The 71482-nt window shown below is 43.3% G+C and overlaps 4 protein-coding genes across 4 annotated transcripts; 2 read left to right on the top strand and 2 right to left on the bottom strand.

Moving 5' to 3' along the window:
- Nucleotides 1–22073: 22073 nt before the first annotated feature.
- On the bottom strand, nucleotides 22074–23971 carry LOC121619917. The gene is made up of 5 exons (XM_041955858.1): nucleotides 23837–23971; nucleotides 23675–23704; nucleotides 23482–23590; nucleotides 23222–23395; nucleotides 22074–23020 (listed from the first exon to the last, which is right to left on the bottom strand). Exons 2-5 carry the CDS (start codon nucleotides 23698–23700, stop codon nucleotides 22394–22396), a joined length of 936 nt encoding a protein of 311 aa, XP_041811792.1. The 5' UTR covers nucleotides 23701–23704; nucleotides 23837–23971; the 3' UTR covers nucleotides 22074–22393.
- Nucleotides 23972–27745: 3774 nt separating this feature from the next.
- On the top strand, nucleotides 27746–31814 carry rpl14 (ribosomal protein L14). The gene is made up of 6 exons (XM_041955406.1): nucleotides 27746–27792; nucleotides 28463–28564; nucleotides 28660–28754; nucleotides 29291–29390; nucleotides 30544–30597; nucleotides 31719–31814. Exons 1-6 carry the CDS (start codon nucleotides 27790–27792, stop codon nucleotides 31776–31778), a joined length of 414 nt encoding a protein of 137 aa, XP_041811340.1. The 5' UTR covers nucleotides 27746–27789; the 3' UTR covers nucleotides 31779–31814.
- A 2626-nt stretch (nucleotides 31815–34440) lies between these two features.
- Nucleotides 34441–49065, top strand: LOC121619730 (SNF-related serine/threonine-protein kinase-like). The gene is made up of 8 exons (XM_041955600.1): nucleotides 34441–34646; nucleotides 36939–37270; nucleotides 37755–37973; nucleotides 38747–38993; nucleotides 42966–43107; nucleotides 44446–44658; nucleotides 44991–45125; nucleotides 46358–49065. The coding sequence occupies exons 2-8, from the start codon at nucleotides 37148–37150 to the stop codon at nucleotides 47655–47657; spliced, it is 2379 nt and encodes a 792-aa protein (XP_041811534.1). The 5' UTR covers nucleotides 34441–34646; nucleotides 36939–37147; the 3' UTR covers nucleotides 47658–49065.
- Nucleotides 49066–58187: 9122 nt separating this feature from the next.
- On the bottom strand, nucleotides 58188–61708 carry LOC121619641 (1-acylglycerol-3-phosphate O-acyltransferase ABHD5-like). Its single transcript, XM_041955479.1, has 7 exons — nucleotides 61665–61708; nucleotides 60809–60891; nucleotides 60174–60570; nucleotides 59784–59935; nucleotides 59007–59118; nucleotides 58745–58925; nucleotides 58188–58549 (listed from the first exon to the last, which is right to left on the bottom strand). Exons 1-7 carry the CDS (start codon nucleotides 61706–61708, stop codon nucleotides 58382–58384), a joined length of 1137 nt encoding a protein of 378 aa, XP_041811413.1. The 3' UTR covers nucleotides 58188–58381.
- Between the last annotated feature and the right edge of the window lie 9774 nt (nucleotides 61709–71482).

The raw sequence follows: 71482 nt of genomic DNA, 5'->3' as shown, positions 1-71482 counted from the left end.
TCTTCTGAGGTTGCATTTGGCCTAATGTATTCCGCCTGTTTTGCTCTCCACATGGACCGTTTACCTGCATGCAACCAAAGCCAGCTCAGACGTGATTGGTTAATACTACTTGGACCATAGATGGTGTACAAACGGAAACCAGAACTCTTCCAATACCAAAGTTTTGCCCCTTTGCCTCAAGATTCTGCATTCATATGCAGCTATCTGTTGAGAAAGATAGCGTCCAATGCAATTTGAATCATTACTTAAATCATCTGACTTGAGAACACACCTCTGGCAAGTGGTGAGTCTAAATTGCAAAATGTCTCTTAACAAATTTGTTTGAGGAGGCCACAGAGGCTGCTTTCATATCTTTTTACAGTCTGTGACAAGAGCTGGGTTAAGCCAAGGTTAACTGAGCGAAGGCTGGGTGAGGTGAAACATCCAGCCCCACTTCACCCGCTTTGACACCCACACATCCACACTAAAATCTCCCTGCCGGAAGCAGTGTGCTGCAGCTATTCCCTATCAAACAGAGAAATCATTTGTAATGCTATCGCACAGAGCGGGCCTGTGTTTTGTCTCAGTGAAAAGGCCTCAGCCGTTGCCAGGCAGATGTTTGGGTTGGATCGCCGCGTGGTGGAACGCCACCCTTCCATCTGGCTCAGGCTCCGTAGACTACAGGAATAGAGTACTGAGAAAGCAGGGAACACAACTCCCCTTTCAATAGCGATAGCATGATAGAGGAATGTCGTTCGTGCACCTGCAAGTCTTTTCTTTTATGAGCGTACCAGAAGAAAAAAAAAAGACTTGAGCAATAATCATTTGAGGAATTTAATTTTGCCTCAGCTAAATCACTTGGAATGTTTGCATTGCACTTCAGAAATGGAGTCTGTCCCGGCACCAGGGATTTTCATTATGAGCAGGGCAAATGAATCCTGAGAGCGAGGCTGGCATGAACAATCAGACTCATCGAGTGATAGAGAAATACAACAACAAACACTCTGTGAGCAGTGTAAATGAGATTTTAGGAGCGATAAAAGGCATTTCTCTATATTAATCTTTCATCTTGTCATTAAGTGCTCACATTCTTAGACAATGAACGTCTATCTGGATTACAACATAGATGGCGGTCATATCTCAAACGTCTGGATTACAATCATAACTACCAAATAATCATTGATAATGAATAAAAATCAAACTGCCAGGGTTGACGTAAGGCTACACAGTCATCGAGCACTGTGTGCCTAAAGCCACACAAGCGAAGAAACTGCACTCCAGTCAGTGCTTATCAGCTCCAACTGGGGCTAAAACGTGCCATACCGCTGGAAAAGCTGCTGTGTAATTATATATCCCTGATATGTTAAGCTACTGACTGTGATACAGATTGAAACTAAGTATTCCAAGGTTATGCAAAAACTTTCCCCTGTGCACCAGGCAGGCAGTTTCCTCCCATCATGCCCTGTCTCCCTCTTTAAGTATCAGCTATCTGCTGCCAAAAGACTGCCTGGATATTAATAGCAACACTACCAGAATCTAAACCACATTTGTTTAGGTCAAGGCTGAGCTCGGCGTCCATTAAACAATGCAGAGAAACTCAAACGGCTCTGGCAGCACAAAGGAGAGGAATGAGAGATAAACTAAACAGATCTCCGATGCTCTAACTGCTTCAGATGGAAAAGGCAAATGAAGAGGTTAATCATTTAAACCTGGTGACGGTGAGTGCGCTGTACATGCGTCAGCCAGAAAATTGGAGTCTCGCTGCTGAACGGCAGCCAAGCCGTAGTGAGGGTTGCCTTGCAGCACGGAGAATATCTGTGAGACTAAGAAGCCAGAAGCTTTTTAAGCCATATAATCTCCAACGACCCCTTTAGATCAGAGGCGTTTAGCATTTTTTTTATTAGATTTACTGTAAGTTACAGCTCTTTTTATTTCAGTTTGCAGTTTGCAATCTAGCCTCTATCATCCAGCATGTTGTCTTGCCAACAATACGTGTAGATCTTAGTCTTCATGTAGCGCGTGAGCTGACTGTGTTTATGCTGAGTTTAAGCTTCAGCACTATTAATAGTTAGTTGGTAGGGTGATGCATAGAAAGGGTGTCTATGCAAAACAGTGACATCTAGTGCACAGGCCACAGCAGACTTGAGAAATGATTATGATATTGTGCATGTCTAATTTTAGCCACATCAGCAATGTGAGTCAAGTCAGTTTAGGTGGTTTTCTTGAAGTTTTGAAGGAGACACTCTGAGGTTATCTGGCTCTGGAGCAGACTATTAGCCCGGAGGGTGTTTTGCACAGCATCTCTCCAGGAACGGCACACACTGTGACCATGAGACGGTCATACAGCAAAGTAATACAACCCCAGTTCCAACATTGCAATGCAGCTGAACAGTCACCTCTTTGATTTTGAGTGACCTCAGAGAGGTCCAGATTATTACTTTGTCTGAGCCCAGCGGGACTTTCCGTTTAAGGTGGCAGGGAAAGGTCAAACAGGAGCAAACGTGGAGTACATGATGTAACATGTAAGACTGCGAGATTGTCCCAGCCGACCGTGACTGGACGGCCGGTACCAAACCCTGCTGACAAGGTCTAGAACATTCCCTTTTAAAAGTCAAGCCTCGTTTTTCTCAGAACAGCGGGAACAAAATCCAACAGGAAGAGGGGGGAAGGAGGGGAGGAGGCGTGTGTGCGTGCGCGTGCATTCATGCGTGTGCATGACAGAGAGTCTGTTCTGCAGGGCCGTGTCTGAACTTCAAGTATCTCTGGAACTGGCATTCACCCAAACCCTGACACATCTGTCCAGAATCTGAAGACAAAAAGAGACGGAGAGGGAGGAGTGGAAGTGTGTGCGAAATACAGATACAGTGTGAGGGTTTGTGTGTATGCATATGTGTGTCTGTTGAGGTGTCTACATGATTAAGTACGTACATAATGGCTAGGGACATCCTGTGGTACCTCTGCTCCTGAGATGGTTCGTTTTATAAAAAAGCAATGAAACACTGTACTGTACACAGCTAGCAGGAGCTGCTAGCATGCACACACATCTGCACGTGTTGAGTATCTGTGGTGAACAGGGTTAAGTAAACAGTAGTGCTGATAACCCTGAGTTTTCCCTGGCCACTCTGATTGGTTTATCTCCTCATGATGGCCTCAAAAAACCTGGCTGCCAGCCAATAGAAACAGGGCAGGGAACACTCTGCCCCAAACGATGGCAACAAAACATGAACCCATAAGGAGTGTGACCTCTTGATTTAGTGTATGTTGTATTGTACTGTCTGTCAGTGCTAGCTAGACTGATCCATTCCTCTCTGAGGTACTGTTTATTCACACGTAGTCTTTTATTGTAGCTGTGTTACTCAAATGTTGGAATAATGCATGTTACAATCATTAAATATCTAAAAATGCTTATTCAGCAAGTGAAAACCCCATTAGGCTGCCTGGTGGCCCATGTTACATTAATCACTGTGGCACTGAAAAACTACTTTCACTTTGCTTTCTACCTTCTGATCAATGTCATAAAATATGATCATGTTGAAATGACGCCATTGATCTTGACTGATCTAGGCTCCTGCAGGTAGCTGTTTCTTGACGTATTCCAAGAGTTTAGGTGGTGCAGAAATAATGCAATACTGGAAATTTCCTTTTTTTTTTTTTTTTTTGAGGGAGGACCTCCAGATAGCTGTTAGCGAGTTTACTACAGCTAGTTTGCTGAGAGCAAGATACACAAGCGAGATTCATGCAGCATGAGAGATAAATGAAGACCACTTCCCTGGTGAGGAACTGATGGCACTGCAGCAAATATAAATATAATACAGACAACTAACGTTAAAAACAACAACAAAACAAAGACTTTTTAAAAAGCTAAAACTCGTTAAGGGCCCTACACATCCGTGCAGGTCTTTTCAGTTATCTGATTAGACCCCCCTAAAGCTGGAGCTGGGCAGAGCTACTGCTGAGTGATGTGAGAGATCGCTGCACATTATGTGCAGTACAGCGCCCTCAAAAAATACCACAGTGGAACAAAAAAGTAGTGTCCATGACATGCACGACTTTTTGTCCTACAATCCCCCAATGCAGCCCCTGTATTCTCAGTTTACGACTCACTACAGAGTAAACTATTGAGTGTCCATAATACGGGGAGTAAGTGGTGATATTTGACACAGGAAGATGTCAATCAAGCCCAGTCTGTACAGGCCCACACGGTCCTGAGCAGAGCTCTGATCAGCTAAAACACGTGAGAACACCTGTGGGACCATGTCTACCATGTGCAGTATGGGTGTATTGGGCCTTCAGATATTATTGCTCCTCTTTATCGCTAGTTCCTAGTTCAGTTCAATAGACCTCTTTTTATATTGCACATTTGGTGTAATTAATAATGGACAGTTGAGTTCACCCATCATTAATGTTATCAGTTTTACCTGTGCTCTTCATGGTATAGCATATTCAAATGACTGTCACGTGAAAGGTTTAATTTCCTTTTGGCAATCAATAAACCATGCTGTTATATACAATAGGTCAATACTTTACCTTAAAATGTGAACCTCTTTGGATTGTACACTATACGAGCATTTGTTTCAGCACCCTTTAAAGTGGCTATAATTGATATTTTACAAGTAATGACAAAAAAAATGACAATGTGAATGAACTTACAGAGAACCATCATTTGAATATGCAGCCACCCTCAGCTTTATGCAGCTTCATAGTGAGATTTCAGCTCATTGTTTAGCTGTTTTCAAAAAAAATCTCTAAAAACACGCTGTGCACTGCCTGCTCAGCTCCAAACACCAGACAAACACACTTAGCAACTCGCTAAGTATTGGAGCATTTAACAGATGGTGATCCAGATATTCCATTTAGCATTTGGAAGAGACCAAAAACAGAGCTAAAAGGAGAATATTGGACAGAGACTCGCTGGGTGTGTAAATTAGCAACTAGAGCTTATGAAATTAAAGAAAAAAAAAAACATTGTGGGGTCGAGGTCTATTCTGAGAGTAGTCTGTGTGTAAATTTAGCCAACAGGCACAGGAGGAGAGAGGAAAGCAGGGGAGCCTTATCGCACCTCCTGTAAATGCATCAGCTGGGGTCCGTTTCACAAAGCAGGTTCAACTAACTCTGAGTGTAACCCTGAACTCTGAGTTGATCAACTCTGAGATAGGAAACTCTGAGTTTTCGATTCCACAACAGCAAATTTGAGTTAGTTTGATTAACTCAGAGTAGGTTCACCTGGATTTAAGCGCGTGCACCGCAACTATAAAAAGACAGCATCAATGGAACCCCGATTTGAGGAGTCACCATGGCAACGGGGAAGCGGAAGGCTGCGTACTTCACGCCACTTGAATTGGACATTTTAATGCGCTCATACAGCGAATATGAACACGTTTTTAGACGGAAGTCCAACACCGCTGCAGCTGCGAAGGAGAGGGAGACGGCGTGGGAGAACATTGCTGCCCGGGTCAATGCGTGAGTATAAATGTAGTCCTTTGAAATCACAATAATATTACGGGGCAAAACTGCTTGAATGGTTGCCTATTTATTTATTTCATTCAGGTGCAATCCCGCGGGGGAGAAACGCACTTGGCAGCAGCTTAAAATGAAATATAAAAGCATTGTTCAAACAGGTAAGACCTCGGCATGATCTCATGGAGGTAGCTACCTCATTTTTATCATGTTTTACATTGTAAATTAAATATTAAGTGCAGTTGTTTTATCTCCAACACAAGCCCGTCGACGGGGGGGGCAACCGGGTACGTTGTCCCGGGCCTCAGGACCATAGGGGGCCCTGAATGACCCTTAAATTATTTTATTTTACATTTACATTTACATTTCTTCTTAATTAAATCATTGCCTGATGAATTAAGTATCATTTTCCTAATCAACATATAATTAAAAACTTTAACATATTAAATATTTCAAATATATATGTTTTCCTTTTTTTGCACAACCCCCCTACCCCCCGTCTTACCGGAGAATGGTTTGACCCCGCTCTGGCGCACTTAAGGCTACGCTACATACGTGCCCTGAGGCGGGAAATTTACGTAAATCTGTCATTAAATTTACGTAAATTTAGGCGATCACCGTGACCAAAGCCCGATTCGAATCTGTCACCGGCCGCTTGTAGCCTAATGAGCTGCGGTATGACAAGACATGCTGCCCGCGGTGATGGGAGATCAGGGAGGTAAAGTTAGTCTGTGGGGAGCAGGTGCGCGAGGGTGACCAGGCTGGATTTATCTTGGGTTTACAACCCACTGTGTATTATAGCAAACGCTAATACAAATCCATCACCGAAACAGCACAAACGACCAGCAGTGGAACAGCAGAGGAGCCTGCCAGGGAAAGACAGGGAGCTGTCAGGCAGCCCACTTTCAGAGCTGAGGAGGGGGCGTGTCCCGGGTACCACCCAGCGCAGCAGCCACAGATCAGCAGGGAGCGTGTGTCAGTCAGTCTGCATTCATCATGAATGCGGTTGTTGATGTTGTTGTTGTATTAGTAGTAATGAGGGCCTATCTTTTACCACTGAAAGCATCAAATCAGCATGCACAAAACTGTCGGAAAAATACTTTTTCTCACTTTTCAGAGTCACTTGAAGACCAGGTTTGTCACCTGAAAAAAATATATGCTGCAACATTTGAGGAGGACCTGGGACCACTAGAACTGCTTAATGCCATCTATGGCATGGGTCTACAAAGTATTTATGTTGATCTCTGCACAATGCTATGCATTTTCTTGTCCATAATTTTGACTTTTCTATCTCATAATTCACAAGTGTAAACAGGCTCTATGACCTTGACATTGACATGCGTCTTTTTTGGTAACAGCGAAACGCTTGAAACGGTTTGGGAGAAGCGTTGATGTACGTGGAGTACAAGTTCATCTGCAAGTCGTAAATGACTTTGTCTTGTCTCAACAGTTGGAAAAGCCTGTAAATGCATATTAGTTCTTTAAACATTTTTGTTTTCTTAGCTAGGTGTTAGCCCCTGTTCAACAAACATGTCAACATGTAATAACTGTGCCCAGAATCCTTTGACCATGTAGCGGAAGTGACGTAGGCAACAAAATCTGAACACAAAAAAGAAAATGAAGTCACTCTGTGGTCAGCTGGACACCTGAAGATGGCCATGTGTCAGCTGCCCACTTGTGATCAGATCACACAAGACATAAGTTATTGTAGGACCAGGTGCAGACCTGTAGACCAGGCATGTCCAAACTATTCCATAAAGGGCCGTGTGGCTGCAGGTTTTCGTTCCAACCAAGGAGGAGCACACCAGCTTAATTAGCTGAGCTCAGTCTTCAGCTGATAACTCAGTGATCCCTTGATGTTGATTGGCTGGCCTGGTGTGCTCCTCCTTGGTTGGAACGAAAACCTGCAGCCACACGGCCCTTTATGGAATAGTTTGGACATGCCTGCTGTAGACAGTCCAACCACATCCTATAGTTGTTAAAATAGCCTATATTACAAGTACATCCCACCCTAGAACAGTGTTTTTTTTTTTTACTTTCTCTATGTTATTTACATAACTTTGTTATATGCTAGAAATCAGTTGGTATATAAAACCTCAAATGTCCACATCCACCTCTGTCATGGTGTCACTAACTTTATTGAAAAAAACATCAGCAGTAATCACAGTAGAAGAAAATTATAGGGTCATTCTACATATACCAAAACAATATGAAGAAACTACAATAAAAAAATATTAAATTGAATGACTATTTTCTTATTTTCTCTGGTGTCCATGTCATATACAGATGCAATGATGATTGCTGGGTAATACTGTTAACCCGATTCTTTAGTTGGAAGCCCAAGAACAAGCCGAAGACATCTTCACATCACAGATGTAGAATTTATTTAGGTCACAGGTTAAGTAAGGCAGTGCTGGGCTCACAGTGACAGAGCTCTCGCAGGATCTCTGTCATTAGGGGCACCGATTTCCAGATGGGGTTCACAGTTATCTTCTTGGGCTGGTACTGACCCGTACAGAGGCTGGACCCGCACAGACCGAGTCTCATTGGCCAGTTATCTCTGACATGAACAGGAAAGCCAATGTTCATGTGAACTTACTGAAAAGTGATATAAAAGATGAGTGAATGTTGTCATTGAGGCGTGTATCTATTGCAACAAACCTAACATGGCCGATAGAGGCCTGCTGATCAAACTAGACTGTGACATTGTTGATTAAATGACAACATCCAGTAAATATCATGAGTTCAGTGAAAAAGTGCAAATCTAAAGTGAACAAAATAAAGGCCAATTAAATGCCACACTGTTGATTAAATGAGAACATCCAGAGAGTTTCATTAGTTCAGTGAAAAAGTACAAATCTAAAGTGAACAGAGATCAATTCTAATTATTATATACATACATGCTGCTGCAGTTCAATGCCCCTGCTGATGCTGCTTAGAGCGCAACAGCTGAAATCCTAAAACAGTGAACTCCATTCTTTTTCTACACAGTGCAGCCAAACAGCAGGCTAAAAACAGAGCAGCAGCACACTCTTGACAGCATCTGCTCCAGTAGCAGGGTCAGCCTGTTGGAGAGCAGGAAGCAGATCGCAGCGCAATCCTGACAGTTGTGCTGATACTTGTGCTGTTGTAATGCATTAAGTTGGTGATTTGCAAGTCAGATTGGGTGCAGGAACATATATTTTTGTTGGTCGGGCAGGTGGGTTCTCATGATGGGTCTGGTGAATGTGGTCACAAAAAAAATGTAAATGTATGCGTGTTTGCTTCTTGACTGAGGAGCTCAAGGGCCCGTCATAATAGCATGCACTGGCACCCATCACCACTAACTTCCTTAGGCTGTAATACCTTTTCCATCGACAAAGATGTGGTTTTAAAACATAGATGAAGCTCAGATGAAGACCCTCTGCCTGGTCCATCCTGGAAATGGTCAGGACTGCATGATAGAGATAAAGGTGGAGATGAAGTAGCAATCAATTAAGATGGTACAACTGCTCCCCTTATAGTGACACTGACAGCATCGACAGAGATGTGCTTTTAAAACGTAACCACAAGACGGTTTCAGAGGCTTTCCTGTTACTGAAAAAAAAAATAATAGTAATTTTTTGACCTGAAAGGTCCCCGTTTCGGGCCGGCCGCATGCAGTCAGATATAACGTCTTGTCAATTTTGTAGTGTATCACTGGCTCCTACAGCTCCTACAGCTGTTTCATAGCTGTAGGAGCCAGTGACTCGGGACGTTGCCCCGTGTCCCTAATTATTGTTTTTTGGATCTCAATAAGTAGCAGACAAAAACACCACAGCTGTTGCGGCTGTCATGCTGGCTGATCAGTTAAAGACAGTCTGACAGCTGTGATCTGTCCTGTGCGCACTTTGCAAAATCTAATCGTTCCGTTTTCATTAATAGTGAGATGAACTTTAAAGACACACGTGCGCACAGATGTACAGCACGGTGTTTGCGATTGTGATGAGTGTGTGCACCTCAGCTATAGGGGAGACACGCGTGCACGCCATTAACTTTAATATTTACACATAATTGCTGATAGAAAATATGTTCAAAGGACACTTCAGTGTCACAGTCCTGTATTCTGCTGCTGCTCCGCCGGCGCGAGCTGTAGCTGTCAGAGCGAGCCTCGCGTAATAACAAAGTGATAAATAATAGGCTATTAAAATCAGTGATCACTCTAAGTCAACAGATCATTTCTTTATTTCACCTTTAGCATCTGTGCATTCGAGTATTCGCAATCCTACAAGGCCAGGAGCATGCATGTGCTTTTTAATTATAAAGCTTTGTGTTTTACCGACGCACATCACGCACACACATCTCGCAGGATGTCCGATAATCTACGACATTTTGGGCTGGTTCGCAAAACACTGTTCAATGGAAACACCTGCAAGTCGCATTTGAACTCTGCCGAAATTTCAGAAATACCGCTTTTATTTTGCGAACAACTGTAATGGAAACGCAGCTAGTGTTAGTATGAAAAAAGTATGATTATTAAATAAAGTAACTAACTGATTTAGATTTATTTATTTATTTTTATCATTATAGGGACGATCAGCTGATCGGTGCCAGTGTAACTATGACATCATAACAGAGTGCTTTGATCTTCATTACTTCTCACATAGATCAAAGAAAAGTTGGCTTTGATCTATGTGAGATCAAAGGACTTCGTTCTAATGTACTTAGACTGGAGCCAATGAATTCTACTAATATTTACTTAGGATACACATCAAAACACTGCAAGCGTTAAAGCACATTACAGGACAGTGAGATTTTCTTTATATGTTCGTGTCAGATCTATTTACTCCAAATGGATGAACAAGGAGATGGAGAGCACAATGGTCCTAATCGTAGACCATTTACACTGCATATTTTACTGGGACATAATGGCCTGCACCTCGGAGAACCTCGCCCTTGGGAAATTACTTGGCTAGAATTTCTCTTCCATCGGGGAAGGCACGACTTAATCGGTCATTTTTTAATGAATATGCACCAAGATGATGGTGAAGATGATGAAAATGAAAACAATGCCAACAATAACAACCATAACGACAACGATGATGAAATCCATGAAAACAATGGCAATAATGAAGACAATGATGAAAACGATGGCAACAATGAAAACAATGGCAACATTAATGACAACAATAACGGCATCCACAACAATGACATTGACAACGTTGTCAACGTTGACAATCACATTGTTGATAACGTTGACAACAACAACAATGAAAATGCAGAAGTTGCTGGGGCTGGTCATGGTGCTGGACTTGAAGTTGCTGTTGGAGTCAACCAGGGAATAGAGGGAATAGAAGAAGATGACCCTCTGCCTGGTCAATCCAGGAAATGGTCAAGACAGCATGACAGACGTGAAGCTGTAGATGAGGGAAGCAGCAAACAATTCAGATGGTCGAAGTTGGACTACTCCTCTGACAGCGACACTGACAGCACTGACTGTGAAGATAATAATACAGGACAATACAGGAAGATTGTATATTGTCCAGTCAGACATGCAGGTGCTAGTGCTGAAGCTGCGGATGAAGACCCTCTGCCTGGTCCATCCAGGAAACGTCCAAGACAGCATGATAGAGATGCAGATGAAGACGAAGATGAGAGAAGCAGCAAACAATCCAGATGGTCGAAGTTGGACTGCTCCTCTGACAGCGACACTGACAGCACTGACTGTGAAGATAATAATACAGGACAATACAGGAAGATTGTATATTGTCCAGTCAGACATGCAGGTGCTAGTGCTGAAGCTGCGGATGAAGACCCTCTGCCTGGTCCACCCAGGAAACGGTCAAGAAAGCATGATAGAGATGCAGATGAAGACAAAGATGAGCAAAGCAGCAAACGATTCAGAGGGTCAGAGTTTGACTGCTCCTCTGACAGCGACACTGACAGCACTGACTGTGAAGATAATAATACAAGAAAATACAGGAATACTGTAAAAAGTCCAGTCAGACAGGAAGGTGCTAGTGCTGAAGATGCGGATGAAGACCCTCTGCCTGGTCCACCCAGGAAACAGCCAAGACAGCATGACAGACGTGAAGCTGAAGATGAGGGGAACAGCAAACAATTCAGATGGTCGAAGTTGGACTGCTCTTCTGACAGTGACACTGACGTCACTGACTGTGAAGATAATAATACAGGACAATACAGGAAGATTGTATATTGTCCAGTCAGACATGCAGGTGCCAGTGCTGAAGCTGCGGATGAAGACCCTCTGCCTGGTCCACCCAGGAAACGGTCAAGAAAGCATGATAGAGATGCAGATGAGGACAAAGATGAGCAAAGCAGCAAGCGATTCAGAGGGTCAGAGTTTGACTGCTCCTCTGACAGCGACACTGACAGCACTGACTGTGAAGATAATAATACAAGAAAATACAGGAATACTGTAAAAAGTCCAGTCAGACAGGAAGGTGCTAGTGCTGAAGATGCGGATGAAGACCCTCTGCCTGGTCCACCCAGGAAACAGCCAAGACAGCATGACAGACGTGAAGCTGAAGATGAGGGGAACAGCAAACAATTCAGATGGTCGAAGTTGGACTGCTCTTCTGACAGTGACACTGACGTCACTGACTGTGAAGATAATAATACAGGACAATACAGGAAGATTGTATATTGTCCAGTCAGACATGCAGGTGCCAGTGCTGAAGCTGCGGATGAAGACCCTCTGCCTGGTCCACCCAGGAAACGGTCAAGAAAGCATGATAGAGATGCAGATGAGGACAAAGATGAGCAAAGCAGCAAGCGATTCAGAGGGTCAGAGTTTGACTGCTCATCTGACAGCGACACTGACAGCACTGACTGTGAAGATAATAATACAAGAAAATACAGGAATACTGTAAAAAGTTCAGTCAGACAGGAAGGTGCTAGTGCTGAAGATGCGGATGAAGACCCTCTGCCTGGTCCACCCAGGAAACAGCCAAGACAGCATGACAGACGTGAAGCTGAAGATGAGGGGAACAGCAAACAATTCAGATGGTCGAAGTTGGACTGCTCTTCTGACAGTGACACTGACGTCACTGACTGTGAAGATAATAATACAAGAAAATACAGGAATACTGTAAAAAGTCCAGTCAGACAGGAAGGTGCTAGTGCTGAAGCTGCAGATGAAGACCCTCTGCCTGGCCCATCCAGGAAACGGCCAAGACAGCATGATAGAGATGAAGATAAAGAGAAGACAAGCAGCAGCAAAAAATCAAGATGGTGTTATGAGTCTCCTGACAGCAACTCCGACACTGTTACAGCCACAACTAGTCACAATCTTGCTCGTAGAAGTTGCAATCTTGATGTGGCTGAGGATACAAGTGCTGTGGAAGAGACTGATGAGGAAGTCAGCCAAGAGGAGGAAGACCCACGGCCAGGGGTGCTCGAGGAAGAGGTCAAGGGAAAACGATGAAGGAGAGGACAGACAGCAAAAGAAGCAAACGATTTAAATGTTAAAATCAAACACCATCAACTTCTACAGTGAGATATTGGATTGGTTTTGATTTTATCCTCTGTCTGTTCAGCAGTCCCAGAATGGATACAGGACACTCTGGGGTCTGCCAGTTCCTCCTATCATTGTACAACAGGGGAGCAGGGAAAATAGATACATTTTGGAACAGTAATAACAATAATATTAATACAATTCATGCATAAAATGCAACACAAAGTGCTTCCCATAAAAAACAAACAACAGTAATGTGCATCATAAAACAATTAAATTAAAATTAACTTAGTTAGTATATGTCAAAAATAAATTATAATTAATAATAATAAAATTGCAATAATAAATTGTTTATAAATTCCGTTATCAAAAACAATAATCTTAATAGTAGTCATAATTAATATTAATGCTTAAACAGAATTGGTTACTGTATTTAATAATCATAAATTGTTAATTGTAATAATCTTAATATGTTGTTGGAATAATGTACTGGAATAATTACTGTAATACTAATAATGAAAATAATAAAAATTAAGCTAAAACTGAACTTGCCTGCTCATTGTCACTGCTTCAGAATCCAAAGTACATCACCATTTGAAACAAGTACATTTTTTTTTATACTTTCAGGTTTGAAACGTATGAGCGAAAAGCGATTCATTTTGTAAACCACATCTCTGTCCATTCAATACTAAAAATAAGATGATGAAGAGGAAAAGTAGAAGACACTTTATCTATATGGCACAATTCATGCATAAAATGCAACAGAAAGTGCTTATGTACAATAGTACAATATATAAAAACAAACAACAACGTGCATTATAAAACAATCAAAACCAATAAATAAATCCAATAAAAAGAAATAAAATAAAGAGAAATGCAATAAAATAGTATAAATTAGAATGCAAAAATTGATGATACAAAGTAAAAAGGTGTAAAAAGAAAAGATGTGACTTAAGATTTCATTTAAAGGCATCAACAGATTCAGAAGTCCTAACCACCTAGCAGGCACATATATGTTAACCATGTTGGGCAGGTAGGAGGGGGCGAAGCCATTCGGTGATTTAAAAACCGATAAAATAGTTTTTAATGAATTGTGTGACAGATGTAACCAATGTAAGGATAATTAAGATTGAAGTGCAGGCTCTCTGTCTGGTTTACATCAGACAGACGTGCCATAAAGAAAACCCCAATGTTTTACCTGAAAATTTACATTAAGTTATTTCTCTGGTAAAATATTGGCAGCACCAGAACTCTACCGTTAAATTACGGTAAAACTTTTTCTTTATTTACAGTGGAAAAAAAAAGAAATAAATTGATGCCGTTGATATTTGATATTTTACCATTAAAAAATGTTTAACATTTCAAAAAACATTGTTCTACCAAAAGTTTCAGATCTTGCATCATAAATCTTAAGAAATACTTTTCCCTATGACTGCAAGTAATCTTTAAAAGATAACATTTCACTTAAGAGAGACAAGTCATATACTTAAGGAATGTATAATTATGCATAATTCTTGATGAATTACTACATGCACTAACAAAAGCAAGCACAAAACAGCAAATGGAGGTGCAAATAAGAACAATAAGGAACAATAAGGGTGCAAATAAGAACATTAGGACAAGATGTGCAAGATGAACAAGGTACAAATAAGCAACAACAGAGCAAAAAAAAAAAAAAAAACAGCAAAAAAATAACAACTGTAAGAGTTTAAGGACCTTTTCCCTGCAGTAGTGGATCTGGGATGTGTTGTGAAATCAGAGAGAAGACTCTGGGATTGACAAAGAACACTTTTTTCTTCTTCTTCCACTCAACTTTGGTGCCTCTCTCTGGATTTATTGAAACACCTTTATAAAAGAGAGAGAAAGAACAACTTCAGGTGGGATATCAAATGCCTTGCATTTTCTAATATTCTAAAAAGAAAGAAATTTTACTGTTGGAGGAACTCCAGTGTTGACCGTAGTTCCATTGGGTAGTGTACGTTGAAGCAGTAGTAACTGCCACAACAATGAATAGAAATTCAATGGTACTTATTTCAGTATAGGATGAGAGTCATACAATCTACTGTTGGCAGAACTTGTAATCAGGTAAAATGTTAGCCAGTGTCTCAAAGTGGGCTACAAGCTAACATGAAAGTAAACAAGCCAAAAGTACAAGTGGGTGCTAGTATAGTGGTGGAGAAAGCTTGCAGGTTTGGTTCAATTTACTTACCACACACAATAAAGCAGGGTGTTGGTGACACACTCTCCACTGAACCTCCTCAGCAAGGCTTGTCTTCTCGACAAAATGGAACAGATGCTCTTCCTTCTCATCAAAATGAGCCAGTAAAAGAAGCACCATCTGTATGAACTCTTCTGAGCAACCAGTGGACTGACCTCTTTCAGAGCATCCAGAACTTGTTTGTGTTTATGTGCATCAACTTGAAGAAGTTCAAGAGACGTGACCCCTTTTTGTCCACAAGTAAGGACTCAGTCAAACTCACACTGGTCAGTTCTTGAAAGTGTGCTGGCATATCGACTTCCTTAAACAAAAATGGCCATTCCTGGCTTAATTTCTGGATGCTTGCACCATTATTTATCTCTTTATGCTGTGTGAAATAGGTGGACTTAATTCATTCTTTCATAGCATCTAAATTAAAGTTAATCTCTTCAAACTTCTTAATTTTTTCTTTTTTTTCCCTAGCTGACTCTCCACAGTCTCGGAGTGGCAAATGTTTCGGCATGCAGTTGACACAACCATATGTGTCTTTAACACTTGCTCTTTGTTTGGCAGATATTTCATTAGTGTCATCATCTGATGCTGCTTTGCGTTTCTTTATCTTTGGTGTGTCAGGTCGTTTGACATTTTCAACTCTTGACTGGAGTCGCTTTGCCAGGAAATGATATCCAAGTCCATTAACATCACGATCAATCACATCTTGAAGAGACTTTGGATACCTGGTCACCTTCCTTTTTGCTATCTCTGTGGTGTTGTGTTTGGTTGGATTCTCGCAAATCTTCATCATCTCGGCGACCACAATCCTTATCATTTCTCGTCGTAGTCGGGCACTTGGCCTTTTCTGTCTTTCCACAAACTCTGTACTAACTCTTCAGGGAGCTTCTGCCATGGTATCTGAAAAGTGTCTACCCAGTTTTGCGCACGGTAACCCCTGTCACACAGCAGAAGGCCGTCAAACTCTCCTGTAATGTATAGTTAGAGTATATTAAAGGACGGAGACAAGTGAATTGTGCAAATCTTTAGGCTGCTTACCACATTGCAGTCTGTTGCTCAGGTTAGTTAATAGCCGTTTCAGGGCGAGGCACACTTTTCTCACCGGCCTGCATACAGTCACCTTGCTCAAGTGCTCTGCATCTCCGACATTGTAAAGAAAACTCCCATTTGCAAAAAAATGACTGCGGCTGGTAAAGTTGCAAATGTAAGGACGGATTAGATTATGTATGTAGACGATGGACTGTGGTACCGCTCAAAAAGATAACTGTCTGGAAAAGCAAGAACATCTATGCGTGGTCTGACTGATATTTTTAATGTTTTTTTTTTTTTTTCAAATAACAGACGGCAGAACTATGCCAAAACCCGTATGCTGACTGAATGAATGAATGAGGAAGTGAAATACTGTGTGTGGTTGAGAGGGCGGAGACACAGAGAAACTCGAGGTTCATTGAGTAAAACCTGGTCCCGACCAGGTTAGGTTCATAGAGTCTGTTACTACGGTAACTGACCCAGAGTCTGTGAAACAGGCTTGAGTTACCCCTCTTTCTCTGGTTTGACTTACCTTCCTATGTGAAACAGAAAACTCAGAGTTAACATACTCGGATTTTCAGTAAACCTGCTTTGTGAAACGGACCTCTGGCCTCAAACCAAAGTAAAAATCTAGTGAAAAGACATTATTCTGCTGCCTGAGCTGCTTTTATTGGAGGTGAGGTCTTGGTAGGGAGCTCTGGTGCCGGTTTAATGAGTGGTGTGCTTCAGCCTGAGACTGTAGTGGAAAGGCCACAATGTCCCTTTACGAAAAGGTCAGTGTGTGTGTGTGTGTGTGTGTGTGTGAGAGAGAGAGAGAGAGAGAAGAGAGAGAGAGAGAGAGAGAGAGAGAGAGAGAGAGAAAGCCTGATAATGAATGCAACCATACCTTGAATGCGTGTCCTCACCCTCTATTTGGCATGAATTGTTATGAGGGGAACTCACGGTAAACATGACATTATATAGTACATGAGGACGCTTTTAAAAGGGACAAACTTATAATAAAATTAAATTATTAAATTACCGACCTATCTTTACATTTGACAGCACACATCTCTGTTGCAGGGGAAGGGGGAACTTTACGCATTAGTGCATCTGAAAGTGAGCTTGCTGGCAAAGCTGTCATGGCACTGCACAGCTCTGAGCTCAGGGCGGCCCAGTGCGCACACACACACACACACACCACACACACACACACACACACACACACACACACACACCAAGCAATTTTGTCAAAGTGAGCCCCTAAATATAGCCATTGCACAGTGTTATTATCACAGCAGGGGTGGTGCTCTGTTATCTCTCACCCTTCACTCCCATTGTTTTACTACTCCAGCAGATGACAGCTTCACTAGGGCTGGGGCCCATTTGCTCTGTATATGGCCTGTTATATAAGACCCGCACTGACGCTGGCGAGCTTGCTGCGTTTTCCAGCAGCAACCCATTACAAATGATTTCATGTCAGGTTTTATGTACCAGAGAGGAGAAAATCCCCCCACTTTGTGCTACAGTAACACTCATGTCTCATATTGTTCTTTTTATTTGTGGTTAACCTGGTGAGAAAAATGGAATTGGCCCCACAAGGAAGGCTGAGCATGACACATGAAAAAAAAAATCAGGATTTTGCTTAGGTAGCAAATCTGTTAGACCCTCTGTGGTGCCAAAGTGAATGAGCGTGAGAATGGCATACACGTGGTGGTACACAATCCAGCAGAACAGTGCAGGAAAACATACACGATCTACACGAGACACACAGTCATCATTAGAGAAAGAAGCAACAGCTGGACTCTGATTGGTGGGGAAGGCCTGGCGTCTTCCACTCACACTGGGGAGCTTTGTGTTTCTTTCCTTTCTTTGTTACAGAGCAGTGACATGAAAATGTCCGTCAAGGGCTTGCTGAGTCACCCATTCAGAACCGGCCATACTGAACGGCATGATGGGAAGTGGTGGTCCGATGGCAGCTGCCTCGTCGAAATCCCTCGAACCCCCTGCTGCGCTGCTGCCTGGCCTTGACTGCCCGGCAGTCTGGATCAGTGGTTGCAGTCTGGATCAGTGGTTGCACACAGACGCAGCAACATCACACACACACGCACACACCCACACACACAAATTTACTCACAAAAGCTATTGTTAACCACGCCGGATGTGTGTACCAAGCACTGGCCTGTTTCAGTATGTCCCAACAAGAAATAACTTACTTTGATACTATTTTTGTCAAACACACACACACACACACACACACATAACACAGCTCTCTGGCTCTCAGTGTTTACTCCCAAACAAACATATTGTTGACTGGGTGGTCAGAGGGATTGGTACATACCAGGAAGAGCTTAGCATTAGCGCTACAAAAGGTCCAGTACACACGGAGTAGCAGATCATTGAGTCTGTACCAACCCACATACAATACATTTGTGAGGGGATGGGATCTGAAGTGATGGCTTCAGCTGCGAGGTCCACACAAAACATTTTCAAAATACAAATCAAAAGCTATTTTTCTATGCTTTTTGCTTCCTTGCGAAAAGTTCAATGAGAAGATTAATACCACTCTGTCTGTGGGTAAATCTGAAGCTACCACCAGTAGCCGGTGAGCGTAGCTTAGCAGGACTGGAAACAGCTCTGTCCTGGCTGTGTCCAACAGAGAGGGTAACAAAATCCGCCTACCAGAATTATTGCATTTCATATCTCATTTCTTTAATCCCTACAAAAACAGAGATGTAAAAATGAGATGATTAGGTTTACAGTAGTTATGTGCTGGCCTACATCTTGGCCTGGAAAAGTGACTTCCTGAAGTCTAATTCGTCGTCATATTTCAAAGACTGCTAGTGATGCTAGAGCATACTGAAACAATAGGTGAAGCATTAATATTAGCTTTGCTAGCTAACATTGGCTAATGTTTGCAGCTTCTTTTGCCATGATCAGTAATCATCATCACAGCAGCAAATGATTGGCCATGCCTATGTACACTCTGCATTAGCTCAGTTAGGTGTTTTCTTTACTTTTGGCATCAAGGTACCAAGTCTCTGATCCCTAACCATACTTCTGATGCTATGGCTAGTGCTAGCAGTGCTGCTCACTCGCACATAAACCAGAGAAACCCAACCAGTCAATAAGAAAAAGAGCAGCTTGCCACCAAATGTTCCTGTTACCCTATGCTTTGTTTGCAATGTAAGAAAGACCCACCATTCTTTGTGCTAAAAGTTGCAAATGTGGCCGCTGACAAAGTTACTTTAGCTTTGCTTATATTGATATTGTTACACGCAATCTGTGTGCACATGCAGGCAAGCAGCAATGCCTTTTCCAGCACAAGTCCAACATGAGCAGGGCAAAACAGCAACAACAGATGTTGTGCTGGGGGGCATCATATTGTGTGGGGTCAGTTTGGAGAGCCCACACTAGGCATTTGTTAATCAGTTTCACCATAAACTGAGTATTATAACCTTAATGAAGCCAGGATCTATTGCAGGGCTTTCGTATTAGACTGCCTTAGTTTATACTAGGTGTACCTAATAAATTGGCAGCTGTTTTCATGCAGTTATTATCTACTTTGGTCTAAATTCTCTCAGCACATTTGCAACTAAATGAATGACCAGCCTCGAGAAGGAATAGTTTTGTTACAGAGTGATTGGATACTGGACAATTAATCACACTGTCGCTGCAGTCCTCACATATGAGTGGAGAGATGCTGATGTGAGTCAATTATCTGAGCATCTGTTTCACTTATAAACATGCTTTAATGCATTATAGGGTGATTTAACAAAGCCTACATTAGATCAGAGATGATTTGTCAAACAAGCATGACTCAGATTTTCCAGACATGAAGCACCGTGGGCAACGTCAGTGAAAATATTACAGTCTAACTGCAACCATCTGCGTGCGTCTGTGTGTGCACGCAAGTGTGATGCAGCATCCATCATCTGTGTGCATACGGTGTTTGTGCTCTCATAGTAAAGAATGTTTGTTTAGAGCCCTAACAAGGCAGCAGCTTCCACGCTAAGGCCTTATATTTCCGTAAGGCACCGAGGATTGCCTGTTCAAACAAAGATTAGAGCTAAGAGTTGCATAAGGCTTCAAGAAAAATTAACATTCTGTCTCCTGGACGTCACCAAGTGCCCGTGTTTTCGTCAGAACGGGCTGAGAGGTCAGACAGGATTTCCCCCATCGGTGGCAGTTGGCTGCACAAATATAGACCTGAAAACAAACATGTTATTGGAGAGAGGGCCACAGGAAAAGCCAGACAAAGCGTCTATGACGTAGCAGCTGAAAATAAATCGCATTTCCCATCACCAGAAGAATGACATTTTGTTTGGTTCTCGAGACTTCTGATTCAGCAGCGAACGTCTTGGCAAAAATCAGAGCACAAGTACAAACAGGCCAACATAATGATAAGTTAGTTTGGCAACATTTGGCTTTAATGAAGTGGTGGATGTACAAAAATACAATCCAGATTTGTCCTGATTGAGTTTCTTGCCTGACCACAGTTGGCCAAAACAATCTGTAAAAGCCTGCAATGATTTATTTTTTTATTTTGTTTGCATCAGTTCTCACAGTTTTGGGTAAATTCATTCAATTGAAGCCATAAACTCTATTTCCCAAGCAGTGAATATGCCCACGTTAAGACAGATGAATGTGAATTATTTGTTTGGTTTTGGGAAAATCATTACGTGGATCAAAGCATGCTGCCTGTCTTCGTCAGCCTGGCCAGTCAGAGGTGGGAGAAGAAGTAACTTATGAAGTCAAAGGATCCCAACAAAACAGTTAAGTGTCTACACTGCTTTTCCTGATCCCATTAAAATGCACAGAGTGAGGAGAAGGCGTTGCTGTTATTGGCATGAAGTCCTCAACAGTTTGGCAGATACTGAAATTATGATTTTGAGTTTGAGCTTGTAGCAGATTTGAAGTGAACGTGCATTTGCTGCCATCTAGTGGTGCATGTGTACCACTGAGACAAACCCAGTGGAGTAAAAACACTTGTTGAAATCAGCTGTCACTAAGAGCTTGAGTGCTAATCATTAGGTCATGTTTGATATGTAGAAGAAGTGTCCACAGTTTGATATGAATAGGTTTCAGTTAGTCCGCTGTCTCTGGACATTGTCACTTTACACTGATGAACATGCTTTAGTACAACTCGCACTGTAGTTTAAACTGTTCCAGTTGTACATTGCATTATGAAGACAGCAAACACTGTGTTTTCTGCATTCATACATCTTAAGGACTGTGATCAAAATGAAGCATCTTGAGGATGAGGTTGGGAGCAAGGATCATTATCAAGAGAAAATGACTGACATTGACAATTTATAGGATATTAAGAGAAATGGATTTGTTGCCTGATCAGTCTCTGCAAATAGAATCAGGTTTGTTCCAAACTTTACGTTTCTGGTCTTTTGATAACTGCCAAACACAGGAAGCCTGATGAGTGAGCTTTATTTTAATCACAGGTGTTACCTCACTTAAAGACTACGGCAAATTACATCACACAAGAAAGTTTTTCCACACAATTTTGTCCAGCTACATCCCTTCAAGGCAGCGTGTTTTTGTTTTTTGACCAAAACTGGACAATGTTGCCTTAGTAAACTTTGACCTTTTATTGATCTTCGTGGTCATCACGTTTTCTGTCTTCATGGAGAAATCACCTTCAAGTACTTTACTCTTATTCAGCATCTTGACTGCTGACAGGGCGAGACTTAACAGACTGGTTAAGGCGAGCTCTGACCTCCAGCCCTCGACCTTGTGGAGGTGGTGTGAGAAAGCACCTCATAAACTGTCCACAAGAGACTGTATAAATCAGTGCTTCGTGGTGGAATTGGTGCAAAGAAACCACTACTGAGGGAGACCAACAACAAGAGAACTGTCTCCAGTATTATTCTACAATTTAGAAATAATACAAAGAAGGAAAAAAAACTGACTGAGAGGGTGTGTCCAAACGTTTGACGATTCAGGAGATAAAACAAACACAAATCATGAACCTGAGTTTACATCTCCATCATTTTATTGTGAGTAACATGATTAATGCATCAACTTTTGCATCTTCTTCATTGACACACATTTGACTACCTGCATTCATATCTTTATTGTTATGGTCATAATATGCTGAAGCGTTTTCAGTTTGCAGTGATGAAGCATGATATGTTCACAGCTCTAATCAAAAAAGTAGGAATTTCAGTACAGAGAATTTTTACTGATCCAGAATCACATCAAAAGAGATCTATCTGGTCACTTTATAATAAAGGGCCATAAGAACTGTACTTGTCGACATCTAATATGCAATAATTTCCCCTTTTTTAGCATTAAACTTGTGGGGTGTAGAAATTGTTATCCCACTTAAATTTCAGCATGCGCAGAGAAGCGTTGAGCTCTTTCAAGACACTCTCTTTAGCCTTCTGCCTGTTGGCTTCTGTCCACGTCTCAGACGTTGGTCGAGCTTGCTCTTTCACTTCGCTCTCATTTTTAAGCAAGTTGCTCACACTCTCAACTTCGGCACAGTTGCCATAGGGCCACTCTTGTTTTTCACTCGTCGTCAAACCGAACAGATTCCCACATGATCTGCAAGGAGACATCTTTCTCCCCTGACTGAGGCTGAATGCCTGACACCTGACCTGCTCTGGAAGCTTGATGGTTCCATCAAAATATGGCTTCTTTTCTTTCTTTGGATAGTAGGTCATCACCGCACCGGCTACGTAGCTGTCCCAGGCGCTAAGACAGGACGCAGCGATCATGATTCGGCCTGGATTACGGCCAGCAGTGGACATGGACACTCCATAGTACCTGCCTGAATTTGGGGTCTTGTTGGGCTGAGAGACACAGATGGTGGAGGAGACCAGTTCTGTTGCTTCATCCTGTTTCAGCTGAAGGATCAGCTTTTGCAGCCTTTCGATTATTTTGTTCTCACTCTCTTGTTTAAGCAGGAGAACAATCTGCAAGCAGTCACAAATATTATCAAGTGCTCTGATCGCCACAAATGCGATTTCATTTACTGAGCCATGCTTTTGTTTGTGAAATACTATGATGTGCATTGATCGTAAACTGTAATATTTGAGCATGGTCAGGTGAAGAAGCAATGCTATACACCTTGACAAGGAACAATTGTATTATCTTATGACAAAGTATGATCTTACCATGTCTAGCACACAGGAAATTGGACTCCGCTTGGGTAGTTGAGAGGAATAGTATTTAAAAGGCTGAGGGTAACGCCCCTTCAACACATTCAACATGTCGTCATCAGTCACAATATCTTTCGGGGTATATTGCGGCGTGTTGATCTCTCCCAAAAAGAAGATGCTGTGAAGAACCTGTGATGTGAAAACACATTCAGAGAGGTTTTTGTGTTGTATGAGACCAAGAGGTATGATGGAACTGAAAGGTTCATAAGCCATACCTCATCCACGAACACTGAGGGGTGTGCTGAACTCAGGCCCACCATTTCTTTGATAATCAAGAAAGCATTCCTTCTGAAAAGGTCTTTCTTTTTCAGGAATTCTTCTTCCCTAAAACAATAAACATCAGTGGTGTGCATTATAAAGCAGACTGTAGCAGTAACCACTTGTTGTTCAGGGAATCAGCTGACTCACCTCGTCATCCTCTGTGCAAAAGCCATCCGCCTGGAAAGAAGACAGGACACATTACAACAATGACACATGTCACCGACAACAGAAATTCAACTAGTAAGGTGGAATTCAATTAGCATGGTAGAAAATATTGGCAGTGGAAACCGTAGAAAAGCAGCTACTCACCAATGTACTGTTGGTGATGAGTAAGTGAAACAGAAAGTAAGAGCGAAGCCCTGCCCCCTGTTTCAACCCACCATGATGTAGAAACAGAAGGAAGTCTTGTAATGTCACTGTACAGGGACACAGTTGACTTTGCTCTTGCTCAAGACTCAGGATGTGTACTATGTACTTGGGAGTGGCGCTAAAAGGGAACTGAAAGCCAACTAACTGAAGCATGGCTGATAAGAGAGAGCTTCGAGCTGTGCTCTACTGTGCATGTTTAATGGCTGTGACTCAGCACGGTGGCTGATGTTAAAGCTTTCTTTTGGTAGCATTTTGGAATTGTTTCTAGTGTCTGGGTGTATGTTTTCCATGGGAACTCCTCTCAATCATTCAAGCTTGTCACTAAATTCAGTCTAAAGCGCACTTCCTCATGTCTTGTGGTGTATCAGTGCACATTTCGGCCAGCATGAACGAAACGGAAAATTATTTATTTATTTATTCATTTTTCACAGTTCACACTTTCAACAAGAAAACACTTTTATTGTCAAAAGTAGAGGTGAAAAAAAACCCCTTATATTTGGTTAATAAAAGTTTCAATACCACAGATGAACAATAGGATAACATTACCTGTATTATATAATACTACGTTTAAAATGGTCTTATTATATGTGTGTCTTATTATATTTGTGCCACACAAAAAAATAAACCAAAACAGAGGTGATCCGATTGGCCGGCCATTATTTTCGGCGTTGTTAAATATTAATTAATTAATTCGAATCCATTAAGATATTATCTCTAAGGTAGATCAATGGTGAAGAGTGTCAGTGTGAATGTTGTTGTGGCAGGAAGCTTTTAAAAGGAGTCTGGAAATGGTAAAATGCAGAAGTTCAGGTGGATTTTTCAACAAACAGCAAGAATTTGAGAATTTCACATTTAAAACAATAAAAAAAAAGAGCTATTAAAACTGGGGGGCTGTTTTCCATAATCACCCAGTTATCATTGAAAAAAACTGACGTATCCGACTTTGACCTGTTGCTGAAAAGCAAGACAAAAATACAAATGAGAGAATAAAAGGTATTCCTTCAGTTGGTGTTTTGACGATGGTGGTGGAGAGCACTAACACGCTGATTCAAAATTACCAAAAGGTTCGGCTGAACTGAGATCTGGTGACCGTGAAGGCCATAGCGTAGGAGTCATATCATTTTCATCAAACCACTCACTGAGCCCTTGACACTGTGCATGAAAGCATGTGCATACATCCCGGTCGTCCACTGATTCATTTAGGTTTGTCCTTCCATCTGTCTGCCTGTGTGACTCCATGAATTCCACAAAAAAAGATCGACAACTTTGAGCGTGTCAACGATTAATGCAACAGTGGGGTTTATTTATACATGTTTTACACTTATCAACACAAACAGAACAAAAACCAAACGCATCAGCTGCTGGCTCCTGGAGAGGCGACAGAGAGAAGAAACACGTCAGATCACTCAACACAGAGTAAATATGAGTGTGACACAGAAATGAAGCGCTAGGGCCGTAACTAAGCACACCTTGATCTTCACCCTGTAGCAAAGGTAAAGATACCCACCAGAGGAGGATTTGAGCTGCTCCAGAAATTTGGACTTTTCTGCTGTCACCAGTTTATGATGCGCCTGGTCCAAACTCTTCCCCACGGCACCCTTCCTCACTTTATCCCAGTCTTTCTCAGTCTACATGCAACAGACAACGCCAAAAATAAAAAAAGGGGGCTGTCAGTACCCACAGGTGATTAATCATCTTTCAGGATGTGAGGCTCCATAGAGACACATAACCGAGGTAAATAACAAAGAAAGGAAGAAAAAGAAGAGAACAAGTAATGAAAATAATAAAAGAGAGTAAACTATATATGCCAAAAAAACAAAGCGATATTTGTTGTCAGCAACTTCTTCTTACCATATCTTTGAAGGCCTCTCCGTTGTAGTAGCTCTTGGATGCTGGGTACTCTATTCCACTCTCAAATAGCTGCTCCAGGCTTGACGCCACCAAATGCAGCTCCTCTCCATCGTAGGCGTACATCTTTCCATCCTCACAGGTCATCAGAACGAGCTGGTCACACGGGAACGAGGTCCCCTCCACCACACCCACAACCTGCATGCTTACTATCTCCGGAAGGTAGAACTTTCCCCACCCATCCACCACGCTGTGCTTCCCTCTGTAGACGGTGTCATCCAGGTCTCCTATCAACCACGTGGCACCTGCTGGATTCTTTAAGGCGCAAGTCTTGCGTTTCCACGTGGACATGAGGTCTGACACCCATGTCAGGTAATTTGGACCTGCAGCACAATGTCAGGCAAGAGGAGTTTGGTGGATGAAACTTATGATAGCACACTTCTCTTATGTGTGAGGTAAAGACATTGTGTGGTCTGCCTGTGCCTACCCCTGTTGCTTTGCAGGAAATGAAGTATATCAGACGCCGGCCTGAAAGGTAGAAAAGATCACAGAAAAGAGATATGGCAAGGCTAAGACACAGTAGTGTTTACTGGGCCATTGTAAGAAGAGTAAGCTGTAGTGATGATGACAACAGGACAGAATATACATGTCTAAGTGGCATAATGCTGACTTGGCTCAGTATGGGAATAATGCTGTAGCCGCCTTACATTTAAACTACTTTCCAGTATTCAAACTGGCCACTACTGTAAAAGCACCGGAACGAGTTACAGGGAGGAAAGGTGGATTACTTCTGCAGCATCTTGTTATTTAAAACTCCCTGAACAGAACACAAAGCTGGTACTTACGTGCTGAACTTTACTGGACCATGAGCCATTCTGCCTCTCTGTCACCTAGAAAGCATTTGTATTGTTAGAAGTAGGCAAAAATACTCAAAATTTTCACTAAAATACTGACAGTACGATGCAATTAAAATCATGTATTGACTTGACTTTCAGTGCCCAATATAACAACAAGGAACATTTCCTCTCGCATGTCTCCTGCGGCCAGAATCAAAAGCTACGGACAGCAGCCTCTGTTCTTCCTGATAATCAGAAATGTCACATTTAAGAATCTTACATTTAAAAACAATGTTCACTTAGGTGTATAACAACCCCCCCTCAAAAAAAACATGTGTACGCCTTGTTCACCGTAATCACTGTTATTGTTACTACACTATTTTAACAGAGATAACCTACAGTCTGAAATTAACACATCGGTGTGACACAAATCCTTGATCGTTTACGTTATTTAAATAAGTCCAAGAGCAAGAGTACTTACCTCAGGTGGAGAATAAGCTGAAGCCTTCGCCCCCCTCAAGGAAATTATGGTATCAGAGAAAACATTTTCTTTCAGTTTCGCTACCCCCAGCTCCTGTGCTGCGTTCAAGAGCTGTGCGCATCAAACGTTTCAACTACAAGCGCCTTATTTCAGTGAACCGTTGGTCTCAATTTCCATCCGGCACGTCCGGGGATATGACAAACAGGACCCTGTTGTACTCCCAGGTTTCTTTCTGCATGTTTTCCCTTAAGAAGTCGGGGTTATAGAGGCATAGAGGCAGATTGTGCAAAGTTGGGGAAAGGTTGGTCACGCCTCCCCAAGTTTTACAATTTGCATTTTTCCATTTCGAAAAACAATAAAACTTTATATAAATTGGGGCTTTCTTCGTTGTGTTTATGACTAACTTTACCATGCTGAGCAGTTTTTGTTGATTCTACTCACAATAATCTAGATATTTCACAGTGTCCCTGAAGGCAACAAGAGAGTGTGACGCAGAAGTTTTTAATCTGATGGACTATAACATATTTTACATCTATTTTGCATCAGATTAATCTTACTTTGTAAGTAGCTTTAAATGGTAGCTCATTTTTAACACCGAAAGGCTGTTTTTAAGACGCTTATGTCAAAATATAAACTCAAAACACACTGCGCATGCGTACCGATTAAGCGGAAGCTCTATGTGCGCCAGGCGGAAACTGTAACGTCCTTTCTGCTCCCGGACTGCCATCATGGTGAGTTCGCCATGAGAGTTTTAGCATTTCTAAGTCAAATTTCTTTTTATATATACCATTGTTCTGGAACAACAACAGTACTGTCTGTTGCTAACACACTCAAATGCATATTTGTGGAGTGTTTAATGAGGGAATGTAGGTTTGTTTAAAGTTTTAACGCTATGTCTGTAAGATGTCGGCTATTGCCCGCATTACAACGTGGTCCTTTACGTCGAGAGGGCCGAGAACTGATCGGTTAAGCAAACCCATTACATTTATTTGGCCCCCAGAACATCAGATTTTATCATGTGCTTACGACGTTTTTCAAGTGAAATTAATTTTATACCCACTGTTCAATCCAGTCCCGTTTTGTGAACAGCACGTAAGTCGTTAGCAAGAACATTAACGTTAGCTAGCTAACCTAGCTAACATTAGCTACTGTAACAGTATGTATCAGCTGTCGCTATAAAGTGGAATATTACAGGCTGGGCATGCTATAAGTCGCATACTTCCTCAGCCTGAACACTTACCTGTCGTCGTAGAAGTAGGTCACTCGTGTTGTGCATCTTTATTTGTATTTTGTGGTCCAAGAAAATACTGCACTTAACGAACGTTATCCAAGTTTAAGACAGCCGGCCTGCTTTTCACTTTCAGTCATTTCTTATGTGCTATTCTCTGGTGTCTTTCTCAGGTGTTCAAACGCTTCGTCGAGATCGGCCGTGTTGCCTACATCTCTTTCGGACCCCATGCTGGCAAGCTGGTGGCCATTGTAGATGTCATCGACCAAAACAGGGTGAGCGCCCCGAAGGATAGCTGAGTTATCAGTGTTAGCCCCACATTCAACATATTGATATTGATTGTTTCTTGTCTGTCCGCTATGCTTTTCAGGCTCTTGTTGATGGTCCATGCACAGGCGTGAAGAGGCAAGCCATGCCCTTCAAGTGCATGCAGCTCACAGACTATGTCATCAAAGTACCTCACAGGTGAGTGGGGGCACTGGTCAGATCCGTATCCGTAATTCTGTAAAATTCAATAGAGATTATCACTTAAAGCCAAATTGAAAATACCTAAGGATGTGTTTATTACCGTTTCTCTGCAAATCCGGTTATGTGCACATTGAGTATTAGCCTAGTTCTAAAATGATAATCTGTTCAAATATATCCTTTTTTTGGTCATTAAGGATAGCTGAGTTTCCATATATTGGTGAACCTACTGCAGTTGCACTATTTCAGAAGGTGGCCTATAATGTTAGCCAACCGATGATTTATGTCCATGGTATACTTACATATACTTGCATAAATGCACCAATGTGACTACCTTGATTGTAGTAATTCTGTTAAGAATTGTCCAGTTGACCACTGAACACATCACTTCACATAGGTCCAACTTTGAACAGGGCTTTTGAGTGTCAACATGAATCTGGTGTCAAGGGTTTTAGAAATGTATTTTTAAGTGGTTATATGTGATGAAACATTAACGATGTCTCTAGTGTTAGTACTGACTGTGTGATTGTTCACAGTGCCCGCCAGAAGTTTGTGAGGAAAGCCTGGGAGAAGGCTGGAGTCAACGAGAAGTGGGATCAAAGCAGCTGGGCCAAGAAGATCGAGGCAAGACAAAAGGTAAAGGCTGTGTTTGTGTTTCTGGTCACTATCATATTAGGCTTTAGAAGGTACTGTAATAAAGGCACATATGAGAGAGACATCATTTCAGCAATAGCAGTTTCATGGTTCTGCTGTTGGATTTCTTGGCTTCTGCAGCATAGGGTATTGTGTTATTTAAGACATGGTACAGTACATATTGGAAATGTCTGTTTCGAATTGGACAAGTTGGGGTTTTACTCATTAAGTCTGTAGCTGTTTCGTAAACTGTAGGTAGAAATTGGTCAGTTTGTTATTTGGCAAACATGAATAAACATGCACTGAATTTGAGTTGTGTTATTCTGGAAATGTATATTTTACATGCCATCATTGACTCTTATTGTCAAAGCCAGGGTTATAGATATAGGTTACCATCTCACCTGAGTGTGTTATCAAAGCATCTGGGTGGTATTTAGGGTAGGTGCAGTGGTGGTTTGTATTATTATAGTTAGACTTCATTGCCATGTGTGACAGATGACACATGCTGCTCATGTGTCAAGATAAAAGGCCATGGGTACTAACATGGTAGTTAATACACTGCAAGGTTTCCCTCCAGATGCTGGCCAATTTAAGATGAAAACTAATTTTATCCAGTATCTAATATAAAATGTGCATCCAGCTGGTGTATAACAGCTTAGTGTATGACTATCAACTGTCAGCTACAGAGCTGCGCCTGACAGATCCTGATGGCATCTTGTCTTCTGTGTGATTGATTCAGGTACTAGATGATGGTCTAAACATACTAACCATATGACCCTTCATGTGTGAAATGAGGCCTCTACCTTTTGTTTAGTGGAGACCACCCACTTCCCCTCCAACAGCTATAGGAAACTGTAGATTGGTTAACACATCTTTAACATTGGAGATGTATTGTCCGCCTCACCAACACTCATAAGTTAGTCTGGATAATGTCACATGCGTCATAATACACAATTGCCTTGTTTAAACTCCTTGTTTATTTCTCCCAATACTTATCTGTGGTGTCTACACTCCATTAAAGTGGTTTTCCCCACTTTGAGGTTGTGTACTAATGCTGCACACCAGCATGGCCAAGCATGGTCACAAAACTGAATTATGTTGAGCTAAGGTGATTCAGGTTGTATCCCTGACCCAGTCTTCTTGGTTATTTTTGCAGAGGGCCAAAATGACCGACTTTGACCGCTACAAGGTGATGAAAGCCAAGAGGATGGTAAGTGCAGCAGAGACTGTTACTACTAAATTATCTCACTTAGGCTGCTTTCATTACTGAAAGACCAGCAGGCCAGCAAAACAACATGAGCTTATGCTGCAATGCACTGCAAGCCGGAAGTCAATAGTTACTGAGTCATTATTCCCGACTTCAGTCTAAATGCGTCCCAGTGCATCTGCTCAGGAAAACGCAGACATCCGCAGCAAACTGATGTTAGATTGGCAAGTATCTGAACTGGACAAGCAAATTAGAACAATTTTAAAGAAGCCAGGAGGAGCAGGCTAGCACCACCTGCTCGCAAACACTTCTGTCAAGCACAAATCAACTGAATGGACACGTTTCACTACACAAACACTGAATGCTGGAAAGGTTTTAAAGGCTTTATTAACATACGTGTAAATGTCCGGTATACTTTTCTTCACCTAATTTAACATGTTGAAACAATGAATATATAATATAACAATTTTTATCTTTAATTTTTTATTTTAGATAATTGATTTTTCTAAGCTCAGTTAGCTTTAGCTGCGGCAGCATCCCTGTTCTCTGTTGGACTAATTGTTTTAACTTTGACACAACACATTGCTCTCAATGTGTTCATTTTACATGTGATTCATTAGGTACAGTGTCTTTCATTTTAATAAAAACACTGTATAGTTAATTATGAAATGAGTTAAAAGGGGTCACACTTTTATGAGATGGATGAGCATGGTTGATTTAGTGAGGCCAGCTCTCAAATGTACCCTGACCATTGTCCAGCTCGCTCTGTGAGGCAGGTTTTGTTATACTGCCGTTTGATGAGGCTGTGTTGAATGTGATCAGAGCCTTTTCACAGATGGCTGACTCAACAGCTGCGGCTAATGACATTAATGAAGGGTCAGTTTGGTTTATGCCAAATTTATTCACACGTACTGGTATGTTTTTTAAACAGGGGTTTCCCTCCTTCATTCTTAAAAATAATTATTACTTGTGCCTGTGAGCAAGCATAGTCAAGTTAGTGTTATTTACAGTGCTCACTTTTTTGGTTTTTATGGTTCTCTAGTCTAGGTGTAAAGTGTATTGATCCTACAGCAGTTTTTCATTATGATTTTTAATTAATACGCCTAATGTTTTTGTTTCTGCAGAGGAACAAGATCATCAAGCATGAGGTGAAGAAGCTCCAGAAGGAGGCAGCAAAGAAGTGAACAGTTTTCACTAAATAAATCTCCTGTTCAATTGTTCTTCTGTGTCTTCTCTGCTTTTTTTGTCCACTTGACAAAACATGTAATGGCTCGAGTAGATTTGTCAACTCTGCTGTGATTATGAGTAAACTTTATGGACCGGTTAATGCCAACTTCCAGTGTTTTACATTTCATGGAAACGTTAATATTTCAAATGTGAAGGGTGCTGCAGAATATACTCTTGAACTGAACACATTTTTGGACCCAAGTAGAATCAGTGATGTATCCAGCTGTATGCAGAATGTAGTCTGACGGTGGCCAACCTTCATCCAGTGCTGTAGTGCTTCAGCCAGATCTGTTGTTGCTCACCTTGGTCATTAACCTGAAGGATCTGTTTGGAAGGTATCAGTGACATTCAGTAAGTTAAAACCACAGGATCAGTGGTAAATACACTGAGGTCAGGGTTGTTATATAACCCTACCCCACCCAGATTCCTTGTTTCTTGCCACATACATAGCATGCTATTAAATAATACAAAGGTGTGGAGTGTTTTAAAGCTGTAATGTCTCGGGCATAGTGATTGTTCTCTAGATGAAGAGAATGATCAGTCGTCCAGAGTTGAGGACAGGGTCACCGGCAGTTCAAATAACACTCAGCTAAAAATGAGTTTTCGCTGCACACTTCAAAACTTAGTCCGAGTTATGTTGATCCAAGAATCTTTAAAACCACTTAAAATACTTGGTGCAGAGCTCCCGCAGGAAGATCTACTTGACTGTTGAGTTTCATGTACTGTAATACTCACATGCATTGTGGTCATTACCAACTGTTCGTCATCTAGTCTTGGCCTGTGATTAATTTGATCAGGATTGATGGACAATCCACTAAGTTTGTCTTCACTACGGCCCTGGCAATGTTTGAAGTAATTTGATTTAAAACATGTACCAAATCCATATTTAAAGCGACTCCCTGGACTAAATAACAAGATTGTGTTGTTTGTTTAGCGCTAAGAACACCTCTCTCCACTAGATGGCAGTGCCGGCCAGTGGTGGACTATGACCCCTTTGTCTTTTCGTTTTTTTTTTTTCCAATTGACTTGAAAGAAGCACAAAACCAAGGTAATACCTCTTCAGATGCATGAGCTTGATTTTGCAAAGTGAAGACCTCTGTTGACCGAACACTTGGATGAACTGCTTGCTGTCAGGGTGTGGTGATGGAAGGAAATTCATAATTATTAAACTGAAGTGCTGTCAGTCAAACAGACCACCACACAGTGCTGCCTGCCACCAAGGGCCTTGACTTGAAACAGATGCTCATTAAAAACAAATCTTTTTATAGAGGGGCCTGCAGCCCAGTCCTGGCTGAAGTGAACCAGCGTGGTAGGAGATGCTGCCACCAGCCAAAGAGGTTCCACTTCAAATCTCAGAGAGGAGCTTGTAAATATTACATAACTGCATGCTTGCACATTGCCCAGCTGGTTCAGTGCAGAGAAAAGGGACACAGGGTTGATGCCAACACACCTCCCCTCCCACCACCACACAACAGGCCTTGGAATCCTCCCTGGCAGCCTGAGAAATGTGGCGGAGGATAGTTGAGTGGTGAAGGAGGCCTGGGGCCAACTCACTTTGTGGCCTGAATGACAGCTCGCTCGGATTTGATCTAGAGTATAAAATCTGATAATGACCCATTGTTCTTGTGTGGTCTGATTTTCACTGTAAATACCAGTTTTATCTGTAACTCTTACAGTTTGAATGCCTTCTACCACGATCCGAACATGAACACAGGCCGGGTACAGATAAGGCCAGAGCACATTTGTGTTATTATCGTGGGGCCTGATAAACACGCTTTTCTCTGAGCGTAGTTCTGACGTCAGAGATGAAGTGCCGAGGCGCAGTGATGATAGAGGTGTCAATCACAGGTAAAGACACCGGAAAACTAGTCAATCCCGCGCAAAAAATAAAAGCATGACAAAAAGAGTGGCCAATTTATGCCTGTAAGGCAGCCGAAAAGTGAAGCTGATCTTGATGTCTTCAAGGATCTGGAAAAAAAATATGAATACTGACACATTGAGGTCATTGCCTAGATTTACCATATTTATTTAGTTTTATAGACTGATACTGAAAACACACGCTGGTTTGTTGTTCACAGCTTTAGAGTTATTTATTCCTAAGATGTTCTTACTGAAAGCAAAATACATAAATAAATAAAAAAAAACAAGTTGTACAAGTTCTACCTCTGTGCCTCTGTGTTAGTTGTTATATAATTGTAATTTAGCTAATTTAGCTTCATAAGACAAATTATATATATAATTTAAACCCTCTCTTTTCTCTTCCTCTAAAAGCTTTTGATGAGTTAATTATCTATTGAGGAGGTTAGTTGTCTGAGGTCCAAAAGGTGTGATGAGTAAATGAGGAAAGAAGATGAAATCCAAAGTAAAAGGTCAACATATCAAATCTAAATAAATCACATCTTAATAATGATTGCAAACAGTGTTAAAAAAAACAGTAAGATCATAAAATTAATTGCTGCTTTTTACAGCCCATAAAGTCACTAAAATACATCTATCTCGTACTATTCGACTGGAGCTACCGAAGGACGTTGCTTTTATTTTGAAAGCAACGCTTCCTGTATTGCCCTGCCACCTGCGTGTGTTTGACGCAGCAGAACGCGCAAGAGGGAGAGGGGGAGAGAAAGAGGGAGGCAGAGTTGACAGTGTGACAGACTTACACGGGGACTCATTGGATTAATCGTCGGCCGGTTTGCTGTCAGTCGGTACCGAGCGTTTGATTGTCCGGCGGAGGATTTCAGCCTCGGTAGAAGCCCGCAGCTCACCGCCCGGAGCGCCGCACAGGTTTGAGGGGAGCGGATAGGACGGCTGGCTCAGATTCCTCTGTGGTGAGTGGGGACTGGGGTAGCGCACGCAGGCTGGCGGTGTGGGCCCGTGTAGTAATATGTGTCAAGTTCGCTGGGCATCGCTGGATTTGAGCCGGGGACTCGTCTTTAATGCGCATCCTTCGAGGCGCAGTTGAGCATGCTGCCCGCGTCCTCGCTGCTCTCATGTGGAAGCTGTTGGCGCAGGCTGCGCTGCACTGTCATGTTATTGTGGACGCAGCCAGCAGGCGTGTTGACAGTACATGGGGACGAGGGGGGTCCCATATGGACAGCAGCCCCTATACAGTGGAAAATATAGCTGGAGCAGCGGAGAATGGTCAGCGCAGTGTGGACACAGCAATGTTGTGATATTCCACCGATGGTGTGTTTATTATGGTCCTACAGTGAGGCGTTCAGTGCTGTTCAGGCTCTCTGTGCACAGGACATTCTTGAAGGCTGAACATGTTCAGAGTGTGAAACTAAAAATACTACAGAAAAATCACTGTATCGTCCCTGTAGTCCCACATACAGCACTGCATGTTACAATAAAATCCTGTGGCGTCACTATGATATTCCTCCAGGGATGTGTAGTATTCAGTCATATCTGTAAGCAGTGGTTCCCAGCCTGGGGATCTGGATCCATGCAAGGGGCCACATGTATGTTCTGATTGGTCATGCACTCATTAGGACAGGGCAGCCTCTTTGGTAGAGTTTCATGCATGCAGAATAAAATCTGTAATTCTAATAATAATGTGTCTGAAGCTTGTGAACTAACTTGGGTAACTTTGATACCTGAAATCAGACGTACCAGGAAACTGATTTTCCAGTCCACCAGAGACTCGATAGCTCCCAGGTCATATCTCGTATCTTGGAGGCTATGAGAGTTTAGCAGCTATTATAACAGGTCCTTGACCTGATGTGTGTTTCTGTGCACACATGCACACTACTGCCTTGTAAATCAATACACATGTTTTCTGAAACATCAACACCTACACGTTGTCGACGTCAGACGGCGAGTTCGGCAGTGTTGAGATGACTTCTGCGTGTGAGGGGGGAGACAGCAGAGACAGATTGAGATGTCACCTTCCTATTGAGAGAAAAATGACTCATTCTTTTCTCACAGGTACAATCCTCCAAGTGAGGATCACAGAAAAAGCACAAAGAGCTTTTTGGGCTTTCATAGTTTCATTCGAGCAACCACAGGCTGCTGGTGGGTTGGAGCCGGTTTTATTTTTTTCCGTCTTACTCTATCCGGTTTTGTTGATAGGCGTATTCCCTGGCAACAGTTATTATGGTTTCCTGTTGTTTCTGTGAAGCCAGGTGAATGGGACACACCTAGGCGAGGATCACCTCCCAGGAATGTTCTTTGCCTGTACATAGTGTCTTTTTCACCATCTCTGCGTTCTTGGCATGCAGGTAGTTTCCTGGAAGAGGAATGCCATGCCGCCCCTGGAGGCTTTGTTTCGTAATCAGGGCCGTGAAGCAACACGCCGTGTGACGGCAGTCGTCTCTGGTGAACAGAGCCGAGGGTCAGAGGTGTGAGCGCGGCGGCATTTGAGATGAATTGATTTAGGATGGAAGAGTTTCGTCACCCCTGAGAGACAAAAAATATCAAATGAGACAACAACACTGATTATGAAACAAGAGAGAATGATTGGAATCCTGATGCAATGTATTAACGAGCATGGACAAAAATAGCTGATCAGTTGGTAAGCAGAAGGTTAATCTGCAAGACCTTTAATAATCAATTAAAAATGCTGAATGTTTGCTGGTTCCAGGTTCTTAAGTGTGAGAATTTTCTCCTTTTCTCAGTTTGATATGATTGTTAATGGCACATCTTTGGGTTTGTTCAAAACAAGACAATTCAAAGTGTCATCTTCGGTTTTAAGAACTTGTTTTTTAGTCGTTTTTGAGATTCCATTGATTAAAACAACTAATTTCATAATGGAAAAACAATCCACAGATTAACTGAGAGTAAAGCTAATGTTTAGTTGAAGCCTGTTAACACTGAAACTGGCAGTTTTTGACTTTTTGTATTTGAAACAATGAAAGAAAGTGGAGTTTGATGATGTTGTGAAGGATCATGGGAGATGTTGCCTTGTTAAACAGCCAACGCTGCAGATGAAAATGAATAAATCGTGCACCATCTCGGGTCGGCAATACAAGCAATAATAAACAATAGAGCGGCTCACTGGCTCGCTCGCCCACTTCCTTCCTCAAACTCTGACGTCTCATCTGGTGTTTCTCATGTTTCCCTGGAAGTTGCAGCAACTGGACGTCTCTCTTGTTCATCTTCTACCATTTTTTTCCCCTCAGATCACGAGAAGATGGAGCTGAATTGAGCACAGTGGGACAAAGCTCTGTGAAGCTCAAGCTACCTCGAGAGGCCGACAGCTGGTCTAGAATCAACCGAACCGCCGCCGCAAACCTCGCCTAGCTTCAGCCCGCTCAGGAGGAGATGGAGAACTGACCGCAGAGCAGCAGGCGACTGAAAGCAGCTCCTCCCTCCCCGTCCACCAGCAGCCATGGCGGGCATCAAACGGCATCATGATGGGAAGATCGCCGGGCTGTACGACCTGGACAAGACGCTGGGCCGTGGGCACTTTGCTGTGGTCAAGTTGGCCCGACACGTATTCACTGGGGAAAAGGTATGCGTGTCCATGTCTGTACATGCGAGCGCAATGCTCTGTTGCCAGCGATGGAATTTCCTCATATGAATAGCTTTATAGCTAATAGCTTTGAGTAGCCTCACCCTTAGAGACAGACATACCAAAAACAGGTCAGCGGTAACACTTGTAGAGATCTGAGTAATGTCTGGAAGGTGAGATGAATGGATGGATTGATTTGCCAATATATTATGTTGATCTTGGCTTTTATGAGTGTTTTAGAACCATCACATGATGATCTGATATTGTTTATGGGGGCGTTCCCAACCTGATAAGACTAAACACTAAATATCTGCAATGTTTTTGTTTGATAAGCATCACATTATCTCCCATAGCAGCGCTGCTCATCACAGTTAACCACAAGTGTCAACATACTTGTACAGTGTGACTAAGTTGCTGCTGATAGTTGGATCTTGGGGCAGATGTCTATCATCCGTTTTTTCTCACTGCTATGCCACTCCTCTAGGTTGCAGTGAAGGTGATAGATAAGACTAAGCTGGACCCGGTGGCGCGGGGGCACCTTTTCCAGGAGGTGCGATGCATGAAGATGGTGCAGCACCCCAACGTGGTGCGCCTCTACGAGGTCATCGACACGGCCACCAAGCTCTACCTCATCCTGGAGCTGGGAGACGGAGGAGACATGTACGACTGCATCATGAAGCATGACGGAGGCCTCGCCGAAGAGGTGAGTTGGCAGCATGGTGGCCATTGGGTTGCACAGGATCGGTCCTTCAGCTGGCAGGTGAATGTTCATCCTACCTGCGTAAGCGTCCTTGACTTAGGAAGTCTCTGCCAAGAGATTTGTAAAGTATCATTTTAATTCTCCTGCGATTGGATGCGGATCACTGAAGTTAAAGTCTCTCGGGAACAGAACAGAGCTCTTTTTTTTTTAATTTTTGGCTGAGACTGTCTTGGAGAAATCCAGTGAAGGACAGTTCAAAGGTAGTTAGAAGCTCACCAATGCATTGCGCATACAGATTCTTTAAAGTTAATAAATTCCAGACACCAGGAGGCAACTGGAAAAAAGGAAAAAGGGATGAGACGTTCTCAAACTGTGCAAAGGCACCTGTGGCTTTGTGTTGACTTTTTATATCCACTCGCTGGTACACGGTGAGGTAGCCAGTAAGCATGTTGAAGTCGGTTTCAGAATATGTTGAATTGTTAGTGCATGAGAATTAGTCAAGACGTTTTTTTGTGTCTTTAAAGGAAGATAACATCGAAGGAAATATACTTATTATTATTCCTTGTTCAGAGTTACATGAGAAGATTGATATGACTCTCAGTCTTATAAGTATGGCGCTAAAATTAGCATAGCTTAGCATAAAAACTATGCCGACAGACGTGACTCTGTTTGTGAGGAGTTGTTTATCTTGTGTTTGCTGAGCTCACTTCCCGACATCTCGACTATACTGAGATACGTTGCTATTGCTTGCTACCATCTCCTCTCTCCTCTCCAAGGTGGCCAAGTGCTACTTCGCCCAAATTGTCCACGCCATCTCTTACTGTCACCGGCTGCATGTGGTGCACAGGGACCTGAAGCCCGAGAACGTGGTGTTCTTCGAGAAGCAGGGCGTCGTCAAGCTCACCGACTTCGGCTTCAGCAACCGATTTCAGCCCGGGAAAAAACTCAACACCTCCTGCGGATCACTGGCCTACTCCGCTCCTGAAATCCTTCTCGGGGACGAGTACGACGCTCCGGCTGTGGGTGAGTCGAAAGAACTGACGGAGAATGAGTTCTGGTTTATGTAGCGGGGAAGCATCCATGCTGATTTATCAAAGTCAGGTGCTTATTAGAGCTTTTACCTTTGCTGGAACAGGAAACTGTCTCAGTCTGTAGTCCAGTGTGTGTTCCCAGCAGCAGGCCGTGGTACAGGCTGTCCTCTACTGTATATCAGCCTGGTCGACCGATGCTTTCACGTTCACACACTCTTTATCTGCTGATATAACCTACTGATATCTATGCATGCACTGCACTGTATGACCTACAGTACTTTGGATGGCACACTGGCAGCTTTATCGGCCAGCTGATAGAAGGAGAGGAGCGGCTCAAAGTTCAGAAGGTGTTATCGTACTTGGAAGTTTGGAAATTAGACCATAACCTAATCCAGAGAATCGCAATGCCACACCTGCACTTTTTTTTGTGTCTGCAGTTTGCATTCATTGACAGTCTTGGCCTTTCTGTGTGCAATAAAATCTGATATCTGATCGGGCTGAAATTGGTTTCCCCACACTTCTCGCCACTCTCTTCTTCTGTGGTTGCAGTGCACGCACACCTCAAGCAGCCTGACCATCATCTCTCTCATTGATAGTGGTAGCAATCCTGGCCGAGCCACAGCTTAGGTATTAGATTAAAATGTAATGGAAAAGAAATGAAACAGAGGCGTGCAGATTGAGGGGGGAAAGAAGCGTAGGGGAAAAAAAAGGGCAAGAGAGAAGAGCGAGAAAAAGCATCAGTAGCCCCTCTGTCTACCCAGAGGCCACTGCGTCAGAGCAAGGGAGAAGCACTTTCTATTTTTCTGACTGAGTGGATTTGCAGTGGCTATTTTCTTCCGTCTGCCTTCGCTCCATCTCAGTCGCTTTTGTGCCGAGCAGATGCTCCCAAATATTGAAAGTGGAGTAATAATAGTCTCTGTTATTTGGCTGCATGTGTGGTTTTGGGTGATTGTGTGGGCAGCTGTACATGTGAGGTCAGCTGTCCTGTAAAAGCCTGTCTGAGCACTTGACCCAGATGACGAATCAGATGTTAGTGGACATTTTTAGTGCATGTGTGTGCATGTGCTCTGTCCTCCGGAGGGTTCATGCGGCTGGTGTACTATTGTTCATTCAGCTGAGATGATGATGTTTTGATTGCATGGATTATCCACCCAGCCGGGATGTAATATTGTAGAGCAGAGCAGAGCAGGCTGAATGGAGGCCAGCAGCCCTGACGTTTGGGGCTTTGAGGAAACATGGCCTGGGATCACATCGCTGCCAAGGTACCTGCTGACAGTCTGTAGGGTGCTGAGTTTTGCTGGTGACACGCCAGGTGGCGACGAGCCCAGTCTTTTGCGGAGATAAAGAGGCTGTCCTGGCCTCGAGTCGGCCCTGTGTGGAGTTTGGTGCTCTTTTGAGGAAGCGCTGAAAATAATTTGAGATGAAACGTGATCCAAAATAGAGAGGGGAATGTTGCACCAGTAGTCAGGCCTGCAGAGCGTACAGAAGGAACCAATTAGCAGGAGCCGAACACTCCAAACTACAAAAAAAAAGCAGAGGAAAAAGACAAATTTATTTATTCATCCAAGGTGTCAAATGCTTTTCCCAGCAGAAAACTTCAGCATTCTCACATGCTTGGGCGTCAGGACCAGGGCTGCAAATACGAATGATTTTCAGTATTGATTTATCTGTTGTTTATTAATCATTTGGTCTATAAAATGTCAAAAAACTACCCATCATATTCTCCCAATTCCCAATTTGACTTACCAACAGCCCAAACTTCAGCCTCTGAAGGCTAGAAATAAATGGTCAAAGACTAACAGTGAGTGAATAAAAGGAGAGAATGATGAACAGTGTGGGAAATGTGAAGGAAGTGGCAGGTTTAATGCAGCGCAACAATGTTTGTGCACTTTAGGGAGCAGATGACGGACTAATAAGTGTTATGAAAAGATGCCTGTGCCTTGATGTTATGCAGTGTGTGGGCTCTCTCCTTTTTGTCTCCAGTAAATGGAAATTTAAATATAGATTTCTTCTTCCTCTTCAAGAAGCACAAGCTGCACTTCAAAAAAAAAAAAAAAAATTAACTTACCTAATAGCAATTACAAAGAACATATCCTGGGCACATGCATAATTCAGAGCATATCTGTGCATAATGAACATGCACAAGTGGGAGGTTTTGGTTTTTTTTAGAAAAATATGTTGCATAATGATCAGCAGGACAGGATGCAGAACTTGGCCCACTCAGCCTCGGGGTTAACAGTGTCAAGACACGAGGGAGAGGTTGTTGGTTATCCCAGGGAAGCAATTGGCGTTTAAATGCAGTGCAGGACAGCAGAAAGGCATGTTTACACTCCCAGCTGTTGCCAATAAGTAGCCGGCATCATTAGCCCAAGTGATGCTAATGTGCAGTGACGTGAGATGTGTCCGCCATCTGGTTTATAAATAAAGTTATCGCAGAAGGAAGTTCGGCGGACCGCTGACGCAAGTAATGAGGGAGCAGGGTCACGGTTGCTAGGATACGTTGGCTACGGGCAAGATGGCGGTGGGGACTGCAGCAGCGTTTGCTCCCTCCATCGGCTGCATGAGACGCTCCTTCACAGCCGCAGAGCAATAAATACTCGCCACCCACAGCGAACTGGCACATTTACTTTACCAGATTGAAATCTCCAGCGCGTCCTGGCAAACGGCAGGGATATGAAGAAATGTGAAGACATATCACCAGGGCTGTAGAGGAGGAGAAACCCACTGAAACTCAGTTCGCCACTTTTTGTTTTTGGCAGAGTAAGTCTTTAATTTGTCAAACTGATCTAAGCTACACGAGCACGGGGTCTGTTCGGAGTAAATTTCATCAAGAGGAAGTGAAGTATTTTACATTTCTTAATATTTACAGGAACTGATATTTGGCCCCTTATTTATTTATTTTGTTTGATCGAACAGTGATCTCTGGATAGAAGCCGCAGCTATGGGCACGTAGTACCATAAATGCCAATACAAAGACAGAAAAAGACACTTAATGAAACACTTTAAAGCTGCACTCATCAAAAGTTTATATTAGCAATTAATCACATGACTATATTTAATGTATAAAAAAATATCATCCAACTGTGAAGTTCCCTTCACCTTTACGGATCTTTGCAGCATCTTTGAGCTCATTGTTTTTGGTTCGGCCAGTCAGAAACATATCTCTGAATTCATACTAATGCTGCAGTGTCTGCTGGACATGCAAGTAGGCGACGGTTGGAACATGCCGGCAACAAGCGTGATGCATCAGTGTTGTGTTTACAGCTTGTTCCACTGCCGCCGAGTGTCAGCTGATTTAGTTAAAAAGAAGAATATTAATGATAATATAAAATGATCATCACTGCAACAAATAATAGTTAAAAAAAAAGATGTTAGATAACATAAAACTATGAAAAAATCCAGATATGAAAAATCTGGTGTGGCACGTGCCCCCTCAGCTTGAATGGGAATGACGCATCCGGCAGAATGTGTGTCAGTGGACCATCCTGCTGACCAGAGCGGCAGAGAGTGCCCAGAGCACAAAGTTGCTCTTTTAAAATGGATAATCAGTCCAAGAGAACTGTTCCATGAAATTAGCATTCGTATGAAGCTCTGGGGGATGAACACGTTAACCCACTTTCCTGCGACTGTGTGTTTGCGTGGGAGTGCATGCATGAGCGTGTGTGAGCATGACGCCGGCGGCAGGCAGCGGCACAGAGCTTCATCCCTGGTTAGACAGATGTGTCCTAAGCCAGTACATATTTATGGAAATGGCTCTGATCGAATAGGATTTATGCTTCATTTGAACTGGGGGGAGACGGCTCTTGTTTTTTATATCTAGGTCACTAAGCAGAAAGGACACGTGCGCTTATTTTGTCATTTCTGTGGCCATCCTCCTTAAAAAATTCCCACTTAGTTCTCCTATTACGTGCCACACCAGGATGTTTCTGTATGAACAGGCAGCATTCTCTCTGTGTCTCTGCAGATATCTGGAGTCTGGGGGTGATCCTCTTCATGCTGGTCTGCGGTCAGCCCCCCTTCCAGGAGGCTAACGACAGCGAGACGCTGACCATGATCATGGACTGTAAATACACAGTGCCTCCACACATCTCCCATGCATGCCGAGAGTGAGTAACACGCACGCGCATACCCACACAGATGGACGGAGTACTCTGCAGGTGCTGCATATTTCATGTTTGTAGATGTGTGAAGAAGAAAAGAGGACCGGGCTCTCTTCTGCTGCTTCCTCGTTGTCCTTCTTTTTGCTCCGTGCTGCAGTCAGCTGCTCCACCAGAGATGCAGTGCTGCGTTAAGTGTATCTAATGCACCCTTTAAAATCGCCCTTCTATTTTTAAGCTCGGGAGCATCAAGGCAGAGAGGGCAAAATAGGCGCCGTATACATCCTGAATGGCTGTAGCTCTGAAAACATGTCGTTTTTGGACACGACGTCATTAGTTTATGTTGACTCGGACACATGCTTCAAATACTGGCACACATCCTGGTTCACGTGTTGTTTGTTGCGCGCCCATGTGGCCTTGAGGAAACGGCACTTCTTCCTATTCCGTGTGAACGACTCAGCCACTGAAGTTAGTTACGCAACCAATCTTCGCTCGACTGCAACAAATGCACAAATGCAATTACAGGATTAACCCTCCACTGTTTAATTCCGCTGTATTAAAACTTGGGCATTTTTTTCAAACTTTTGGCCACATTTATTGAGCGTGGAGTTCAGGCAGTGCACTGAAGCTGATTGTCACCAGCTCCTTCATTCATTCTTCACAATCACTGGATCAATCATCAATATGTGACTACCAGCTAACTTATCCACTCACTCATATAATGCAGGTATGCAGCACGGCCATTGGAATGATTTGGGGGTTGCTAGAACCTGAATCCTATTTTCTTTTCATAGGCATTTTGTGGCAGCTATTTGTATCAACAGTTTAGCCGCTTTAGCGGCACCTAAACAACTTTATTTGGAGGTAAAACTGAAAGTTACAACATTAAATGTTTGCATTTCACAGGAAAACTGTGAAATGTTTACAACAGTGGCATGTACAGAAGGTCAAAGTTCAACCAGAAGTCTGTCTCTAAACTGTGAGGGACACTTTGTGTAACAGTTTGACTCTTTGCTCTCATTTTCTCTTCCAATAAGTTTGGCTAACATGAGGGTTTGATCAAAACCTCAGTAAATGTCTGGCTGCTCATGTTCAGTGCCCTGTCTGACTTATTTTAGTGGTGCCGTCTTCCTAGATTTCAGGAATTAACTTGAGTGCAATGTTATTATGATTATTATGGCCAAAAGCAAAAGACATTGTGATGTTTCCAAATGGCAGCTCATGAACTCGATACGATTATCCCACATACTGTGGGAGTATAAGTGTGTATCTCTACACAGCGAGAGTACTGACCAGATGTTTCTGTGGTTCCTCCCTAACCCTGATCTCCTCTGTGACTCCCCCCAGCCTTATAGCCCGCATGCTGCAGAGGGACCCCAAGAAACGAGCCACCCTAGACGAGATCGAGGGCCACGAATGGCTTCAAGGTGTCGACCCCTCCCCGGCCACCAAGCTTTCCACCCCTCTGGTGTCCCATCGCAGCCTGTCAGAGGAGGAGCACGGCTCCATCATCCAGCGCATGGTGCTGGGCGGCATCGCAGACCGAGACACCATAACTGAGTATGTGCCCCTCTGTCTCACACACACACAATTAACATGCAGCTATTCTTTCCTGTGTAATCTCAAAAAATTCGCCATGGTCCGCGAGTCCAACTGAAGCTTAATTGAGTGTCATCAACAGTTTAATTGCCATTAACAACCAGCTGGCAGTCAATCCTCAGCCGTTGCCATGTCAAATTAAATCTCTACTCCCGTCACTTCCTTTTGACTCACGGTCAGGGCCTGGTGCCGATCTGTGTGTTTATATGTGTGTGTGTACACAGTGTGGGCATGCGTGCGTACCTGTGTGCGAGTTTGGGAATTCAAAGCGGTTTGTCTCTCCGTCTTCTCAGGGCTCTGGAGTCGAATCAGTACAACCACATCACAGCTACATACTTCCTGCTGGCTGAGAGGATGCTGAGAGAGAGGCAGGAGAAGGAGCAGCACAGCCAGACACGATCGCCCAGCCCCAGCAAGGCCCAGTTCAGGTACACACACGCACACACACACACACACACACATTTCTTGAGACAGACAGGGTGCTGCCTCTGCACTGCTGCGTACTGTCAGTTTCCAGAAGTCAAGTTTGACAGCAGATGGACAGATGGAGTCTTTTTTTTTCAGCAGAGAATGAAGGACAGACTGAGAATAGAAGAGAGGCTGCACATCAGCAACATTGTGAGGGATTCAAAACCAAAAATATCTCAAGGCAAAGCAGAAAACAGCTTATATTTTCCTTAATGAGAGAGTAACTCATAATACACATTGACCTGTACTAAAATTGGAATGATGCTTGAATGAATTTTAGAAAGCGAAGTTTTTAAGAACTTGAATGCATTTTCAAATACGTGTTTATATTGAGTGAAAGCATTCTGACCCTTTGGTTTTTAGCATTAGCAGCTATATGTCTGGTCGGTGTTCAGCCCCTATTTATAGATACCAAGTGGCTGCAGGCTAAAAGCTAACCAGACAGCTAAGGAGCTAGTGCTGAAATACAGAGCATCAACAACAAAACATCTCTGTATTCTGCAGCACGGACCATGCTACCTCTCTTTTGGTTCATGTCCTACACACCAGGCAAGACTACTACTATGGCCAGCAGCCGTAGTAGTAGCTTAGCATGAAGACTGGAAACAGCTAGCCTGACTCTGCCCAAAGTTTAAAAAAAATCCATCCACCAGCACCAGCTCACCAATTTACACATTTTATTGTTCTTTTACACTTATTTTTTTTTAATATGGATTAAATAAACTGCGTAAGTACAAATGAGTGAGAGGGTGATTATCTTAGCTTAGTTTAGCTTAGCTTCACGCAAAGACTGGAAACAGAGGGAAAAGCTAGCTGGCTCGGTCCAAAGTTTAAAAATATGTCTACTAATGTCATGATATAAATGTAAAAATGACAGTGGCATTAGGAGTTATAATATGTGCTGTGATTATTTCTTGACAATACAATGTACATTGGTGAGCTGTAGCTGTGTTTTTTAACTTTGTACAGAAATAAGCTAGCTGTTTCCCCCTATGTGTAGCATGCTAAGCTAGGCTTCACTTCAGTGTCATGTACAGACATGAGAGTTGTAGGAATATTCCATATCTAAATATATTTCCCAAAATGTGGAACGAATGGAAATAATCTGTAAGTCTTACATATAAGAAATACAGTATTACTAACACTGTTCAACCCAGTAAACCTTCTGTTGTGTGTGTTTAACCCTTCACAGGCAGTCCTGGCCCACCAGGGTGGATGTTCACCAGGATGTCAGCGATGGCTTGGGGGGTCCGGGCATCTCCCACCCAGGGGGGCCACAGTCCCCTGCCCGCAGTGCTGAGAGCCTCCACAAAGGCCCCAGGCCCAAAACAGCTCTGCTGGACCTCAGCCAGCGGCAAGAGAACCACACCCCAGCATCCAGCCAGCCTGCTCGACAGAACCAGGAGAGGGGGCTCAGGCCTCTGGTAAAGCCCCACTCCAACCCCCTCAGGCTCAGCTCTCTGGCCTCAGTGGGCCCTTGCAAACCTCGTAGTCCCAGTCTTTTTAGTGTGGAGGAGGATGAGGAAGAAGAAGGGGAGGAAGACATATGTTTATCCCCTTCTGCACTACCTGCTCAAGTGGTGCTTCGTTGCAAAACCTCTTCCTCATCATCTATGTCTTCTTCCGGTAATCGGCTGACGTCCCGCATGAGTGCTCCAGTTCTTAACCAGATCCACGAGGAAGACAAAGAGGATGAGGAAGAGGAGGAGAGGAGGGAGCTGCGTGGACTCGGCCCGCCCAAACCCAGCCTCAGCCTCAACCTGAACTCTAGAATACCATCGCCGTCAACGCTCATGTCATCACCTAAAACTGTTGGTGTCACAGCACCGGTTGCCGTTTTCACCCCCAGCTCAGAGACTAGTGACGATGAGACAGAAAGTCACCATAAACCAGATACGGCATCTGTAGGTGGACAAGGGGATGAGAGAGAAGGGAGGAAAGAGAATAAAGGGAAAAGGGGGTCGGGGCAGGGCAGTCCCTCCAACTGTGCCAGTCCTGGATCAGTTTCAGGTCAAGGCAAGGGGACAGCCAAAGCTGCCAGCGGCCTGGTAGAAAGCCTAAAGCTGATGAGCCTGTGTCTGAGCTCTCAGTTCCATAACCTGACAGGGGGAGGAGGGGGGGGTGGTGGCGGCAGCGGCGTTGTCGGCGGGGGGGACACCCAGGAACGTCCCGTGTGGAGGATGTGCATGGGCGGCTCCACCGGTAGCCTGGATAAGGTGTCGCTCCTGGGCGGCCCTTCACCCAGGGGGAACCTGTACCACCGCCAGCCCCCGCTGGGAGACACACTGGCGGACCCGCTGCTGGAGGGCCCCTGCACGGGCACGCTGAGGCTGGGTGAGCTGGACCTGGCGAGGGAGAACCACAGGAACATGAAGAACCGCGTGCTGCAGATGCCTCTGAGCGACAAGACTCTGTCCGTCAATATCCACCGGAGCCCCAAGGAGGGTCTGCTCTGTACCCCCACCCCACACAGCTGCTGCCAGGTCATCTAGAGCTCTACAGACATCAGCTGCTGCACCTCCGCACTCCCCCACTCTCGTCAATACATCCCTTACCATCTTGCTTTTGTTGCAGTCATGTTCATGTTCATGAGTTCACGTTATTTGTGCATTTTATGCTGTTTCCTATTATTTAACACTTACGGTGGATAACTGGGAGAAAGTCCAAATGCCAACCTTGCACATTTAGAGACACAAAAAGTCTCCACGGAGGAGACTGGGTGCCAGTGTGTTTTGAAACAAGAGACATTAAGTATGGAAACACACACAGGAGGTGCTCACACCCCTACTCTTGCACACTTATATATATACTGTATGTACACATATTGTGCCCATCCACACACACACATGTCACTCTGATAAGCTGATACAGTGGAAAGCTGATGAGCTGGTGAGTTTTAGTATCATGTTACGTAACGTCTTTTGTTGTACTTGATGCTGTTTTTTTTAATATCCTTATTTTTTAAATTATTTTTTGAGACAATCATTTTATCCGTTTTGTTTTTTTTTTATTCTGACTGAACGAGTGACGTTACGACTGTGTTTTCATTCAAGCGAGGACAAATAACAGGGTGAAAATGGACCGCAGCACTTCTGTATGATGGTGGCACACAGTATTTTGTAGTCTATCACTGTTTTATTTTTCTATCTCGAACGTGCTCTGCAGACTCGGAAAGAAGACGCACACTCACTTGTCAAGTCTCTGCGCAGTGACACAGCAGAGTTTGTACATATGTGAATACCCTCTAGCAGTACTCTGTACCTGTAGTATTGACGGTAAAGTTGTATTGCAGTAGAAACCTGAATACTAGATCCTTATACACTATTATTCTTCACTCCTGCGGGATATTCAAGGTTTTGGTTGAACCCAGAGCAAGAAATGTGCTGAAAAGGAGCAAATAGATCTAGAATCTCCCCCGAAGCTGAACACAGTAAATTGTCGTACATGTCGTGGCAGCTCTTTAAATTCAAAGCGAACGGCCACTGGGTGGAACCTAAACCATGCGCATCCCGTAGCTTTCCAGGATCACGGTAGCCACTGTTGTAGCGTATTCCAAGACAAAAACAACAAAGGGGTTTTAATAGAACAAAACAACACCGCCCCATCAAGTATCGGTCTGTGTAACTGGATGTGTTGACCCACCCCTAGAGGAATATATACTGTAACTTGACAGTGCATGTGTTTTTGCTGTAGCAACCTTATTCTTACCCACTAAGGTCAATCCACCTGCTGTAACTACCTACGTAACAGATTCAAATGGTCACTTTACTGTAGCCTCACAGCAATACCAGCGACTGCAAAATGTACAACAAAAATGGATGTGCCATAAAATCTGTCTTGAGCATATTGTACTGTATGTACTGTATATGATAGAGATCTATTAAAATAAAATGATGTGAATGATGTCTGACGTCTGTTTCTTGGCTTTTATTGAGTGATGCGCATCCCCACTTTCTTTCGCCAATCTATCTTTTATAGATCTGTGCAGGTTTGGAGACAGGAGGATGAGGATGGTATCTGTTGTGCAGCCATTAATGTTCATCATGATCCAAGTGGAACAAAAGAGACAATTAGACTGTTTTGAGAGTGAAGGAATTTTCACTGGGTTTTTAAAGGCTGATTGTGATGTTTTAAGACTAATTTTTTTAGGATAATTCGAACAATTAGATTAATTTAAATGAGGGATTTAGTATTCTCCAGCAGAATAACATACCTAGCAGTGAAGAGAAGGCTTTGAGGAAAATATGGGGGCTAAAATTAACAGGAAATCTAATTTCTTTAAATACTCTGAGTTTGGTTCTTGGCCAGATGACAGATAAAGAATAACTTGGTTTCCACAGTCCATGTGATGTTGATCCAGAACCTTGACTAGATGTCAAAAAAGTTTTTGCCCTGTTGTTTAACTTTCCTGTTTGTGTGTGTATATACATGACTTATGCTATATGAGTTTGATTTATAGAATGAGACAATTTAAAATGGCATCCAACTGATTTGACTTGTAAAGATCAGTTTCCTTGTCATTAGGATTACTAAGGATGTGAAAACAGTTGCAAAATGCAAAGAAATAAAATAAGGTCTGTCATGGAGGGTCTAACAAAGAGACACTATCGACTTGCATTACGGGGAAAGGATGAATCCAGCATTTCTGGAGCTTAACCCATACCACAGAGTAAAGGTCAGGAAATTGTTGCATCTGCTGCTTCAATTTTGGCTATTCTTTTTTCTTTTTTTTTTAAATCTGCCTCTTGTAAATCCCCCGACTTTATGGAAGTGCAATACAAACCTGCTGCAAAAAAAAGTCTTTAAAATAATTGTGCAACTACTTCAAGGAACAACTGTGTGTGAACAACAGCCAATTTGCATGGATTGTTTGTTTTGTTTGCACATAAGGTATTATTTTTTGTTCCATGCCAATGTGACTTTCGTGAAGTTTTCCCCCAAAACTGTCAGACATTGTTGAGCATCATTTAACTGTTTAAGTTAGCATCACACATAATTACATGCTAAAGGGTATAGCATAAAGAGGCACAGAGGAACAGAATTTTAGTGCCTTTGTTCTGTTGGTAGCATGATATGTCATTCTGCTGAAAACATGAGTTTTTATTTGTCATCTGCAAATCTGTAAATGGAGATTATCTCTATGGAGGAGGCTTGATATAGCGGAATGGGCCTGTGTGCAGCACAAATTGTCCAATTGTGTTTATTTTCCTGAATAGCCTCGAAGCTTCCCCCCGCAAACACTGCAGGGAGCTGTAATCTCTGCAACATCTGGGCTACTGTTCCACATCGGCCAGCAGGGAGGAAATCAGATCAGACCAGAACGAGCTCTGGGGTCGACGCATGAACCCACGTGACCCACGGGCTCACACGCACGCCGACAAATGATGTAATACATGCAGAAAAGCTGGGGCACGTAGGCCATGTGGGACAGCACACGCACAAACGAGCAGGTGACGAGGTTGTCGTGAGGGTTTCAAAAAGTGAGGGTGCACGCTGAGGGTAGAGACGGTGTCATGTGTGCGCAGAGGCACGTGCCAACCCACAATCCTCTCACTGCAGCGCCAGAAAGCACCTGATTGCTCTTTGCCCCTCTCTGTTCATCTTTATTTGTTTAATAGTTTTAGTAGTTTCACAATATATGCAAAGCACCAAATATGGAGAACATGTTGGAATCAGTCCCGTGAATCAGATCAGTTTGTTTGGTTTTTACAGTGGATGTGTGGTGTGCAGGGAATCAGTCTGGCAGACTGGCGGGGAAACACCATCCATAGACACTACGCCCGCAGCAGCAGACTGTAGATTATCTGGATCTGGCAGGTCAGTGTGCATTAACAGAAGCGGCCTGGTAACATTAACCCTTTACAGCCATTTGTACTAATGAAAAGCTGTTTTACTTCCCTGAAAGCTTTGTGTGACTTTTGCATATGAATGAATGTCCATTACATTCAAACACTGACAAAATCTCTCTGTGTTTCACAGCAGAGTAGAGTTTTAAATCTGGTGTTTGTGGTGACATTCTCTGGTAGTGATGCTTTTCATGTCAACCAGCAGAGACCGGTTTGGCGGAGCTGAAGGAGGGACCAGCTGTACCGATGGAGCAGTCTTGAGTTTGACAGAGGCTGTGGTCGTATGAGGATGACAGCGTTTGTGTAATTACTCTTGCTGCCAGAAGGGGGGGAAAAAGTTCAAAAGTTTAAATTGCTATAAAAAACGTAGTGTCATAGTGTAAAGACGGATAAGTAGCCTCAGATTGTACTTGAAGCTGTTTTTCTGCCGCTAAGGGGCAAAAAAAACATATAAGCAAGCTGACACAGCCTCCACCATATCCCCATCTTAAAAAGCTGCTATTGCTAAATTGCTAGCTAACTGCCGTCCAGCGGGTGCAGCGCAACATTAGCAATATTTTGGATTTTCGGTCAACCCAACAAATATCTGTCCAGTTTTCACTCTCCTTAGCTCTGGTTTGCTCTTCATCAGCTCTTCCTCAGTGGCAGCCTCACCTGACAAGAGCTGGTTTTGAATGTGTGTAATACTAACTGTTTGACTGACATATAGACGCCACTAATTCTTATTCCAATGAAGACTTAAGACATCAGAATAATTAGAAAATCACAGAAAAAGAAATGTACACACAGCGGTAGTGAAAGATATTGGAACAGGCTGAACCTGAATCGTCACCTTCCAACTAATCGGCACTGATTGGCAGCGGGCGGTTGGGAACTGTGTGTGTAAGTGTGCCTCCATGCTGGAGTCTGCTTCTGCCACATGCAGCAAAGACTGCTGGCTGTCATTATTCGTGAGCCTCTGCGTGCAGGCCAGGCGCTGCAGTCCTGTGGCAGAGTCGGGCTTCCTGAAGACTGAAGGGTGTTGCCATCAAGTGACATCTGAAAGTTGTCTACGGAGTGTGAGGAAGCGGCCACCCTGCAGCGCACCGGCCTGTGGCCTTGGACTGTTTTTCCCCTCCCCTTACTGACTGCCCTCCCTTCCTCTCTTGATAACGGAGGAGTTAGAGCCTAAATGTTCTCCCTTTGATTTTAGTGTATTTTCCACAATAACAAACCAAGCTTTTTAACCCTTCCTGTGCTGTGCCCCTGACAGACTGGTAGCTCTAAAGTCTGTAGGCCCTCTACAAAATACTGTAGTGGGTGTGCTACAGTATCAGATGAGGAATTACCTCTCTGTGCACACTGAAGAGGGCAGCTCACATAAATAAATCCTCTCTTCAGCAATGGTTTCACTCTTTCTCTTTACAGTTGATCTTCTCTTTCTCATCTAACAAGTGTTTTTTGCCGGTTTGTAATGAGAGTACGGTCAATAATATCAGTCAGCCATAAGTCATTATTGCACTCGCTTCCTGAGGGTTATGATGATTGTGTGTCTCTCCCTGGTTTTACATTGCTCTCTATCCGGTTTAAATGTGGGCTGAAGGGTGCGTCCATCAGCAGGGCATTTCATTTCACTGTCAGTGGAGCTGAATGTTAAAGGCTGAACTCCTTCCATCAGGCTGTCAGCAGAGCTGCTGATAAAAACAGTTTGAAGGAACAAGCCCCCCCCCCCCCCCCCCCCCCAACACACACACAAACACACACACACACACACACACACACACACACACACACACACACACAAGGGTTCCATCAATTTTGGGTAAATTATGTAGACTTGGATTCATTTCGTGGAGACTTAACCACAACCACTACTTGCCTTACCTTAACCTGAACCTAACCTTTAACCAACTCTTCATCCTAAAATGTAATGATTATGTTTATTATGTAAGATTTATGTCCCCACAACACGAGTAATACACGTCCACACTCACACACATGCAGTTGGTCTCAGAGTACACAGACACTGTTTGGCCATCTGATGGAGCTTTTTTCATCTGACATTGGGTGTGTGTGTGTGTGTGTGTGTGTGTGTGTGTGTGTGTGTGTGTGTGTGTGTGTGTGTGTGTGTACATTTAATTTCACTGTAGGCTTGTTCAGAGTGTTACTGAAACAGTGTGTTTGCCCATCTCACACAATGTGAAACCAAGGACTGCCAGAGAGAGCAGGCGAGCGAGAGAGGGAGAGAGAGAACGTCAATTAAAGGCAAATGTTCATTAGCCGTGACAGCCTGGGAAAAGGCAAACAGGAGAGAGAGGGTATCAAAAAAGAATAGCTATTACAGGCATTACATAGAAGGCAGCAGACGCCATGGCAATTTAACAACAAATAACCCTGTGAAACTCAAATTATGTGAGCAGGAACAGAAGGAGCAAACAGCAGCAGGGCAAAAGCAAGGAAATGGATGAGGGGGGAGGAAAAAAAAACACTTTTGCACCATGAAGAAGGCAGGACACAGCTGGAGAGCGCTGGGCATCAAAGCTGTAACAGGCAGCCACAACACTGCTGCTGCTAAACAGGAAGTCGTAAAGCAGCAGAGATGACTGCAGGTCAGCTTTAAAGTGGAAGCTTTAAGAATATGAGAATTCCTTGTGTAATGACTGCAAATCAGCCAGTTTCAGGACATTGTATTCGCTTCAAAGCAAAATAAATTGTCATCCAGGGAAGCATATATAAGGTTGGATTGATAATGCTGGTTACTGGTAGCAAGGACATCAGTGCGGATGGCAGACTGCCCCCCCCCAAGCCACATCCTGTTGGTTCTGAAGGACACCTGTGTTTAATGATCTTAAATATGAGAAGGGCCTTTTGGATGTTACCCAGGCTTGTTTTGATAAAAACCCACAGAGGCTCCTCAACCGCGAGGCAGAAACTCTGGCCAGAACGCTCTTTTGTTTCTAAAGTAATTAACAATCCGAGCCTGCTGTCTTTTTCCAAATGATAGTCTGGAGGGTGACAATAAAAGTACACTGCTTTCTTTTAAAGGAGCACTTCATTGATTTTACATTAAATCACCAAAGTCAGTTCAGTGGTCATGGAGAGTTTTACTCAGCCTGTGAAAACAGCTGTATCACGTCTGCTGTTGCTCTGAATTTACGTTCAAGTTTGGTAAAATTACCCAAGCTGCACAAGATGCTAGGCTAGGTTCAGTGTAGGATCCAGTGTTTTAGGATTTTAACCCAAATTAGGCTAAATCTGCAATAACTTTGGCCACTTGGAGGCAGTGGAAACAAGCTGTGCATACATCCATCTGACACAGAGCAGCATTAGCATTCATTATAAGGCCACCTGGTGAAATTGTTATATATATTATAATGATATAATTACATAATAATATTAGCTAGCTCTGCTTTAGTTCTCTACCAACTTCTGGGGGAATATCAGGCTCTTAAACCGCTGAGCTGGTTGGAAACTTTTTGGTGCATGGAAGGTACTGTATGGTGGGTTTTTAGACATTTTCTGATGAAAGCAGCACATGGGACTCCGTGGAAGAGGACCTACTCGCTCTGCAGACATAAAGAGCTCATTCTAAGGTAACAAAATCACAACAATTCTTATTTTCAGGTGATTATACACTCATGATAGCAGACTTGTGAATATTATACTCTATTTCTGCCACAGTCTGCCAATAGATCTGCCAAGAAATCTCACACACTGGTGTTTTAAATCTGTCTCTTGAGTCCCCTAACTTTGTGGTAGCGCAATACTGAATCAAGTCAATTGTGTATGTGTAGCCCTCCCCTTATTACACTGTGGAGATGCAGAATACCAATATGAGGTATCTAGTGGGCATACATATAGAGGGGATCACTAGAGAACTTTTTTTAACTTCTGTTTTCTATGTTTACAGCTTCAGTTTGGCTTCATTAATGTCAGATCTTTAAAGTCCCCCACAAGTCAAAGAAGCCTTTCATACTTTTTGGATTTTTGAGCTTTACTTTGTAGGATGATGTACGTACAGAGTTTGACGCTACAAGGCTTTTTTCACACTCATAGCTGACAGTGTCAATTTTCTGTGCACTAACTGAAAGTCTGATTTTAAGAGGTGGTCCTACATGTGTGGAGGGGATCTTTAGGTTATCCATCTGAATATGGAATAATAATAATAGTGGAACAATATGTGTAAATATGCGAATAAGGAAGGCCCAGCTGTACTTCTAAATTGATCTAAACAAACAGTTGGGACAAGCATGGAAGCTTGCATGGTGACAGGCTGTGGCTCAGAGAGCTGATTTACTTGTGCAGAATCAATAGTTTCTGTGAAGAGAGAGAAATTACCCGCTTTACAGGATCTTATGAATCAGTAGCACTTCAGTATCAGTCCCAGTTATGTCACAGAGGAGATGCCTTCGCGTGAGTCTTAATGTCAAAGTCTCAATGCGCCTTTGGATCCATTTCATTCCTTCTGTGAGGTGAAGAGAAGCTTCACATCGGCAGCCTTTTCCTGTGCCGCGTCTGCAGAGAATAACCAACCAGCTGGCAAGCTCCACCTCTGGCTCTGTTAGTTTTTCCTGATGCACTCAGTCAGAATTGAAATGCTGTGATCGTTAGACTCCGACGCCTTTGGTGTAATGTGAGGGCTGTGAGGTGCTGTGAAGTGCTCTCACTGCATAAAGACTGACAGTTTTTGCGGCTCTGGGAAAAAGACTGCACCTTTCAGATCACTGGCAGGATAGAAAATTTATTTTACAGATATATAGATAGACGGATATTGCTTTCATTTAACAGTATAGTTGTGCTGCACAGACCTCATTGAAATATTGTCCTTTTATTGTGCAAATGTCAGCCTGGCTGCCAACTGTGGTAAAAATAAATCTCTGGACTGTAAATATCATCAGTCACTCATAACCAGACTATAATTGTTTGGTTCAGACGAGAAGGGAGGGGAGCTGCCTCTTCATGATGCATGCATCTCATTACACTAGTGGACTGCCACATGAAAAATGAGCATAATTTTATAGGGCTTCTGCACTGGGGTGATGGATACCTAGAGTATGAGGCCAAAGAGAGTGGTGCTGGTCCTGGACAGCCCTCAGCAGGACTGTCTGCCTGTTCATTTATATCATCATTTGAATTCAAGAATTGAGTGCACTTGCACTTCTACTTTTATTGCTAAGGTCAGGATCTAAAATGAGTCTCAATGATCAGTGAAATATCAGCTCAGTCTTCTAAATCAGTGAGATATTAGTGTGAGCTTTTCAAACTGAGCTTGTGATGCTTTGGCTGCACAAACCTGTATGAGGCGCTGCTGATTATAGATGAACTGATAGGCTGCCAGCAGCAGTGCAACAGTGTGTGCTTCTGTGTGGACACACCTTTTATGTGCAGTTATTTCTGGCCCTCGAGCATCATTTATACCCGAACTCAGTGTGAAAGCGCCTGTCACTTGTCTCCCTTGTTTCACTTTTCCTCATGAAATGATTTTCCGCGCCCATGTGACTGAGTGGGTGACACAGGGAGAGACGCGATGAATAAGCCTGCAAACTTAATAAGTGAGTGTTATGGACGGAGGCCTGGGCACATTGTGTGTGCACGTTTCAAACCCCCCGAGACGGCGTGCACATGCAGCTCCTGCTGAATGTTCCTCGCTGCCTTGACAAGCAGCCAGCCGGCATCTTCAAGAAAACAAACAACCCATAATTACCCCGTCCACACACAGCATCACTTCCTGCAGGTCTACGATCCAAAAGGATCAGTCTCCGTGGCTACCCTGTTGCCGGGAGACAGTTCGGGTGGGCCGGGTTGACGTCTTAGAAATGACAGAGACGGGCAGAGGTAACAGTTACACTGGTAAAAACCAGAAAGCTCGGAGCTCAAAAATAAATCTTTAGGCTGACTACTCTCTCCTCCATTAGTTTACTAAACCGCAGCCTTTAATACCATCTTTCACCTTCTGCATCCTGCTGTTGGAGACATTCATCGGAAATAAAGAGTCACAGTATTAAATGTGCTCTGCTGAGTGTTCTTGTAAACAAACTCAAGCTATGCTTCAGTGCTGGCATTTAATATTTCTCACCAAACGACATGCTTTGCATTCTTGAGGTATAACAAATATGCCAAATGTATTTCCAAAGCTTTGAATATTGCACATCAAGCAATGTTTATGTCCATGTTTGCTAGCAAACAGTCCTCTTCTTGTTTGCCTTTGCTGGCACGTCGCTAAGCTTATTTACATGATATGTGGCGCCAGTGTCAGTCAGTGGAATAGCATGAAACTGACGGCAGGAAGGTGCATCTCACTGCCCATGTGCTCAAGCACATGGGTCTGACAATGTTATACAGTAGGCGTGCAATGCTAAATTGGTGACATTCTCCTTGAAAGTTGAGGCAAGAATGAAAATAAAGGGAGAAACTGTTGTTCGTTGCAATAAAGCCCCTTGACAAACCTTGCAAGTAATTGAATGAGGCCATATCTTTTCCATTGTATTGACCTGTGAACTTCCCAGTGGAGAATTAGTGTGTTACAGCATATAAATGGTCACATGTAAATATGAATTTAGTGTATGAAGTATATTATTGAGAGCAACAATTCCACAAAATGTCAAGTCAAGTTAAAACAATGGCTTCCATGCTCCAGCTATTTTTGCAGACTCACACATTCACAGAATGAATGTCTCCTCGTAAAGGCCCAAGTTGTTCAACTCATGTCAAAGCAGAAGGCCTATTTTTAGTCCAACACACATCTCTGACCCTATTCTGTCACTGCAGTTGTGACTTAGCAGAGCGCTGAGTGTCATACTGCTCTTAAAGCATCACTGTCCAGGTCTCCTGAGTAGGTCACTCAGCTCAATATGCATGTGAGGGCGCTTTGTATGGGATTCACTGCTACCCTTCTGCAAAGGAGAGGAGAGGTAATGTGCACACGCTGTCACTGTGCTGCCACCTGCTGGCCACTCTCTGTCAGAGCATCTCTGGAGAAGTGAGGAAGTTTCCTTAAAAACACGGCAGCCCTTTGCCCCACTCACTCCCCCTTCACATCTGTCGCAGAGTGGGTGAGGGGTCAGAAAAAGAACATCCTGTGTACTTTGCCTCAGCCTCAACCCAAAACAAGATATTCCCTCGAGAGATTTCTCTTTTTTTATGGACAAAAGTTTCTCAAAAACAGAAAAAATACTAAATGAGCAACAAAGACTGCATCTCACATTTATTTATAAAACTTCTTTACATGAGGCCAGTGGCATCATCTGACCTTTGATCCCAAGGCTTAGGGAGTGTTAGATTGTGGAATGACGAGTAAAGTGTCCTCAGCCAGGGATGGGTCTCTCTTCAGAGTAAAGTGCACGATTAAGAGGCTTTCAGTTAAACTGTTGAGGCTGTGTCGCAGGTTTGAGTCAGTTAAACCCTGGGCCCTCCTGTGCATCATCTGAATGAGGAGGTTCTTGCTGCTTCGTTCCCAAATCTTCACTTTTCTTCTCCGTCTTGGCAAGGATCTGGAGGACTGCCTGGTTGAAGTCCTCAGGCTGGTCGGCGAAAACATAATGGCCCGCTCCTCTGATCACCTGACAAACACACAATCGAACAGAGAGAGTCAGACGTTTGGAGATACATATGAATTTAGCTCTTTCTGTAAATAAACACATATGCAAAATGAGTGTAAGTTTTGGATCTACTCAAATGCATATTTCTTTCAAACCACATATTGAAGAGACTTGACATGAAACTGAAGTTGAAAAAAAGCTATTTAAAGGACCTACCCTAATTTCCACATCTGGTCTGGTTTTCTTGAACGCGTACCCAGAGTCGCTGTCAATGCTGGAGCGTGATCCATAGATAAAGGAAATGGGGATGCCTGCCTGGACCTGGCCAATCCTCTCCAGCATGGGCCTCTTAGCCCAGCCATATGGAATGGTCATGTTCTTGAAGGCCGTCTCTCCACTGAAACACAAAGACACACCGTTGGAGATTGCACGACGCGTTGTCAGTGAAGTGAAGCGTTAGCACATATCGGGTCCTTGCCTTGGAGTCTGGGCATTCAGATGGTAGATGTAGTCAGATACTGTGTTGTCATCAAACACTGAAGAGTATTTCTGCTTAAAGTCTGACCTGATGGTCTGGACCAGCATTGGACCTAAAAGAAGCGAGAAGAAATCAGAAAACAAGGTTATTTACTCGCTGATATGAGTATGACAGCTGCAAACAAACCCAACTATTGACGGGAACATTGGCAGCCCCCTCTGACCTCTACATTGCTTTCCATATTTTGTTCCACACAGATTTCATGAGAAATACGTAGGAAAAGGACACAGTTTTTTTTGTTGCATACACAGACTTCTTTTCAGAAAGTCTTTCAACAGCAGATGACATAAAGAGGCGATGGCTGATGGGGCGGAAAAACCCTTCAACGTGATCATCTTTTCAGCAGTTAAGTGAAAGCAATCAGAGCGATGACAGCATAGAGCCACGGGGACAAGGAGCAGCATCCTTTTTGTGTCAGGAAGCAGAAAGGTTTGGAATGGAACGCATGTTTTATGTGGAAACCCATTTAAAAACAATCTAACAGTACCACAGGCACGAGGCGGCAGTTATCACAGTCATGCTCTCATTTTTTACACTAATTAAATCGAGGTGATTTCACTTTAATACTTTTAATTATACAGTGTTTTGATGTTTAAAATCAATGCACATAATCATCTTTAGCTGGCTATGCATCAAAATCTGTATTGAAAATGAAATCGAAGGAAGAATACATCCGAGTTTGTTTATTTGCAGGTGTTTGCATGCGTGTGTGCTGACCTAGAGGCCCAGCCAGTCTGAGTCCGGCCAGAGGGTTGAAGGGGCTCATGACAGCCCCCATGGCTCTGATCCACACTGGGATGGAGTTGTAGTTGGGGTTCTCGGGACGTGCTGGGAACCCCCACGGCTCTACGAGCAGCAGGTGTTTTACCCTGCACAAAGACACACAGTTATTTGATAAATGTACACACTAAATGTTAAATTTAAGTTACAAATCCCCACATTTACTTGATTATGGGGTTGCAGCTTACTCAGCAGATAGTAGAGGGTGATAAAGTTCATAAAAAGACAGCCCCCTGTTGCAGAAAGTTAGATTTTTGTGTGCAAGTAAAACTCGTGTCTTCTCACCCACCTACAGAGACACACACACACAAAAACACACCAAAGCACCTGTGTGGGTATCTGAGTGTGTAGGCAGCAGACAGGTATCCTCCAAGGTTGTGTCCAAGCAGCACCATTTCCTCCAGTCCCACCCTCTCCCTCCACTCCTCCAGGGCTGCCACAAACTGCTCCTCAGCCCCCTCCGGGTCGGTCGTGAACTCGGGGCGGCTGCTCCTGCCAAAGCCCAGCAGATCCAGGGTGTAGACCGGTCCACAGCTGGAGAGAGTGTCCAAGTTTTGGGCCCAAAGGGCAACTCCACCTCCGAATCCATGCAGCAGAACCAGAGGGGACCTGGGCCGGGCAGGGGGATGGGGGAGCGAGTGTGGCTGAGTGGAAAAAGCTAACGTCCACAGATAGTTGTTGTTCGATATGCGGACGTGCTGCCTGGAGAAAGGCCGCTTCACGCCTGCAGAGGAGGAGAGGATTATGGGACAAGGGAGGACAAGTAGGAGAGAAAGGACTCATCCAGACTGCTTCAGAGTGATGTTTGTTCAATAACCAGCTCTGATATTTTTTACCCTTTTTCATAAAAAAATTAAAACACCAAATCCTCTCAGCATAAAGACAATGCAACACTAGCGCTCCTGACTGAACACCGCTCGAGCTGATCTAAGTGGTTAAACAGCTCTTTAAGACACACTTACACTTGAGCATTTTCTCTTCTGCATCTTTCAGCTGAGAGGGAGACGTGGGGCACCATGAGGGAAGCCAACTTAATATCCAGGAGCTGTGGTTCAGACAGCGGACATGCAGCCAAGCAGGCAGACAGAACCCATAAAGCACATGCAAACACAGACAAACTAGAAATTGAACTTTGACCACATGACATATCTGGTATCAGTGCTACTGATATGCAATCTCTACAATGCTTCTCTGAATGTTCCTTTTGGCAAACTTGGACAATGCGAACAGTAAACAGACTGAAGCCCAGATAGTTTGTTCTTTGTATTAAAGATGCGTCAATTTAACGTTGACATGTTTTCCATAATATCGTTACATGTTTACTTGCTAAAAGACAATTTATAAACTTACAGAAAGTCCTACTAAGCGCTGCTGAACTGGGCTTACATCAAATGCACCAGTTCAGACAGTTCAGATGAACGTTAAACCAACACAAATTCAAAATTTGGACTAGAAATGCTTTCATTAACGACTTAAATAACGTTGTTTCTTTATGTAATAATAACGATCTGCAGAGGGAACACTTTGTACCCAGAGTTCACCAGTAGATACTGGTGAATCCGTACTGATGAGATGTTCAAAAACATTTGGAAATTTGACAGAAGCCGAGGATACAGAAAAATAACACAATTTCAGGGGAGGTTTGGTCTGTGTTCGGGCAGTTATGTTGGTAAAGAAAGCTTAAGTTACCCCTGAGGGAGTCACTACTAGTTCAAGTCACCACAAAAGCACCAGGGAAAAACAACATGCAAACTTACACCACCAACCACGGTGTGAATACATTTTGAAACAAAAAGATTTTGAAGGAGGAAAACTGACCTCTGCTCCTTGATCGGCTGTATCTCCTCCGCCATCCTGCGCATGTTGCTCAATGATCGTTGCTGCAACTTTACCAGAAAGTAGTCAGAATTTGTTATGTTGCGTTCTAGTACAGCTCGGACAGGGTACAATTTGAAATTGATGCAACAGTTACAACCAATAACAAAATATAACTGGCAGCCAGTGTGTGTGTGGGGCATGTCATTAACGTAGTGTGTAATAAAAACCTGAATTCTGCAGAGAGTTTAGCGCCTGGTTTGTAGAGTTTGGGGGGTTGAATGTCGGCGGCTCGGGTGCTGTCCAACTGCACTTGAAGGCACCAGCTTTTCCGTGAAGTGCTCAGGTGGGCTGCGGTCATCTGTTCTTGGGTTTTTATGCTGTTGTGGTTCGTGGAGAACTTCCCCTCTCAGCCGGTTTCTGCTGACTTCCAGAAGTTGTGCTTTTCATCATCCTGAAGCATTAAGAAGCGTTCAGGCACTGCGCCAAAGCATAATCAATGCGCTAAAGTTGACTTACATGGCTGACCTCAAGTGGCTTCACACAACAGAGGTAATATAAGGTTACTATTCTAAAAAAAAAAAAAAAAAACTTTGCCCAGCTTTGGCAAAGTGGAAATTAAACTTTGAATTGAACAATCTCACATTTAAAGAGTATAAGTGTAAAATACAAGAACAAGTGCAGTTAGCTAGTTAGCACATTAGCATGTCAATTAGCCCTGTTGGTCTAAATAAGGTTAAGTTACAATGTCACAGAGTGAATATAGCCTAGCCTTGATGTGTTCAAGATTAGCTGTGTATGCTATTAACATCATTTTTCCATAATATATTTGGCACACACTTGAAACATTTTTTAAACACTAGGCTAAACATATTTTTTGAGCTTAAATGCAGCATTTTGGCTAGTTTTTGTACATCTTAAAGCTGTGTTGTGGAGTATTTTGCTTTTTCTAATATTAGTCTTCACTAAACAGCTGGTGAACACTCTTGCTTAAGCAGGGGGTAAAGACGAAAAAAACAAACACAAAAACATTACGGCTAAATAGAGTTAGACACGCCAACAGAAGTTTTCCCAACACTGCCTGAGGTGGCTGAAAAATATTTGTCTTTGTGTCTTGTGGGTCTAGTTCAATGACAAGCCACAAGGAGATGACTTCGGCTTTCATCAAATTCATATCTAGACTGATAGTAATAGACCGAAAAACACAATTGCTGCCGTAGAGACTAAACTTTGCTTATCTGCACACATTTTTATTCCAATTTAAGATAAGGGCAGAGATTAAAGGAAAAGCTGATTTAATTATCAGGGATTTGAGTGTACAGTATGATCCTGCTGCTATAGGAATAGCACCTTTCAGTTAACGTTTACTCTTACCGTGAATCTCATTATACCTTCAAAGGAGGTTTATCTTATAGATTTACTGAGGTGTTATCCTTGGAAAGGTCAGGAACATCCTTCAAGAAATGATGGTGTTGTCACTGTTCGCTGGCTACTGTATGAAGAGTTGTTTGTGTCTTTGAGACCTCATCAGCATTTCACAAGCCGGGCGTTCATTTCTTCAACACGGTGGCAAGTCCCTGCACATGATCACTTTTCACACAACGCGACTCTGATTTGTGATTTTCTCTCTCATAGGTCAAGGACAATTTGAGGGGAGCCCTGCTGGTCCTGGTCCACAAGGTGGCGTACTTGTGTTCTATTAGTACATGCACGCACACTCCGTGCCTGCTTTGTCCTTCATTTCTCAAACATCATTTTCCTCTCATACCACCCACTTCTGGTGGCTCTCGGACTATGGGCCGACTGAGTGGTTCCTGAGTGGTTCATTTCCTTTGCTCTCGCTCTCTCTCTCCGTGTTGCTGTCCGTTCACTCTGCTGAGCACTCAAAATTTCATCAGCAAGTAGACAATAAGGCTGTAGTCAAGCCCATAGAGGAGCAGCGGTGGAAAAGACTGTAGCTGTCTGGAGACCAGTAACTGGGTGAAGCTTTTAGTGTGATGCATAAAGCTGCAGCACAGAGCCGGCATGCTCACAGAGTCTCAGCTAGTCATGCTAGCTAGAGGTTACACAGTAAACCCTGTTCCTCTTGCTTTATATTAACCTGGCAGTAAAAAGACTTAACAAAGAATCTCTTAAGGCTCACTAGTCCTGCAGCATCCGGAAAGGAAATTTGACAAAAGAGGCAAAGTCATTTCCGTTCGGTCTAAATTGTCTGATTGTGTAATCTGATTGTCCTTGAGGTGTGTATAGTGCCAACTCAGGTGGGAGCAGGCATCCTGCAAACGTTCTTCCTCTGTACGCTCTGGTTCATAACGGAATTCTCTTGTCTCCGCTGTGAGATCATTTTGTTGTTGCTGCATGATCACTCATTTTATTTCCTGGTATTTGTCGTCTCTTTCATAAACCGCTGAGACTCTGACCCAAACAGCTGATCTGCTGCGCAGCACAGTGCACGGCCTGCATAGGAATATGGAAGTTATATAGTTCCAAATGAAAGGACTGTCTGATGGCAAGATGCTTCGGAAATATTCGAATACAGCGTCCACTTAAACTGATAATGATTTTTTAGGTGGGCCTTCTTTCAGGTGGCTAAAACACATTTTACTGCTGACCCCGTCCACAACAGCACATTGCTCAGCTTCCTACACCGCTACTCCTGCTGCTCAACCAACCTGGGGGTGTGCCGACCTCCATCTACTGTAGCTAATACACTGACTGTGGATAAGTACCTCATACAACCCCACTTCAAAAAATCCAAGCTATCCCTTTAAGATTAAAAAGCCATAGGTGGTTGAAAAAAAGAAAAACCTGTGCTTGGATTTCAAGTGGTTTCAGGAATTTGACCATAAAACTGCATCCCATTTCCATACAGCAGAATAGTAAGCAGGTTTTGTGTGGAGTGTGTCACACACAAAAATTAAGTGCACAAAGGAAATGAGGAGCTCTAACAGCTGCAAAAAATAGATAAATAGAGGAAAGTGTTGAGAAAAAATCTGAAACAGAATCACTTTGATTTCTCTTTAAGTTTAATTGACAGTGACGTTCCAAAGTCATCGTTTGATTGGTGTTTTATTTTTGTTAACATTGCATCATTTCCTGTTCGTACAAAACCCATGGGCCCATTAAAGAATGCTGAGTTCTATTCCAGTGTGCCAGTAAGTCATGACAGCGAGCCAGCATGCACAACACCAGGACCCTGAAGCTGAAGCAGCGAAATGGAATTCAGCCACCATTCATTTCATTGTTTACTTACACCTACTGTGACGCGTCTGAACGTCTTCCGTGAAAAAGGCCAAAGCATTTCTTACGTACTAACAAAAAACACACAATGAGGATTGGCAGCATGAACTGAATACATTTAGTGCGTGGTTTAGAAGTAGGACATGACAGCAGCCTCCTATCCACGTGACGCAAACGGCAGCGGATGATGAGAGAGCAAAGTTCACCCGACATCGCCGTTTTCTCCAAAATACGATGAAGATACGGAAACAGATTTAACCCGCGCAGGGATTTTCACTTGTGCCTAATTGGACCTAGTTAGGGCTGCACAGACTCTCCCACTCCATTTGTTACGCTTGTTAATTTAAACCTTCATCACTCTTATTTAGTACATGACTTTTTGTGACCTTGTGTAGTTCCCAGTGCAGCTACAGCCAACTGCAACCTGAACATGCGGTGTAATTAGCCAGAGGAATTTAAAACACCTGTGAGGGTGTGCAGGGCCCTAATTTATCCTAACAAAATAAAGTCAGTATTATATGGTACTTCCCTCATAGTGCTGGAGCTTAAAACCATCTTTTTTTGTGTGTGTATAGATTAGTATGTGATTCAGTTTATGATAAAAAGGACAGAGAGGGATGGAGACTGAGATTGTCACTGTTATATTTTCTCTCATTCTTTGTGTGCCTGTGTGGGGGACCAGGGTTTGTGTCTATGAGCTGTTCACAGTGCGCTGTTCTGGGGTCAGCTGCTATTAGGTCTGATTAGCATAAGGTGAACACAGACCCACTGTAGATCTATCAGTTAGCTGTAGGCCACGCTCTGTCCGGAGTTTTTGGGCCATGTCCCAGTGCAGTATGGGTAATAAGAGTGACCAAGCTGTTAGCGGAAGATAGAAAGGGGATGGAAGAGAGGCGGAGGGTCTGTCTGGTTGCTAGGATACGTGACCGGCGCCAAGAGTGGATATGATTTATAATGGCCAGTCTCACTGTCTCGCTTTCCCGGCTAGTTTCCTCCTTCCTCTCCTCCCTCTCACTTTTCCACTGCCTCTCTCCATCCTCTACCCTCATTTCTATCCTCAGCATCTCCACGGGTCTATTAACTGGCTCTGTCTGACTGATCTGAGGACTGACTGCTGGCATTAGTAAAGGCTATTATTTATATGGGTGTTCCTGATATTCCTTCCTGCGTCCATCATGAGCACGCAGAGATAAATTCCAGGCAACTTCAGTGTATTTGACAGTGACGACAAAACCCATTTTGAGCCCATCTCTCTTCAGTCTCGTCGGCTATACGTACAGCGCATAAGTTTCTGGGCGCAGCAACGTCCGTGCGCGTGTGCATGAGCATGCGTTTGCGCATTGGTCATGCATGAGCTGCACCCACATGAATGGATGATATTGATTCGCAGAGACTTGATCCACCTCGGGATGTGGAACTCCTCAGGGACAGATACAGTGTGAGGAGGAGGAGGCCCCAGTGTGAGAGAAGGAGACAGAGGGGGAAATGGGGGGTCGTTTGTAAGTTGAAAGGATGTCACACAAGGATGATGTGTTAATGTTCACTGTAGTGTTTGATAAAGACTTTGAAAGCTGATACCAGTTCTTAAAACATATTTCTTAAAATCAGTGAGGGTTTCTCTGTGAACTTTCTATCCGTGTTTTGGTGGAGGTTTGTCTCTGAACAGTATTCTTATTATAACGAGACGCTAAAACTTTCTACTAAAAGACAAACTAATGGAATTACTGTTGGATAAGTGACTCTTTAAGCAGAGTGACACAGGTTGCACTGCAGATTCTACTGCTCACTTTGTTGTAGTTTTTGTATCAGAGGCTATTTGCTGTCTGTCAATTTCTTTAAAATTTCAAAAATTCAGCAGCAACACGGTGAAACGGTGTCCCAGTTAATCCGATGATCTCACTGTGAGCAGTTTTCAGCGGACCTACTTTCTTTTGAAGAAATAGTCCCTTAGAAAACAATTTACAGTCGGGTGTGTGGATCATTCAGAATAACAGGGACACTGTTTCAGGAGAGACTCGGGAGAGATTTTTTCCGAAGCTTTGAAATTCCAGTCACCTCCATTGCACTGGGATGACAGAAATCTCAAAAACAGGTATTTCTAAACCTTTGCTAAACTGTGTTTATTCAGATACCAGCAGAGGAGTGAGAAATTGTGTGTTGTCTGAAAATGAATCCTCTGTATCTGCAAGGCCATGTGGTTTAAACAACCTAAACTGGATTTATAGTTAATGGGAGTCTTACCATAGACACAGAGTAGGTTTCGATTTATAGTTCAGCGACTGATTCTGCCTGCTGATAGCACCGCCGCAACATCAGACAGGCCTATCGTACGTTATCAGTCTGTAACATGCTTTCATTACTTTCTCCACAGTTATTGTATTTATATCCTTTCATGTGCTTTGTGATAGAGAGTGACAGTGACAGCATGTACTCACAGAACTTGAATTACATCCTGGAAACATCTATTTCAGCATGTCTCATTACTGAATAAGAAAAACTGCTGCGCTATGGCCGCATTTTCTTTATTTCACTCACCGTGACAGATAGCAGGGACCACGGCGAGCAGAATGTTTGCAGTGGGGATGGCTTTGTTAGATGTGTGTTACCTAGAGGACTGCTGAGTCTTTCTTCGACTTCCTCAAAGGATGGGTTCACATTTTCCACAACACTCACATGCAGCTGTGAAGAGCTCCCTTCCTAAAGCAATTCCAATTTAAGAGATTGGGGACAACATTCGCAGTCTTCATTCTGTGCGAGAATGCATTCTGAGTTGGCCAAATCAAGCAAAGAACAGTCTATTTGGAGCAAAATTCACTCCTTTTGGTTGCATTGGACAGTGTTTCCCTGTTGAGTTGCTGAGTTGGAGGGCAATGACACAAACAGGGAATTCTGTACTAAAAAGTCAGTATGGACACCAGTAACAACCACAGCAATTGCACGTATGAGCATGTGAGTGTTTTAAGACTGAAATATAAAATGTTGTCCTTGTCCTCACTGTCAACACTCCCACTGGCATCAGAAACACATGCAGCCCATGTTGACCAATCACACTTCACGTGGTATCCCTGTCACAGAGCAGCCTGTGGCGTAGCTCCGGTGGCTACATGCCTAGCAGCTATGCCGGGGCCTCTTACTGCACAACTGTAAATCCTGTTTTAGTGCCAACGTCACATGAGCATCCCAGATGTTTTGTGTTGTCCCACTAAAATGTCACTGGAAACTAAAATGTCTCCTCTGGTTAGCTGAGGCATCATGTGCCCTTCTGTCCGTCAGACTTCTTAACTCATCTGCACTTATTAAATTAGATTGTTTGACGAAGCAAGAAGTCTGTTTGTCTCTTAGTTCTGCATCCATAAGTGATCCAGGAAGACATTCAAACCAGAGTGTCCATATTTCTCTTTGCCTCTCAGTCTGTCCAGTGTCTTCCAGTAAATGGAGGATAATTTTAGAGCGATAAAGAGCCCAGAGGATATCGAGGGGAGGGAACACACACACACACACTCACGCACACATACACACAATAAGATGGTCCCTCATTCCCTGTTGCACCTGCTGACCCCACTGGATCCACTGAGATCGGCTACTGCTGAGTGTGCGGCTTCTACACACTCTCAAACGCACACACACACACATACAGGAATGCGTGCGCACTTTGACTAATAGGCCTAATGCTTCCTGAAGAGGGCCCAGCACTGCATTAGCTACGGATGTGGGATTGATTTAGAAACTGAAAGCCTTCTAGTGTGTGTGTGTGTGTGTGTGTGTGTGTGTGTGTGTGTGTGTGTGTGTGTGTGTGTGTGTGTGTGAAAATATTGCGCACTCACTGGTGTTTTTCTCCATTCCACGCCTCTAACATTATCTGTTTACTCACAAATGATGCACACACACACGTATGAAGGCGGCTTGACCGATTTTGAAGATTGATGTTCAATACATTTTAACATTTGCCCATTTTCATTACAAAAAGCACAAGTATAGAGTGTTTCATCCCAGAATGTTATTGTCTTTGCACCGGAAAGGCCTTTGGATGAACGGTTAGACCATCAGCAAACCCCCTTACTAATTTTAGAGTTAGCAGCAGGTCTAATTAAGGCAGTTTGACCCGTCACACCAATTAAACAGGAGGGAAACTCTGGAAAACATTAGGCCTTCTAATGCCCAATTAATTCCTGACATCAGTATTAAAAAAATGAATTAAAAATATAATGGACTAATGGAATAAAGACTGTTTTGATGTAAATGTGCTGCATCATGGCTACAGTAGACACTGACTGACATTGTGCAATATTTAACACATGAAACAGCCAAGCCGCTTTTTGTCACTGGTCGTAACTATAAACTGCCTGGGGCAAACATGTCACCATTTTGCTACACTGAGTCTTTGGCTGCTGTGGTGGAGCACTGTGTCGTGGAGCCTCCATCGCTGGCATTAGGGAACACAATCTTGACCTTTGGCAACTCCCATAGCTCACTATTTTGCTACATTGTGGTAGCATCAGTTCCTGATAAAAGGTGCATGTTGCTGTGCAGATGTGCAATCGCGCTAAAGCCAGGAAATATTTTCACAGATAGATGCAGTAGTAATATTTACAATCTGTGTAAACATAGAGCTTAAAATTGACACCCAAAATTGGACCTTGCTGCTACATTTTGCAAACTTGGGACTTTCTCATATCCTAGCAACTGTCGCCTTTAAATGAGAGGTTCAGAGTTTTTCACATCCATCTTAATACAGTACTCCGATTCCATGTGTATGTTGAAATAGTTATTGGATGCTGTAATTATACCTCCTCTCTATGCTGGTGGAGAAGTGATACATTTTGTGGAATGAATGCACTGTAAAGGTGGGGATATACCGGAAATTTATATATTCGACTCTGATCACGTCGGGAGTATTCATAGCTGTCCCAAACAGCCAAAGGCGAGGTGGAAAACCTTTTGTCGCAGAGAGAGGCGAGACACAGCAGTCGCTGAAATATGAGGATAACATTGCACACTTTTAGATTATCTTTACGTGGAACACATTCATAGTGTTTCACTTGTTTTGTACATACAAAGTGGAAAAGCTGAGCAAAGAATGAGTAAGAGAGCCAGAGAGAGACGTTCAAACCCAAACTTTCTCTGTGATGAAATGCAGGATTCCAGACTTCAGCTCAGGCTCCAGAGTTAGTGGTTATCTTCCACCATCTTTTTGTATGTACGTACCTCTTTGTGTTGCCCTGTGTGTGTGTAGCATCGTTAGGATACTTCTGGCAGTTACATGTAGGTTTGTTACCATGACAGAAAAGAAATAATCCTACATGTGACCACCAGAAAAGATACCCACTTGATTTGTCCAACCACTGACGCTTCATTTTGGTTCTGGGACAGTATCTTAGTTTGCAGATGCTGTCCCCCACCTCTTACATTAATGTCTTACTAATAATGTATTGCTTCCCAGCCAGTATGCACATACAGAAAGATGAAAGCATCCACTAAGTCTTTCAACGTGGTATGTTTGGTATGGTGGTATGTGAGCATTGCTTCGAGATAGACTTGAAATATCTGAACGTATGCTTTAATATGTCTTTTGAGCAAGACATGATATCATATTGCACGTCAGCCACCTCCTGCATGCTGCTGTCAAATGCCTGCAGGGAAATGTTGGCAAACTGAGATATAACCTTAGCATGGAGTCATGTGGAGCTAAACGGAGAAACAAAGAGGCCGCGGCGCGTGGGGGAGATTATTGGTAGAGAACCAGGTGACTGGCAGAGGATGCTGGTGGAAAGAACGAGAACGAGGGCAGAATAGGAACGGGTTAAAGCGTGTTCAGAGCAGAGGAGAGGGTGAGGTGGCCTGGGGGGAGGAGAAGAGAAAGAGCAGAGAAACAGAAAAGCAGACGTGGAGGAGGTGGGGAATTGATGAAGCAGAAAGCTGGGTTATTCCTGCTGTGAATCTATGTGTCTTTGCTGCGTGTGTGTGTGTGTGTGCGCGAATGTGCACATGCCAGAGTGTGTGTGTGAATGTGAGTGTGAGTATGAATGGCGGGCTATGGCAGTAAATGAAACTGTTTATCAGATCAATATGGCCATCATCTCCCAGATGACTGTGGCCTCTACTGAAGAGCAATCATAAATCATGACCAAATATGGAGGACACGATCTATACCAGCTGTGTGTGTCACTTTCTACGTGCGCGTGTGTGCGTGTGCACAAGCATGCATGCACCTCTACGTTTCTGTGCGTTTGTGGCAACCTGTTTGTATCTTAGGCTGTGGGTGTCTGTGGGAAATATTCTTCTTCTCTTTCCCAGTGCTGTGAGGCGAGACTTGAGATGGAGCAGCCAGAAAATGGAGACACGAGAAAGACGGACCACACCTTACACCAGTCCCGTCCGCACGCTTTGTGCAAAATCACAGCTTCGCGGTGTCAAAACGAGGAGGTTAGACAGCGCACAAACACGCGATCGGCCGTGTCGTAAGTGTGACATATCCTCCGTCCCTCTCCATAGGGTTAACAACAGCGCTCTTGTTCTGTGTGTGACGGCCCCCGGTGCTCTCACTCTGAATAATGTAGCCTCCCGATATCAGTGACAAGAGT

The sequence above is a fragment of the Chelmon rostratus genome, chromosome 16, assembly GCF_017976325.1.
Source record: "Chelmon rostratus isolate fCheRos1 chromosome 16, fCheRos1.pri, whole genome shotgun sequence".
Taxonomy (NCBI): Eukaryota; Metazoa; Chordata; class Actinopteri; order Chaetodontiformes; family Chaetodontidae; genus Chelmon; species Chelmon rostratus.
The sequence above is the reverse complement of the archived record's forward strand: the minus strand, read 5'-3'. Positions and strand labels throughout refer to the sequence as shown.

Coding starts and splice junctions, on each gene's coding strand:
- LOC121619917 (XM_041955858.1), bottom strand. CDS start 23,700: ATGGCTTTTGCACAGAGGATGACGAG. Junction 23,591..23,674: donor TTTGCACAGAGGATGACGAG/GTGAGTCAGCTG, acceptor TTATTGTTTTAG/GGAAGAAGAATTCCTGAAAA. Junction 23,396..23,481: donor CCTCAGTGTTCGTGGATGAG/GTATGGCTTATG, acceptor TTCACATCACAG/GTTCTTCACAGCATCTTCTT.
- rpl14 (XM_041955406.1), top strand. Junction 28,755..29,290: donor GTCATCAAAGTACCTCACAG/GTGAGTGGGGGC, acceptor GATTGTTCACAG/TGCCCGCCAGAAGTTTGTGA. Junction 30,598..31,718: donor TGATGAAAGCCAAGAGGATG/GTAAGTGCAGCA, acceptor TTGTTTCTGCAG/AGGAACAAGATCATCAAGCA.
- LOC121619730 (XM_041955600.1), top strand. CDS start 37,148: ATGGCGGGCATCAAACGGCATCATGATGGGAAGATCGCCGGGCTGTAC. Junction 37,271..37,754: donor ACGTATTCACTGGGGAAAAG/GTATGCGTGTCC, acceptor CCACTCCTCTAG/GTTGCAGTGAAGGTGATAGA. Junction 38,994..42,965: donor GTACGACGCTCCGGCTGTGG/GTGAGTCGAAAG, acceptor GTGTCTCTGCAG/ATATCTGGAGTCTGGGGGTG.
- LOC121619641 (XM_041955479.1), bottom strand. CDS start 61,708: ATGCGCAGGATGGCGGAGGAGATACAGCCGATCAAGGAGCAGAG. Junction 60,571..60,808: donor AGAAGAGAAAATGCTCAAGT/GTAAGTGTGTCT, acceptor CCTCCTCTGCAG/GCGTGAAGCGGCCTTTCTCC. Junction 59,119..59,783: donor CAGACTGGCTGGGCCTCTAG/GTCAGCACACAC, acceptor CGCTTCTTTTAG/GTCCAATGCTGGTCCAGACC.